We start from the raw sequence: 71,821 nt of genomic DNA, 5'->3' as shown, positions 1-71,821 counted from the left end.
ATTCAAAGAACTACCCAGGGCCAAAACTGCTTAACATTGTTTGCTTATTTGTTTTGGAAGTCTGCTGAAATTGTCTAGAGTTGTGCCATTTTTAGATAGTCATATTCAGATGGCAACTAGCTTTCTTTTCTGCTCTTTGTGTCTTTAGATGAGAGGGTGGGGTTTTTTTTTTTTTAGTGTATGGCACGTGTTAGCCAAGGATCACCAAGGTGGCTGGTGAAAAGAATTTTTTCGGGCAGTGTTATCTTCACCCGCGAAACACCTGAATGCCGGCAGACAATTGGGGAAGGCTCCTTTCTTGTTTCTCCGTGCTTTATTTGCTCACGGGAATCGAGCCGTCGACTTCAGCGGTGCGCAGGCCCAGCGTCTTACCACATGAGCCACCGCGGCCCCCTTAGATGAGAGGTGCTCAGCAGGGATAGGAGGAGGCCTTTGTATTTGGCAGTGGAAGGAGAGTTTGTATTTGTGAAAGTGTGGAGAGAAGTCTACATGCTGAAGTTTGCAGTGCAAGAGGGGAAAGTTTCTTCACTGCTAAAGAGAGGCCCCCTCTAGCTTGGGACCCAGAATATACTGCTGCTTGTGGGGGCAACAATACTGCACTTCCTGGTCTTGTGAGTGACAGGCTATGATCTGTCAATATTTGTGCTGCTATCCTGTCCCTATTTGAGCCTGAGCTAATTAAGCAGTTTCTCTCAGCAGGCAGGTGTGCACTAGTAGGCAGTTTCTCTTTGAAAGGAGGTATCTGATCTTCAGAGTCCCAGGTTCAACCTGTTCTCCTGGGTTAATTCTATATTTCCCCTCTGAGGACAAGCCCAATCCTTGTTTCTGCCAGGGCTTGAGTCAGCATATTGGCGGTGGAGCACTCGTGCTCTCTCTCAAGGCTTTTATGGCGCAATTGCCTGGCCCTTGTTCCTGACCAGAGTCTCTAGATTAGACTACCCTACCCTGGATATCTTTCAGATGGCTGAGAATTCTGGGAAACGAAGTATACATATGTGGAAGACACCAGTTTGGGGAAGGATATTAATGGACTTATATAAGCCTTTTTTGACCATACAAACAAATGTTGAGAAAGAGAGATGAAGGAATTGATAGTTACACTGTCCCCTTTCTCCTTTCTCTTTCTGGCATGTTACTAACATGAATTATTGTGTTTAAGGCACAAAGAAATAATTTTTAATCTTTCTAATTTTTTTCTCTCTTCAAGATGTAGTTTTCATAGAAATGAGACTTATTTCCTAGTGACTCCACCTTCAGAAATAATACATGAATCCATTGATAACCAGGCTAAGCCAATACTCACGGATCCAAGACAATGATACTGTTAGCATGTTGTGCACTTCTTTCTTGTCTTAAACAAAGGGTTAATGTATTTTTTGGACTATAAGAGGCATCTTTTTCCCTCAAAAAAAGAGGCTGAAAATCTGGGTGCGTCTTATACACTGAATACAGCATTTTTTGCCTCCTGAAACCTCCTCCCCCTTAACCAAAGTGGCCGTGCATAGCTTTTAGAAGGCTTTCAGAGTGCTCCTGGGGGCTGGGGAGGGCAGAAATGAGCAAAAAACAGGCCATCTTGGTTCAATTGTGCCCCCTCCCCCCAGCCCTCAGGAACACTCTATAAGCCTCCTAAAGGCTATCTATGCTCTTTTTTTCAGAAAAAAAGGGGGCCGTTTTCGCAAAAAATGGACCATGTTTTCTTCATTCTCCACCCCCACCCCCAGTACTCTATAAGCCTCCTAAAGGCTATTCATGCTCTCTTTTTTTGAAAAAAATGGGCCCGTTTTCATGAAAAACTGGCCGTTTTTGGGAGGTTTGCAGAGTGCAAAACCTTTTTTAAAAAAAATTTACCTCTTCAAAACCTTGGTACGTTTTATACTCCGAAAAATATGGTATACTATACTTTTAAAAAAAAGTGTTGTCAATGATCTCTCAATATCATTGGAGTGAAAAGACCAGGCTTTGTATATTTTGTGCGGGTTTGAAGGAATGAAATATGTGTCTCAAACATTATTCAACTTTTAAAAAACCAGTTTTCTCCTTAACCCATCCTTCAGGTGAGAAAAATAAGAGTTTGTAGACATTTTAAAGAATGTGTGCCAAGTTTGAAGCTCCTCCTTTTGCCCCTCTTGCAAACGTGAAAAGACAGCATCCTGGGGTCATGTAAAAAAAAGTGGGCTGATGCATATATGCTAAAACTTAAACACACACACCCTGCGAAAATTTTTGCATTTTACCCTTTTATAGTAAATATTATACAGTACAAAATAGTTCCACATATAGCAATTTCTCAATAGCTCTGCACTGACACCTGGTGTTTCTAAATTACAGTTGCCTGATGGTAGTAAGATTCCTCTACCTCCAATAATTCTGGGCAAACTTGGCTCAGATCCTTGCAAAAAAACTGTTTGTGTCTACGGCCATTTGGATGTGCAACCTGCAGCTTTAGAGGATGGCTGGGACAGCGAACCCTTTGTCTTGATAGAAAGAGAAGGTAAGACTTGTCTATACCTGACGTGCTTCTATATGTCAAATCTTGAGTGTAAATGTTAAGTTGCTCTCATGTTGTTGCTTTCAAGTTGGGTTTTTGAATTGAATTCTCTGTTTACTCTTTGCACATAACCTGCAACCGTGCCCAAATTAGTTGTGACAGAAGATACAGACATAAACCAGAGACCAAGTTGTCTTAATTGTGTTTATTCAAATAATTTATTTCTTTATTTAAATTATTTCTATAGCCACCAATCTTTAAAGCAATGATTCCCGTCTCTCTGAAAAATTGGACACAATGTGCACAGTAGCTGCTTAACTTTTATAAAGTATAGGTGATATACTTAAGATTATGCAAATGCTGCTGAAGTACAGCGTCCAAACTCTTATATTATTTCCTGTGCTGGCTGGAGTCATTGCACTGGGACAATCTGGGAGGCCATTCCAAGCCCTAATTTTAAAGGTTAATTACCAAGTACTAATCTTAGAGGTTGTATCTCTTTAGCACACTGTGAATTATTTCCAAGCAAGCTTAGATAAGTTTCCTTTGTGACTTGGCTTATGTAGGATTGTAATAAATGTTGAGTATAGTTAACCAAAAGGATTTTAGAGCAGTTCTATACAACTGGGTTAATTCTTCTACATGTGTTCAACTAGGGACAAAAAAAAAAAAAAAGGAAAATTCACACAGCAGAAAATGCAAAGTAATTATAGTTCAATAAGCTGCATCTTTTCATTGGAGTTGTAGGGTTTTTTTGTATGATGCTCAGGGATTTCCAGTCTTTATATTCATATCTAGAACTTGGAAAGCATGTAAGGGGCTCTGTGGCTCCATAGTAGTGAAAGAGAGCTTTCTCATTCATAAAACAGGGTATGAATAGTTGTCAAACAAAACTGCTAGGATGGATGTCACACTGGTGTCTAGCCCCCATATTAGGTTTCCTGCTGATAATGTGCTACAATTGGAAAAGTCTACCATATGTCACCACTTACCAGCCAATTCAACCCTCTCTGATGGAAACTTGCTGATTAAGAATAACGGAAGTTGACAGGAAGTGAAAACTACCAGCAATGTTTTATTTTCTTTCTCCTTTCTCTTGAGATGTGGATGAAAAAATTATTGCATCCAGTAGAATTAATTTAAAAAAATAAACATTGCAGTTGGTAATGGAAAAGTTAGGCGTAATCAAGGTTTTGAAAGAAACATGTTTTTCCTTTCTGCTATTCATTTTCCATTCCCAGCTGTCCTGTTTTGGTAATTTGATCCATGTACTTTTGCTAGGAGAATAAGCTCTATTGCTGTGGCTGAAATAATTTGCCAGCTTGTCGGCCCTTTGAGGAAGGCCAAGTCAGCAGACGGACTCCGCAAGGACTGCTGACGTTCTACTTTATTGTTGCAGAGAAGAAAACCAGAATCTTGAAAGCCAGACAGAGATTGGGTGTCCCTGCTCTTATACTAAAAAGAAAATATTTTTTAAAAATAAAATAAACTGAAGCGGGTCTAAACTCTACTCTGTTTCCCCGAAAATAAGCCCTCCCCGAAAATATTCCAACACAGCAACAGCCATGAAGTGACCATGTTCGCCGCCTCCTGCACCTCAAAAATAATAAGACCTCCCCGAAAATAAGGCCAAGTGCTTATTTCGGGAGTCAAAAGAAAATAAGATGCTGTCTTATTTTGGGGAAAACATGGTAGCATAGTGGTGATTTAGCATATTGGGTCAAAAAAGAAAAAAATAAGGATGGAATAGAGTATTCTGAGGAAGGTCATATTAAGCTGGCTGGCATCTTGATCATGTTGTAGGGGTAACACTTCCATTTTCTACCCCATGCCCTTAACTGTTTTTTCCCCCAGCATGGCACTTTTAGCAATGGGGAAATATTGTATGTACCTTGGGCTTTCTTCCTTCTTATCCAAGCTTATCAATTAACAAATAAAGCAATTTCATTCAGCTCTATTTGTTCTAGTAATAGATAAGCTTAAGATTTCTGATGACTAAGCAAATGTTTATCTTTGCAAGCAAGCATTATGCTAAATAGAAACCTTGCCAACTAATACACTTTTTCCCCCTTGAGCAATCAAACGTTACTTATTCACTTGTCATTAAATTCAGATAAGACTTAAAAAACTTAGGAAAGTGGATTGTGGAATCCTATGTCTAAAAATCCTCTCCTTGCAATTCAGTTTAGATGCAGGGTTGCTCAGTGATCTTTCTCTGCTGTGATATATTGCCTGTCTTTTCAACTGTTCAAAGGACTTAGCTCAGGGTTAAGAATCCTTTCCTTAATAATTGATTTTTTTGTTGCAAATAGTCATGGGGAGGCATTGAAGTGGACTTTAAGCGGAACAAAGTTTGTGCACCAACAGGTTTTTTTGATCTTCAAGATGCTTAAGGTGTAGATAGCAGAGGCATCTTGCTTTAAAAGGAGATGCAGGAGTGTGTAGGTTTTTAGCCATCTCTTTTTCAATTTACCCCCTTAAAAAATGGTACCAGTAAAAAATGAAAACCCTGGTTTCTTTCTGTATATGATCCAATCTTTGCATTAGCCCCTTCTGTTGCAGCCTTCCCTTCCCTAAAAGTTAAGAGCAATTCTCAGCCACTAAAAGACCATGTCTTTGGCTTAAAAATAGGGTATTGGGGCCAAGGTGTTCTGTTTGCAACCAATATCTCACAGAGAACATTAATATGCTCCTGTAACCATTTGATATCAGAGGATGAGAGGGTCTAATATCTAAAGCTAAGACAAAGCTATGAGGTGGGCAGACGGTGCCAGAATGACCTGATCTGTGCAGGCTGTAGCTTTCCATGGCAGTAGAGATAATTCCATTTAATTGCAGTTTGCTTTAATTTGTTGCCTCTTTAGGGAAGCTGTATGGCCGAGGATCGACAGATGACAAAGGTCCAGTGCTAGCTTGGCTGAATGCTCTGGAGGCTTACCAGAAAACCAAACAGGTAAAAATCTGGGGGTCCTGGGAACGATGGTAAAACCATAAACATTTGTACTAAATCACAGCAGCTATCAAGAAAGATAAAATGCCTGAAATGTTTTTGTAACCAGACTATAGGGAAATCTGCGTGACTGGACAACTTCTCAGTGGCAAGCTTTCTGTATTGTGGCAAATTAATTTATTTACTGAAATTCTATCTTCTTTGGAAGCCTGGAGCAGGACAAACGCCCAACTTGGATCTTGTTTGTGCCAATCCTAGTAAAGGAAAGGAGCTGTTTTCAGTGATTCCTAGCATTTTTCAAACCCCAAACAAATGAAAGGGGCCGTTCAAAAGGGGTTCTATCTTTTGGATTACAGAGCAAAAGATGAAAAAGGAGTCATCTGAAGAAGAAGGAAAATCTATTGCCAAGGTTTTTAGTTAAGATATGACAATCTAGTACAAGTAAGTTACCTTTAGTTAAGGTGTCTATGGAGATTCTCAGTCATCCAGGTCATGGTTGTCCCAGAGGTGCTTTTTTTCAAGAGGCAACTGGATTTTCTGGTTTTTCTGAGCTTGTTAAGAAGCTTCTTGGATGAGAAACGAAACGTCTTCAAAGAAAAACCAGAAAGTCCAGTTGCCTTTTGAAAAAGCAGCTTTGGGACTTTAGTTAAGATAGGACAAATTATAGGGAGCGCCCGTAAGAGTCTTTCTTGAATCTGCTCTGCCTGAATCTGTAACCCCTCTCGTCAACCTACAGTGCAATTGAAGGGCTGCAGTTAGTGAGTCCAGGAAGGTTGAAAACTCTTGTCTTGTCCCAAATTGTCTGCTGATTATTTTGCCTTCCAGTTGCAATCAGATGAACAACTATTCTGGCTTCTGCAGAAACATTTCCAACCACCAGACTTTTCCTTTTTTCTCCACAGTCCTAAAGAAAGAATGCAGGCAGGCACTTATATGCTGGAGCTTTGGAAAAGTAGCTCTGGATAAAATTGTTCCTTCCTCCATCATTGCTGAAATCATTGTTAATCTGGGTTAGAGACATACATTACTGCATCCAGTGAAAACAATTAGTATTGAGGAAAACTTACTTTTGACAGAGAAATATGCAAAGGCTGATTATGTTCCAGATCACAGTATGGGTGGGGGGAGGGAACAATAAAAATTTCCTATTTAATTTCTCCTGGATTTTATTTTGCATTGCAATTCTCCCACCACCACCACCACCACCACCACACACACATACCTGCTCTTTAGAAAACACTTCATTCAAAGTGCCTATAGCATGACTGGAAAGTTTTATTTGTCCCTGCAGCAGAAGTCTCCAACATGGAGTCTTCCCAAGAATTTTGAAAGTATTTGATTGGGCTCTAACTCTGAACACCGTAACAATCCCTACTTCTTTTTCAGCGTTGTGGCTTTGTCTTCTAGGAAATCCCAGTCAATGTCAAGTTTTGCTTAGAAGGTATGGAGGAATCTGGTTCTGAAGGCCTTGATGACTTGATTTTCGCACAAAAAGATACTTTCTTCAAAGACGTGGACTACGTGTGTATCTCTGACAACTACTGGCTGGGCAAGAAGAAGCCCTGCATCACCTATGGCCTCAGGGGCATCTGCTATTACTTCATTGAGGTAAAGGACTAAGAATAATAACAGCTGATTAAGATGACAACCATAATTAGGTTGTCCTTTGTCTGCTAAGCTGAAAGACATCCCATTAGTGTAGATGTAGGACTGTAGCCTCACTCAAACATTGAGTGTTCAAAGTTTCAACAGCTATTTTGGCACAGTGATTGTCTCTTTGAAAAGGAGGATACAGAAGGCAACTGAATAAAACCTCGTATCTTGTCATGGCTTCACAATGTTATTTATACTGTGTCATTGGTGTATATCTATATTGCTTCCCATATGTTTTCCAAACTTAAACTTTATGCAAAGTTCCTGGAAATTTCTCATATCAGAAATTGGAAGCATTTTTGTTGTGTTATGGGCCATTTCTCTTCAAAAGTAATCTGTTGCAGATGTCCACTATGATGGGCAGGGCCAGAGTCAAAAATGAATAGGCCTTCTCCCCTCTTCTCTTACTCCCTACCCGTTGAGCTGTTTTGAAAGATCAAATAGCTCTTGTTGGAGGAAAATGCCTATGGAGGGCCCTGAAATTAAATTGCAGGCCATATGTAAGTTGACATGCCTTCTTTGATTCTATGGATGTAAGTTGTCCACTCCTGTTTTAGGTAGTTAAATTCAATGTCCAGGTGCTTGTCATACCAAAGATCCCAGTTCAAACTACCACCTTGAGGCTTGTTATTTAATAATTATATGTCCAAATAATTAATTATTCTCTTGCTCTCTCTTTTCCACATACACACATACTAGAAATGCTTTTAGTTGTTTGATTCTTTACTTCAACCCTAGCAGCTTTCAGAAAGGTATCTCTGACTTTTTTTAAAAAAAAATTCTTGGCCTAAAGAAGATACTGAAAATGGAATTTTCTGAAGCAGCAATTCCATAATTCACTTTGCAAGTCTCTCTGTAAAACCTGCAGAAAAAATCCTTGCTACAACAGCTTGTCTTAACCTTAAAAATGCAGTTCTAAATGTCAGAAAGACTCTTAATGGGCTTTGCCTTTATCTTCTTCTATAAGGTGGAATGCAGCGACAAAGACCTTCATTCTGGTGTATATGGTGGTTCGGTCCACGAAGCAATGACAGATCTTATTGCTTTAATGGGTAAGGGCTATTTTAAGGGAGCATTGTATACAACAAGAACAAGAACCTTTGAAAATCAGTGATCTTCCAGTCCGTCTGCCTTCTGATACGTGGGAATACACCTCCCTTAGATTGTACCTTCCCTCATATTAACTATTGCAGGAGTTAGTAATGTGGTCATGCTTTAAGGGAAAATAAAGAAATAACCTTGACCCTCCTTAAAAGCTCTTGATAATTAACAATTGATGGACTAATGAGAACCTAAACAAGAGGGTAAAGATCTCCTCCAAGGATAAAGATAACTGCAGCATTGTTGGACCTAGGAAGCACAGATTTATTAACAGTCTGTTGAATGTTGTTTCCACTTATGAGGTGGTTGAAGGTAAAGTTTGAATTCTAGCAACTTTTCCCAACCAAGGTGTCTTCCAAATTTGTCTCGTATCCCAAAATTCCCCTAGTTTGTATGCCCATTGCCAGATATTTTAAGAATTGAAGTCCTTATATCAGGGGATACCCAGATTTTTTTTTGGGGGGGGGGTTGAATAGAATAATAATGATGCAGTTGTTATTGGCTTATTATTATATTATGCATATTGGCTTTACTGACCCTGGAACATCACCCCCCCTTTTTTTTATTTGCTAGTGTGGTTCTCTCTTCCCATTTCTGCTGTTTGTTTCTTTATTGTTTGATGAGCAAGAGACTAAGACTTGCTCTAGTGAGAGCAGATCAGAATTGCAGTGGTTTGCATCGAACTGTCGAATTCTGTTTCATAGCATGCAGTGCAATTCCTTTGGATTGACTCCGCAAGCACTTGGCTTCCCCATCAAAGGCACGTCAGCTCATCATCAACTAAAAGCCACGCAAACAACCTCCTGCTCCCACTTTACCACACTGCTCTCCTGAGAATATGCTATTAGTACATGACACGAGGGCAGGATTATTCTATGGCTTAGGGACATTTGGCTTTGGTTGTTACCCCATCCTTTCCATCTTCTGGAATGGCCCTAAATAGTTCTGGAGGAAATTCTGACACTTAGAATTGATTGATGTTTTGTCAGATATTTCTTGCCTTCAAATAATGAGGCAGGAAGGAATCGGGTTTTGAGGAGGAATATATCTGTGCATGTGGGTTCTTCTCTGTTTTAAAGCTTTTTAAACCAGATGGACCAAGGATATTTCTGCTATCTGTCTTAGTCCAGAAGAGAATCTTTGCTCTTCACTCACAGCCATAAACCCAGGCCTCCTAGAAATTAATAACTGGAAATATCTGGCTGGGCGACAGCAAGTTAAGCCTTGAAATAATTTATTGGGCAGAGAGAAATTTGTAAGAGAGCAGTTAACAGCAAAGGTCTGGTGGTTTCCACCTCTGGACACAATTGACTGTATTCTAAAATTGAGGAAGAATGAGAATCATAGTTCCCCTTTCCATTTAATTAAGATTATAACTTTATAGTAACTTTCAGAGGGTCTACCAAGATGAAGCTCATCCTGGGACCTAAACTGCATGTTCTTTGGCTTATAGAAGAAGGGTGCTCAGAGAAGAGTCTTCCCTGGGTCCAGACTGAGCCTGACCTTAAATCCTTTCCCTGCTTGAATTGGCTATAAGATGGATCGCTTGGCAGGCACATGCAATTAGCTGAAGAACAGCACTGCCCTGTAGCTCTGCGTGTATTTTAGTGTGTTTGTGTCTAAGGTCTAAAAAAAATAAATTCGAAATCCTATCTAAAAAAGAAACTGTTGGCTATGTTTATTTTGATCAGCAGCTTTTATGTAAATGCCAGTATGCCTGTAGTGCAGCTCTCCTTGTTTGCCATTTTCCCTGCAGCTGCATTTCAGTATGATAGGCAGGAATGCAATAGGGCAGTGGTGGTTAACCTTTTTGGTGCTGAGTGCCCAAAGTGCAAGCGTGCACGAATGCACGCATACATGCCCGAATACCCAAAATGCAATGCAAACACCCACCGCCCCCACAGATGCGCGTGCGACCCGCACGCATGCGCACATCCCCTGGGCAGCCCCCCCATACCCTATTTTGGCTTTCAGGTTGGTGCAGGAGGCTTTCCATGCCCAAAACGGGGCATGAGTTCCCCCTGTGCCCTGTTTTGGGCTGGAAAGCTTCCTGCACACACACACCCATGCATGTGCCCCATGTCCCTGCGCATATACACCTGTGTCCCCCGTAGGCACCCCGCCCATCGTGCATGTGCAGCAGAGACCTGAAGACCAGGTGGTCAGTGAGAGGCACACGCACATATGCGGTGGAGCTGGGCTGGGGCGACGGCTGGCGTGCCCGCAGAGAGGGCTTTGTGTGCCACCTGTGGCACACGTGCCTTAGGTTCACCATCACAGCAATATGCAAACCAGAAGCTTTGGATATGACTAGTATAAGCTTCTCAGACTGCCTTTAAGAGCACATGGCTCTTTCTTTACAGGCTCCTTAGTGGATAAGAAAGGAAAAATCCTCATCCCTGGCATTTACGAGACCGTGGCATCGGTCACAAATGAGGAGCAGCAACTTTATGACAAAATTGACTTTGACTTAAAAGAATACGCAAAAGATGTTGGAGCCACAAAACTGCTCCATGACACAAAGGTGAGGTGGATCTTCTTACCAGTTTTGTAAGCAAGAGAAGCAAATTTTGTGATGTGTCACTTTTAAGCAGCCTAACGTTTCATGATTAAGAGTACTTAAAAAAGATAACAAGATTTCTAAACCAGGCTTATGCAACCTGGTAGTCTTCAATTGTGTTGGGATGCATCTTTCATATATTATCAGCCTGTTCTTGCAAATTTAGGTTGTGCATCTGGTTAGAGGAAGCTATTTTCTTCTGTGGACAGTGGAACAACTATGCTTTCCACCCCCCAAACACCCAGATTTGTGGACATGGCTGCTATTGTATGAGCTCTATGTATCGAGCTCTACATCATTGTCATTTTCATAATTAATCGGCATGCTTGTCACTTGGTGGGCTAAGGTCCCTTTCAACTCTGAGGTACATGCATAACATTGTATTATTAACCTGAGATTTCTTTGCTTGCATACACAGACTATTATAATCCACCTTTTAAACATTTGACTCCTCTTTTGATTGGGGAGGGACGTGCATTTGGAAGGCCTTTCTAACTAATTTCTAGTAAGGATGCTTTCTCTTTCTGATCTGAAGCCAAAAAGGAGGTTTTGGAGCAAGGCATTCACATTGCACCCTCTGCATCCTTAAAAGAGGAGGGATGCATATTTTCCTGGATTTTTGGGACCAGAGGTAGCCCTCGTCTTAAAACTACAGAATTTACATTGCTAAGCAAGGCGGTTGTTAAGTGAGTCATGGCCTGCTTTACAGCTTTTTTTGCCATGGTTGCTAAGTGAATCATGCGGTTATTAGGCAAATCCAGCTTTTCCCATTAACTTTGCTTGTTGGAAGTCACCTGGAAAGGTTGCAGACGATGATCACATTAAACTGGGATTCTGTAACCCTCATAAATACATGCTGGTTGCCAAATTACCTGAAGGTTGATCGTGTGACGGGGGATGCTGTGACAGTCATAAGTGTGAGCGCTGGTTGTAAGTCACATTTTTCAGGACTGCAATCTGTAAATGAATAGTTGTAAGTTGAGAAGTACCACTAGTTGCCCAGTCTCAAGAAATAAGTGTTTGAATTAAAGAGGTACCAGGAAATTCTGATAGCATTCTATTGATACCTTAATTCCACCACGCTGTTTCCTAGAAGTGCACAGCTACCCAGGGAATCAGGAAAAGATGTAGTTTCTTGACAAATCGACTGTCAGATGTGGCATGTGCATTTTAATTAGTGAAATGTAATAAACACACCCTCTATGATAAATTCAGTTAGAAACTATATATACCTAGTGATTAAAATAGACAAAAGAATGAGAGGAAGGGAAAAAAATAAGATTCATGTACATAATTATGTATCAATATAAAACTAGTCCAACCCTTACACTTTTTACTAAATCTGGGCCATAAAAACACATTGTTCCATATTGGCACATTGATCTAAAGAACAGAAGCTAAACATGATATTTTACTAGATTAATATTAGGCCATTGGAGGAATACAAATATTCTAGTTCTATCATTATCCAAGGTAGCCACAGGTTCATGATTTATAGTTTTGCCTTGAATCGTTCTGCTATAAATAGACAATTCATGCCTGACTTTATCTCTTCTCTTTAATGTTTTTTATAGGAAATGATTTTGATGCACAGATGGCGGTACCCATCCTTATCCCTTCATGGCATAGAAGGGGCTTTCTCTGGATCTGGTTGTAAAACTGTGATACCACGAAAAGTGATTGGCAAATTTTCAATCCGATTAGTGCCGGATATGACTCCTGAAGTTGTAACTAAGCGGGTATGTGTCAAAGGAAAGTAGATAAGGAAGCTCAAATCACAATTCAGAACATTGTATGTTAACTACATCAGCAGAAGCTAGGATTAGGGCTGTGCTAGAAATCCCTTCATTAGGGAGGCAGACTGTGTTTTGCGCTTTTTCCAATTTCAGTTGCGGCTTTGCAAATACTTTTTTGATGGATGGTACGTAGCATCCATGATTTGTAAAGTTATCTCAAGCACTAATACAAAGCCTTCATGTGAGAGAAGCGGGCAGAATTGAAAAAAGTCCTATCTCAGCTTGTGATACGAAAATCCAAACTTGGACATTTCCTGACCCCATAAACAGTTTTGATTCTTAAATCCTCCCCCCCCCCCCCCCCCACAATTACTGCCTTAGCTACAAACTGCTGTGAATCCAGAGTTGGTTTCAGTGCCGTTTAGCATGTTCCCTGATATATGCAGTAGTGTAAGGCAAGTTAAATATTGGCAAGAGTGTAGTTCAAACTTTGCCCATATGCAAAGGGTTGAAGTACATGATTGTACATGAAACAGTTTATTTATTCAGATGTAAGGAATTGATGTGTCTTAAACATCAATTCTGCATAATTGACCAATCATTTTGTTCCGGCTGTTTTAAGTAACCAGTTTTTAATCATTACTAAAGGTTGAGGAGTACTTATCCAAAAAGTTTGCTGAGTTGCACAGCCCCAACAAATTCAGTGTAAAGCTGGGCCATGGTGGAAAACCTTGGGTGTCAGATTTCAATCATCCCCACTATATGGCTGGCAGAAGAGCCATGAAAACAGGTTAGTACATCTTTCATTGTTTCTCTCAATATCTTAATCAAAATATGATCTAAGGTATCTTTTGTGTGTGACCGGTATCAAGATAAAAATGTAGATACTTTAGAGCGCAGGTGTCAGACTCAATCGCATCACGTGGCGTATTGCAACGTTTTTTGCCTTTGCGGAGCCGGGGTGGGCGTGGCCTGCATGTGACTCATCTGGCCCGCAGGCCGCCAGTTGGACACCCTGGTTTAGAGTGAGTGCATACCAGAGGTGGTATTCTGCCGGTTCGCCTTGTTCGGGTGAATCAGTAATAGTGGCAGCGGGAGGCTCCCTCAGTTGCCCAGATGTCATCACGGATGCTCTGCGCTCCTGGTTCTGAACCGCTAGCGAAGGTAAGAGGATTTCATGCCTGGTGCATACAGTGGCAAAAAACAGTTTTCGTGAAAATCAACCTGGAAAATGGTCCTTAAAAAGGTAACAGGTGGGTATTGTGTTAATGCAATGTCAACCTGCTGGAAGATTATAAAGGGTTAGCAGGTACATGAAAGAAAATATTTTTCACAGCCTGAATATCAGAATGTACAAATTCTGATAGTCCTTGGAGCCCAACCAAACTTAATTTTGGGTTGGGAGAATGGAAGTCCAACTCAACTGGAAGCTACCATGGATGATAAGGTTGGTAAAGAAAACGAGGATTGCTGTTAATCTTCTCCTTTATTTTCCCTAGTCTTCGGTGTGGAGCCAGATCTGACTCGCGAAGGAGGGAGCATTCCCGTCACATTGACCTTTCAAGAAGCAACAGGCAAGAATGTGATGCTGCTTCCTGTTGGGTCTGCTGATGACGGAGCCCATTCTCAGAATGAGAAACTTAATAGGTGAAGAAGCATATGCATTGTTTATCATTACCCAAAGTTGGAGCTCTAGTGCTATGAGCCAGATTTAACTCATTGGCTAGAGATTTTCCACTTGTATTTTAGATTTTGCTGGGATTGCTCGGGTTTTCGGTTTGGGTTTTTTTGTGGGGGCTTAATTTAATATGAGGTGTTTCCTTTCCAGATACAACTATATTCAAGGAGTGAAGCTTCTGGGTGCTTACCTTTATGAAGTTGCCAAGTTGAAGAACTGAATCTGAATTTATTTTTTATTTTATATTTTATTTTGCAAATTGTGCTTTGAGATCTGAAAGATCATAAAAGTACATTACCGCAATCTGGAAAAGTTGCACTATTTTAATTCTCTTTTCTCCTAGTCTAACTGATGCCAATATACCTGGTGGAATATTTTGAAACTCAGTAAAGAGCACTTTACACAAACATAGTTGCTGCTGATTTTAACCTAACCCTAACTCTTTTCCAAAAAAAAATCATGTGCTCTATTCAAGGTGTTATTCCAACACAGCAACTCTCCAATTGACTTCCCTTCCCCTCCAAACAAAGAAGAGGGAGTTGGAATCTGGAAAACTTCTAATGATTGAGTGATCTAAGCTAAGAAAGCAGCAGCAAATGATCACATAATGCCTCACATTGACTTGCCCCCAAAACAGAATCTGAGCCTAGTTCTTAGATTTAGTGGAAGAAAATAACAGTTTATACTTGAACTTGCAAAAACAACAAGCCCTTCTAGAAGGATCCAAAAGGAATGAAAATACAGCCATGGGTGGTGAAAGAGGAAAAGAGCCCCTGTGGGACTTGTAGTTGCTTATTTGCAGATTTTTCCAATCTGTGCAGATATCTCATAATAATAACACATTGGTATTTTTCTACAGCATTCTTTGTACTCCATGTGGAAAAGCTGCTAAATAAATTCAACTTTGATCTATCAGTTCTGATGTCATTTATTGCTAGACATTGAAATTTTGAGGCTATTGGTAGCTTGCAGCTTTAAGAAAGCAGGAGGAAAGATTACAAATTCCAGAAGAAATCAAGGCTTAAAAACATCATGTAGTTGGTTTATTATGGCTTCTACAGACTAGAACAGTCTTCTCAACCTTGGTAAACTCAAGATGTGTGGACAAATCCCCAGAATCCTCCAGCCAACAAGACTAACTGGGAGTTACTGGGAACTGAAGTCTACATATCTTCTGGGCTACAGCATGCCTCAGAATTACTAGGCTGCCCTCTCTTCTTTTTCTTCTTTCTTTTAGCTCCCCCTACAATTAATTGCAGTCAATTGCTGTTGTCTCATAGGTCATAATTTGAAGTTGTCTTAATTAAATTCCATGATGGAAGATCATTTAAACCACCAGCAGCATTCACATGTGCTAAGCCATGGGTTATTGAACAAGCCATAGAATTCTGGTTAGCACAGAGCCATAAAACACAGTTTCAAAACTACAGTGACTTCGTTTATCCAACATATTGAACAGAAACCAAGGAAAACCTATTTTAACTTGATACAATTTATAAAGCCAGCTTTAATCATTCTACTTTAAGCATCTAAAATAACAATGTATGACATAACTTTTTCCCACAGGGATTTTAAGTCTTATTCTTCAGTGTAAAATCAAATTATTATGGTCGTAGACCAGCATAAAGAAAGTTAAGTACAGTAATTTAAAGAAAAACAAAAGATACATTAAGAGTAAAAAATAAGCGTTTCACAAATTTTGAATATTTGTGTTACAACCCCTGGTATGCCCAAATATGGGAGGGAACTCACTACTCCCCCTTTCTGTCTATCGGCTCACTGAAGGAGACCATCCAGGCAGAAAACCATATTTTTAATGTTGCCTTTTTATTTTGCCTTTATTTATCAGCACAAATACAACACACACACACACACATATATAAAACTATAATATAAAATAAGATGTAGGAGTATTAGATTTGTGTAGGGAAGCAGAAAAGGTTAATGTGTAGAAGATCTATGAAGTTTCAGAGAATTAATATATTGAATAGGGCTTTTGATGGTGAACATTTTGGGCTCAGGATGGAAAATGCCTAACATGACTGCTGGTGTATCACCACCCCTCCTGAAATAAACAAGACAATGCTTTATTTTTAAAAATCTAGTTCAATTGTGTGGTGCTATGTATTACATAAAGTGCGGGTGTCAAACTCACTATGTCACGTTGCTGTCACATGACGTTTCACGGTGTTTTCCCCATTTGGGGTGCTGGGAGTGGGCGTGGCCTGTGTGTAACGCATCTGGCCCTTGGGCTGCCTGTATGACACCCCTGACATAAAGAAATGTCAAATAATTACAAAAATGAAAAGAAACTCATTTTTGGAGGCTCCAGAGGTTATACAAGAACATAGCCCTTTCACACAACTTCTGGAGGTTGTGCAAGAGCACACCTCTTTCTCACGCAGCCTCCAAAATCACACTAAAATGGGCCATGCTTTTAAGAATAATTGTTCATGTTGATGAATGCTGATGTGTTGTCCAAAACGTCATGGCATGTTACCTTTGACACATGAACTAGGTGTTCGTTCAATCTACAGTATGTTATAACAGGGTTCGTATCGGAAAGTAGCAGGGAGGTTTTGAATTGTTCTGCGCATGCTGAGTATTTGTGTTCAGTAATAACAGTGAGTAAAGGTGAGATGAGACTACTATGACGGTTTCTGTAGTACAGACACTAGAGAAGCATTTGCTGTGTTGTTTCTGTGTGTCCAGGGTCTCCAGGCCATTGGATCTTGGAGTAAGGAATCTTCCCATATCGGCCTTGAAGGGCAGCTGAAGGGTCAGTGTCTATCTCAGTTGTTTCATAAGTTCCCATAATAGTTATGACCAAAGAAAATATGTTTGAATACTAGGTTGCTGTTTTCCCTGGTTTCCATCCATATACAACAATAGTTACATAAAACAAGCAAAATAAAGGAATTTCAGAGCGGTGGCCAGATGGACAATCGAGGAGTCATTATTTATTTGGAGGCTTGAATCACATTATTTAGAACAATGAACCTTTGTCCTTAATCCTGCTGTCCATCATATTAAAAGCACAAAGACACAACAGGGAGGGGGGTGCTTTTATAAAAAGAGCTGCAAGCTACAGAAAGGATCTTGAATGAGCAGTTCTTTCTGTGTTGGATGGGACAAGAAACCTTATTTGCTATCAGAATTTTTGTCATGGTAAGCCTTCTTCAATTTTAAGTATAAGTATAATCTTTATTGTCATTGTACTTAAATACAACGAAATTGGTTTGTCTATTGATTGTAATACTGAAAAATGTACATATGTACACCTTCAAATGATTTTCAGATGGACTAGCTGCTTTGATCAGAAGGCGTTTGGTAGCACCTTTTCAAACTAAGAGGCTTTATTAAAAGTTGCTATGAACCAAGCCTCACTTCTGATTTTTGACTAATGATTTTTGACTAATGTAGCCTAATACAACTGTACTACTGTATAAGTCTGTACTTAGTTCAGAAGAACAATCTTTTTGGAAATTTGTACCAATTTTATTTCTATGTGCTTAATGCAGATGACCATTGCTCAAAGTGCAGACAGGATTTACACATCGTGCTAAATTGTAATAGGGTATATATTATGATCGCTTGGTGTATATATCCATTATGATTTGCCAATTTGTTTTTTCGGCTCAGCGCATAGGGGATTCCTATCACTGTTAAGTTTATTCAATCACAATGGGTTAAATTGCCTTTGTACAGATCTAATTAGCGATAGTACTGCTTTACCATCTCTTCCTCTTTATTTGAAGAGAGAAGTAAATCATCTTTACAACTTTATAAGATAAGACAAATTAACAAGCTACTGGATTCGGTTGGTAGAGATTGTAATGTTAAAATATTGGAATAAACCAAATTTAACTTTCCATGTTTTCATCAAGAAAGGGGACCTGTTTCCTTCCTCATGGCAACTTTGGCAGTATGATAAGTAAATAATTTGTTAATAGATTTCTTAGCTTATTCCTGACTTCCCTTTTGTCAATTCAGAGATATGTAAGGTGAGAGGAGGGAAACAATCATTTTATTTATCTACATGGCTGGCTTTTTTCAGGTATGTTCAATCAGGCATTCTGAAAACAATTGTTTCCTCAGTATAATACAGGTGAAACTCAGTGAAACTCAGTTGCTCAGTGGTCCAAAGTCCTCCTTTCTGATGAGAGCAACTTTTGCATCTCATTTGGAAACCAAGGACCCAGAGTATGGAGGAAGAATGGAGAGGCCAATCAAGCACAGTAATCCCACGGTCATTGAACCAGTTTTTGGTGCTTTTGGCAAAAGTTGCTCTCATCAGAAAAGAGGACTTTGGACCGCTGAGCAACAGGACTTTGGACCACTGTGCTTTATTAAGACCAGGGTCAACGCAGCCGTCTACCAGGAGATTTTGGAGCCCTTCATGCTTCCTTCCGCATACAAGCTTTATGGGGATGCTGACTTCATTTTCCAGCTGCCCACACAGCCAAAAGCACCAAAACCTGGTTCAATGACACTGGGATTACTGTGCTTGATTGGTGAGCAAACTCGTCTGACCTGAACCACATAGAGAATCTATGGGCCACTGCCAAGAGAAAGATGAGAGACATGAGACCAAACAATGCAGAAGAGCTGAAGGCCGCTATTGAAGCATCCTGGTCTTCCATAACACCTCAGCAGTGCCACAGGCTGATAGCTTCCATGCCACGCTGCATTGAGGCAGTAACTGCTGTAAAAGGGGGCCAAACCAAGTACTGAGTAAATATGCATGCTTATACTTTTCAGGGGTCCGATATTGTTCTAGGAGAGACATGATAGCAGTGTTCCAATATCTCAGGGGTTACCACAAAGAAGAGGGAGTCAAACTATTTTCCAAGGCACCTGAGGGTAGAACAAGAAGTAATGGGTGGAAACTAATCAAGGAGAGAAGCAACTTAGAACTGAGGAGAAACTTCCTGACAGTTAGAACAATTAATCAGTGGAACAGCTTGTCTTCAGAAGTTGTGAATGCCCCAACACTGGAAGTCTTTAAGAAGATGTTGGATAGCCATTTGTCTGAAACGGTATAGGGTTTCCTGCCTAGGCAGGGGGTTGGACTAGAAGACCTCCAAGGCAGTGACGTGCGGTGAGGTTTATGGCTGGTGAGGCTGGTGACATCATCAGTGTGAGCCGCGGTCCCCTTCATGTTGACTCAGGAAGGAGGGGAATGGGACTACGTCAGCCTCCCTCCTGCGCACGTCCCATTCCCCGCCGTCCTAAGTCAACATGAAGGGGACCGCGGCTCGTGAGCCGCGGTCCCGCGGCTCGTGCTCCACGGTCCCCTTCATGTTGACTCAGGAGTCAGGAAGGAGGGGAATTCCCCTCCTTCCTGACTCCTGAGTCAACATGAAGGGGACCGCGGCTCACGCTCCACAATCCCCTTCATGTTGACTTAGGAAGGCGGGGAATGGGACGTGCGCAGGAGGGAGGCTGAGGCTAGAGGAGGCTCCTGCACATGTGGTCCCATTCCCATCCTTCCTGACTCCTGAGTCAACATGAAGGGGACCACGGAGCGCTTCCATTCCCAACCACATGTGCAGAAGGCTCCTCACGCCTTTTCCCTTTTCCCTTTTTTTAATTTTCATGATGAGAGCAGTGAGGCTCTGCCTCCCCTGCCTCCCCTGACCGCACGTCCCTGCTCCAAGGTCTCTTCCAACTCTGCTATTGTATTGTATTGTATTGTATTGTATTGTATTGTATTGTTCTATGTACAATCCTTGTTTTATAGATTGCATGTAATATTCTAATTTTCTGAGATGGTGGATTTGAGGTTTTGAAGCTGTACGCCATAATCATCACAATTATGACAAATCATGGCTTGAACTACCTTGCTTTGCATGTAATGAATCTTATCTTATATATTAGTTTCACCTTTTAAGTTGCATTGATGAAATAAATGAACTTTTGCACAATATTCTAATTTTTCGAGTTTCACCTGTATGTATATATGTAGCCACATTAGAGTTTGGCCTAAATGCTAACTTGCAATGCTTGGGAGATTTTGCTCAGGCACACTTGTCAAGATGTGACTGCAGTTAATGTTATGCATGGAATCTGAGATGCCACAGATTTAAGGAGCCTTGTGCACAAAAATCATTAATTATCCATTATTATAAGTTTCCTTTTATACTACTTTTTTATTTAATTCTTAAACAAAAATGAAGCTCCTATCCTGGTGGGATCAAGTGGAAGCTGAATGCTATTTGAATGCTATTAAATACACCCTAAACTTGTAAAAACCCAAGATGTAAAGCACGAAATGAATAAAATGGATACAATACAGCTTGGAACAGAGTCACAATGCCAAGAGCTACAGGACTGCTGATATCAACTGAGGGCAAAGATAATTATTGATTCCTAGGAGAGCAGGTCATTACCACACTCAGCAAAATACTCACTTTCCTGATTATAGCCTTTTACTGAAGTTTATAAGGATAAAGGGGAAAATAGGTCCTTTATCCAGACAGCAATGGAGAAGTAAATCTTTCCCTCTCCACATCTAATAGTCAAATCGGTTCTGATCCCTAGAAGGTAGATAAAGCTGAAGATGCAAGAGCAATCCTGCTTCTCTCCATGGATCTGTTTTGCAGGGTTGCTGTTTTACAATTGATGAAACCATTGGGTATGCCACCATGATGTGAAAAGCTACGTCACACTTTTTGTACAGTAATTGGTGGCAAAGAGTCTCTGGCATCCAGCTAAATCCTGGCTAATTACACTTACATGCCTGGGCAAGGGTGCAAACGTAGTCTGTCATGGGAGTTTCCCAGGCTAAAATTAAACAAATCATACTAGAACCCGGATCTAACTGCAAAGGCAATCGGAAAACGCTGCCTTTTTATTCTCAGGGATTTCTCCTCTTCGCTTAGTGAACGGTGCCGTCGGACTCTCCAGGGGCGCTGGGGCCAAAAACTCTCCCGACTGCCAGCCAGCGTCTGCCAAAGGCCCCAGGACAATGCAGAGGGGACGGGGCAAGGGAGCAGGGAAATCGGCCTCGGGGAAAGCGCTCGTAGGCCGCCTCGCTCCTCCCTGCCCGATCCTTGCACCGGCTACGCCTCCCTCCCGCCGCTGAAGGCTCATAAAAAGTCAGCCTCCACCCGGGCACTTGAAATTGCTCAGCCAGAGACAGGAGCCAATCGCGGGCGGGCGAGTCAGCGAGCCAGCGCGGAGCTTGCAGAAGCGGCTTGACAGCTGCCCGGCTAGCCGGCTGCCCTTAAGCGTTTGGCGGCGAGGGAGGGCGGAGTGGCCGCCGAGGAGATTGCCCTCTTGAGTAGACCCCCTTGGCCGGCGCCTTGTAAGTATTCGGCTCCTCCCTGCGAGTATCTCTCCGAGGGGCTTCCTCCGCCTTCTTCCTTGGACGTCCCGTTGAGAAATGCCAGCACCAAGGAGAAGAGTCGAAGGTCGCCCACCTCAGCCGCGTCGCTTGCTCTCCAGTTGGGCAGCCGAAGTCCTCCATTGGCCCACCTCGCCCTGGCAATGCCACCTCAAGGGGGGAGAGCCTGTCTAGATGAGCCAGAATGAGCCTCTCTTGGCCAGACGTCCCCCAGGCACAGCCAGACACCGTTTCCATCATCTTTAGCTGGTGCCCTTGCTGAGCAGATGGAAGTGGGCTCTGGTTCCTTCCAGGGAAGTCCGGGTTTGAGGGTGGCTGTGTGGAAGCATTTCCTTGGCTCATGAGGTTTCTTTTGGGGGTCAATCTCAGACAGGGTTAGGGTGAGGTGTCTGGAACAGCCATGAGTTCCTGTAAGGCTTCAGTGACCAGATTAACTTGGCTTTCCGCAAAGGGGTCAAAACCCCGCGTTGTAGCCTTGTGTAGGGGACACGAGGGCCCACATAACCATGGAACTGGTTGGCCCCCTAAGATGCCCCTACCTGCCCCTGCCTGTATTAAAAGCTCCAAATCTTCCCATCTTGGAACTTTCCTTTTTTTTTTTTTTTTTTTTGCAATTTTATAATGTTTTACGTTTTTTTTTTAAAAAGTCAATCCTAAACTATTTAGTTTTTAATGTTTTATTATATTAATTAAATTGTACACCCACACCCCCAGAGCCCCTCTACAAGGGAGATGTGTGGTCAAGAAGTTTGATAAATCAAATAAATAAATAAAATATATTTGTTAAGCCGTAATTTAAAAAATGGAACCTGTGAACTGGGCTGATCATTTAGGGAAAGCAATCAACTTGCTTAGTCCTCCACAAACATTGTATTGTCATTTACTATTAATATTATTAGCAACTAATAATTGCCAAATGAGTTATTTTTAAATAATTATATTGTATACATAAAACATCACTATAAAAACATATAAACAGCAATAGCAATAGCCTTGTAAACCACTTCAAATAAAACATATTATATAATCAGGGGGTGGCCCACAGGCCAGATGCATCTAGTGCAGGCCACGCCCACCCCAGTTCCGCAAAGGAAAAAAAGTCGTGATATGTCACCTGACAGCAACGTGACGCCTCGAGTTTGACACCCATGATACAGATAAAACAAATGCAACTGGATAATAATACATATGTTTTTAAAAAATAAGAATTTAAAAAATGCAGAAAAAGAAAAAAATAGAAGAAACTCCTCCCCTTCTTCCCCAGCAAGTATAATCAACATTAACAACTTATTGCTATCCCTTAAAAATCCAATCAAGAACCTCTTCATTCCATACCTCCTCCATTCTCTATAAACCTGTCTCTAAAAATCTCATAGCTCCATATTAAACAGCAAAGGTCCATTAAGAGGATCAAAAATAGCATAAACATTACAAATTGTATTTATTACAGCCGATGTAATCCTTCCCTTCTGTTTAAAGAGATCCTGTTTCCTCTTTTCAAATACTCTGGAAAAAAATATTACCAGAAATAATCATCATCATCCATCCCAATCATAAAAGCTCTGGACATCACCGGAAATAACAACCCATTATGATCAAATAAACCAATTTTCTAGTCTTTCTCCCAATGATCTTTAAATTCCTCAAAGAAAATTCTAACACTTGCTTTTTTATTCTTTGTCTCAGAATTCTTCTTATCTTTGTAAGATCCCTTTTGTAATTCCAATGTGGCAATTCCAGCCAATCCTTTTTGTAAATCCAAGATATATATATATCTCCACATTGCTCTTCTGATTTGTTATTTGAGTCATCCAAATTCATTTGTAAAGCCATTATTTCCATCTCATTCTTATAGACTATAATTTTTAAATCCTTCTGCAAGTCAATTTAGTTTTATTCAGTGGAGCTTGTGCTTCTTCAGTAACACCTTCTGATTCTACTATAAAGTTAAATAGCTCAAAGACCTTCATCAAACATTTATTTTAAGGTAGCCATCTGGAATCCTCTAGTGTTCAGCCTTCAAAGTCATCACTTTCAAAGTAGAAACGAGAAGATTTTCTCTGGAGAAAGGATCCTTTGAATTATCTTCAAAGTCTTAAATCGAATCCATTTGAGCCCATAATCCATTTAAAACTTTCAAAAGGCAACAATATCCATCCTTTTGCTGTAAAAAAATTATTACAAATCTTGAAACTTGTAGTTAGACATTTTTAAAGGATTGAAGGGGACTTGCTTAATGATTTCAATAAGATTTGCCAGTCTGAAGTTTCTCAGTCTTTTAAAAAAAATCAGCCAAAGGGAAAATAATCCAGAGTGATTATGAGATGAGCCTTGGCTGAACATAAAGTCCATATAGAAGACATTAACACAATGAAATCCCACAACTCACAGCCAATCTCAAAAAGAAGTTCCTGTTGTCTGTTGACAAAAAAATAGCTGGCAGAGTATATATGAGTAAACCTGCAATCTCTCCTTACTTAGAGATTTTGGCAGCCCCCCTGCATTCAAGCACTGTTTTTGGCTGCAGTGTGCCAGTTTGCCATCATGAACAGTGCTCCCTGTCACATTGGATAGGATGAACTCTCTGGATACTATTTTCCATTTGTAGACCCTACCTTTTTTTTACTGTTTCTCATAGCAGCAGGTAGGCTGAAAAGGTGAAGACACTGTTCAATGTTGTTTGATTGATAACGTGTCTGCCACCTGTAAGCACCACAAATCCTAAGCCTCAACTATTTTTGCAGTTGCTGATTTTCTTACCAAATAGGTTAAATTGTTGCTGATGTCATGACATGCTCTTCACCACCTCCTAAATGTGCCCCAATAGCATCCTCTGTCCCCATGATGTTGCCTTCACCTTGTCTGCAGCCTGCAAGTGGAACAGGGTTTAATCAGTTTTAGCTGGGGCAGGATTAAACAGTAATTTCCCCCATTTTCTCTCACTCTCCAACGGCAGTCCCAAAGTGTGTAATATTTATTAGGCTATGTCACCGTTACCCTGGATGGAAGTCAGGACTGGCAGTAATTGCAATAAAAAGTGACAGAGCTGGGATAGCAATCAGCAATGGGCATATGTCATGCCAGTGTTGTTTTTTGTCAACTCACAGATAAGGTGGATAACATTTACGGTAGGCAGCAGTTAATGAACCTTAACTAACTGTTGTAAGGGTTGTCTCTGGGTAAGGTGCATTCATGACTTATGGATCAAAAGATGACTTGTATAGTTTTGTAATATTATAAGAGACACACACACATACAATATGTATAAGAAAGTAAGTGTTTCATCTTCTTCTGCTGGATAAAGAAATTTCTATCACAAATCAGGCCTCTGATCTTTTTTTGCCTGTCTGGTTGTATGCTCCCTCCAGTAAGATGGAAATCTTGTACAATTATCCTCGGCTAACCTGGCGCTTGGACTGTAACCAAATATGCTGCCAGCAATATGTGGTAAATTTCTTTGTTAATTCCTCCTATATTTCCATTCTCATTCTTCTCTCTGCATCTAAAGGATGCTAGATAATTCTGAAATTGATGCTAACCAGATAGTGCTTAGTTTTATTCTGTAATAAGCAGGTTGTTGTTTTTTACAGACAAACCTGTGTACTTAAGTGATCAAAACTGCGTCTGAAAAGTATATAAGAACTTGTAGTTAGGCTGGGATCAGGTGTGACGTGAACGTCTTTTTCCAATTTTTGTTTATTTAGATCTATACCTCAATAAATGTTGAAATAATCCACCCCGGTTCTCACTAGCATTACAGGATCCAGTAGTGAATTCTAGCAGACAGACTGATCAGAAAAGCAAAGGGGGAGGGGGCAATTCAATCTCACCCACTCCAGGGATTTTTAATGAATAGTTGGAGAGCAGAACTTTTAACAACCCCTCCAGTTGATACCAGTCTACAGGAGCCAACATGGGAGTGTTGGGCCATGAGGCAATTACACTGTTCTCCAAGGCTTCTGCACTTACAGTGACAGCATGAGGTGGCCTCTTTTGAGTGGCAGCAGTGATATTAGAGCTGAAGTCAAGGCCTGGTCCTTTGCATCTGACTGAGCCTCAGTGCTTGCCACCTGTTTAGAGTGGCCTGGATTGGGGTGGGGAGGTGATAGAGCATTATTTCCCTTTTGTTCGGATGTGTGCGCGTGACACAACAACAAAGTCACATTAGGCATTTTCTGAATTTTTGAGCCCAAAAGGTTCTCCATCACTATCAAGCGGGAAATTCCAGATCTGGTACATTGTTTTTATTTTTGCAGGGTGTCATTACGTTTAAGTACCATTAAATGGTTTGATTTACTTTTTAAAATCTCATTTTATGCAAACATTTATTTTCCACTTTGTCGGCTTATTTATTACTTATAAATGATGGGCTATAAAACACTTAAGCGATCATTTCATCTTGTATAATTCTGAAGATTTTTTTTAAAGACCCTTAACCCTGTTTTTGTAACCTGCAGATATTCTATATCTCCCTTATCATGCTGCCCTTTGGAGTGGGCAATTCCTTATTTTCCAATTCCTTATCCCTGGAGGAGCAGCTTTTCAACTACATTGATGAACATCAGGATGAATTTGTTCAGGTAGAAATGCAGTGATTGTGAGTTTTGCTAACTAAGTGCAACCCAAGTCTGTCTGTCTTAACTTGGAGTTAAGTTAAGAGTTAATTAGATTAATGTTATTGGCATGCCAATGGCCACAGATTGCTAGTTTGAACTACAGTGCAAAGAGTATTCATACTGATTGGGAGATGAGATTCATGATGCAGTATCTTCACTATCCGGATCAATAAAGGAATGTCTGCTTCAATGGTTTCATACTTTATGCAAAGGTGTTTTATTGATTGTTAGTTCATTCTACTTTTTGCTTGTTTTATAAAAAGGGTGGTATACATATATATTTATTAGATTTATATCCTAAGTTTTTTCCACTGATGATAGACATGCAAATCCAGTTGCACCTTCACTATAACAGTGTTATGAGGGTGAGGGTGGTGAGAGACAATGAGTAGTCCAAAGTTACCAAGGTGAGGGTGGATGTACGGGAGTCTCCCCATCCTTATCCAAACCCAGTACAGGTAGAAAAGGGACACTCCCATAAATGCTCAGCACTTTAAGCAATTGTAAGAACGATACATAGGGATGCAGTGGCTCAGTGGCTAAGTCGCTGAGCTTGTTGATCAGAAAGTTCGGCAGTTCGACTCCCTAGTGCTGCATAATGGAGTGAGCTCCCATTACGTCCCAGCTTCTGCCAACCTAGCAGTTTGAAAGTACGTAAACATGCAAGTAGAAAAATAGGGACCACCTTTGGTGGGAAGTTAACAGCGTTCCATGGGCCTTCAGTGTTTAGTCATGCCGGCCACATCACCACGGACGTCTTAAGACAGTGCTGGCTCTTCGGTTTTGTAACAGAGATGAGCACTGTCCCCTAGAGTCGGGAACGACTAGCACATACTTTATGTGCGAGGGGAACCTTCACCTTTAAGAACAATACATAATAAAACTCAGAGAAAACTAGAAGCAAAAATAAAAACAACAAACAAAATCAGAGTAAATCCAGGAGCAGTATTAAAAAGGGTGGCAATGTAAAACCATTACAATACCCTGGAGAATCAAAAGATCACTGCCTGACCTTAAGAACATTGCTCAAAAGGGTCTACAAGAGTTTCTCTACAAAGGGCATTGCAAAGTTGAATGCCACATTGAGAAATCACCTCTTGTGGACACCTGCCTTGCCTCTTTGCACAATCTAGGCCTTAGGTAGATAAATATGGAAGAAGGTACTTTAAAATCTGCACTTTAAGCTATATCGCTGATGGGAAAGCAGAGTAATGGCAATCAATAACAGTGCCAAAGCTGACTCTTTTGAAGACTTGACATTTAAGGTCTTTCAAAAACAACCCATCAATATAGGTAAGGTATTATTAACAATTCCAAATGAGCATAAATAGCAACGGTTTAGAAGCAGATTAGAAAACATGCTGTAGGCACTGAGGCAATTTGTGCCTTTATTGACCAAGTTGGGTTGAGTGGCATATCACGATTGTCAATTCAATTATTTTGATCACCGATGGGCAATTTGCAGCCAGTGAGCCATTTATTGTCCCGACAACCCGCTAGAGTAAAAGAATCTGAAGAGAGGAGGAGATTGTTAAGAGGTAAAATGAGCATTTTAAGCTTTGCAACGGATACAGTTAAACCTCTTAAAAGCAAAACTACCCTCCCACATTGAAACATTAAAGAAAACTTCCCCAGCACTTCCTAGATGCAAAACAAATAGACCTGGGCTGTAAACTTTTAACTGCTCTTAGTCCAAGGATATCATGATGTCTGCTCTCAAAGAGGAAACAAACACTAAGTTCTGCCTACTATTCAGAAAAAGACTATCATGATTACTCAGGGAAACTAACCCCTTTTGTCTGGATGGGAGCTCAGTTTATTGATTCCCAGACAATCCATTTCTAAGTTATGGCTCAGAACTAAATGCCTCCCCAACAGTAGAAGAACCAGTCCAAAATATCAGAACCCAAGCAGGGAAAATTGGGAGAGGAACCAGGTTTTGCTCAGAATCCTTAGCACATCTTTTGTTACTAATATTAGGTTCTTCCCAAGCTCTTGGCAGACAACAAAGCATTTCAGAGTTGTGAATAAAGAATCAAGAACTAACTTGCTACATCGATTTTGGCCCTTCGAAATAAGATAATGGCAGTTGTATTATTCATTGGGCATTTCTGCAAAACCAAGAGAAAAGTTATCTCACAATGCAGAGTGAATGCAATTATCCCCTCCAAACAAAATTTCAGGACAAGAAGATTGTGTGGGTGGACATTCTTATTGTTGCTGTTATTCCTCTCTGATTCGTCTTCTTTTTTAAAAGGCAGATTGCATGGTGACAAGTCCCTTAGAAGTAATTAGAAAGAAATAGAATTTACAAAGATGGATTGCCTGTGTAAAGCCTTGCCAAGTGCTGTCATTTTTAATGAGCTTTCCTGGGGAAACTTAATGTATTTCTAAGAGCGGGTGCAGCAGAATGGCTACAACAGTATAATGAGAACTATGAATCAGGAAGGCACTCCTTTGCTATGAACTGTAGGCAAGATACTGTCTCTCAACTCTTTTCCTTCTCGATAGGGAGACTTAACCCACCTATAGACAGGACGAGATAAGACAACAAAACAAGACTTATGTATATTAGTTACATTTTAGATATTTAAAAGCACAAAACATGATGATGTGCTAAGAGTGCACAATATGTTCTAATTAAACTGTGTGTAAGAAAATATACAAAGCTTTTGACAAAATTGCATCAGGCTCACAACATATACATATTCCATATATAATGCACAAATTATAGTGTATATATGCAGAAATCCTCATTTTAGACAAAAATTGGATAATATGTTTGATTCCCTAGGACCGTGATGGCGAACCTATGGCACGCGTGCCACAAGTGGCGCACGCTGGCCAGCTGAGTTCACCTTTTTAAAAGCTATTTTTTGCCTTCCCCAGGCTCCAGAGGCTTTATAGGAGCCTGGGGAGGGCGAAAACAGCCTCCCCCGCCCCCCTGGAGGCTTCAGGGACCGTCCCTGAAGCCTTCGGAATGCTTAAAACCACCCTCTGAGCAAACCGGAAGTCACTTCCGGTTTGCTCGGAGGGTGGTTTTAAGCACTCCGAAGGCTTCAGGGAAGCCTCCGGACAGTCCCTGAAGCCTCTGGAGGGCCTCCGGGGGGTCGGGAGGCTCTTTTCGCCCTCCCCAGGCTCCTATAAAGCCCCTGGAGCCTGGGGAGGGCAAAAAAAATGTAAAAATGGGGGGGTCGTGCGTTTTGCGCGCATGCACACTGGGGGGGTCGCACGTTGCATTATGGGTGCAGCACGCCCGCACTCGACCCCCCCCTGCGCTCCCCCCACTTGTGGCACGCGAGCCAAAAAAGGTTCGCCATCACTGCCCTAGGAGAACTAGAATAATTGCAGAAGGTACATATATCTCTAGGCAAATGTGACATGGTTGTAGGAAGAAGCAGGTTCTGCAAGAATCTGTATCTAGATAAAATGGAACCATAATCCACATTTTAAACATAGTTCAGATATTTTCCTCCCTTGATCTGATTTGCAACAATGAACATATAGATAACAGTAACACACTGCTATGATAACATGAGTTTTATCTTTGGCTTTCCTTTCAGAAACTTAAGGAATGGGTGGCTGTAGAGAGTGATTCTCAACAGCCACGTCTAAGAGCAAAAGTCATAGAAATGGTCAAAATAGCTGCAGACAGTCTTGAAGACTTAGGAGCTACCGTGACACTCAGTGAAATGGGCATTCAACAGGTACTGATCCTTGTGTCCATCAAAAGACTACTGTGCACAAATAAAAGGAATGTCTGCTTGTGCAATGGAATCAATGTAGACTTACACTATATTGCCAAAAGTATTCGCTCACAACTGAGTCTGATTATGTGGATGGGTGAGCAAATACTTTTGGCAATATAGTGTATCAGATCTGGCTTATAAAAAATCTAGAGTCTAGACAAATAGCAAGATAGCAGCAAAAAAATCTGATAGAAGAAATGTGGAAGATTAGATAGATGATTGATAGATAGATAGATAGATAGATAGATAGATAGATAGATAGATAGATAGATAGATAGATGATAGATAGATAGATAGATAGATAGATAGATAGATGATAGATGATAGATAGATAGATGATGATGATAGATAGATAGATAGATAGATAGATAGATAGATAGATAGATAATGATAGATAGATAGATGATAGATAGATAGATGATAGATAGATAGATAGATAGATAGATGATACATAGCTAGCTAGCTAGCTAGATGAGAGAGATGAGATAGATGATACATAGATGAGAAGATGATAGATAGATAGTTAGCTAGATGATAGTTAGATAGATGATACATAGATGAGATAGATGATAGATAGATAGTTAGCTAGATGATAGATAGATGATACATAGACGAGATAGATGATAGATAGATAGATAGATGATAGTTAGATAGATGATACATAGATGAGATAGATGATAGATAGATAGTTAGCTAGATGATAGATAGAAAGATAGATAGATAGATAGATAGAAAGATAGATAGAAAGATAGATAGATAGATGATTGATAGATATAGTAGATGTTACATAGCTAGCTAGCTAGATGAGAGATAGATGAGAGATAGGTAGGTGGGTAGGTAAATATAAAAATCTGTATGTAAAAAATCTTGAGCTGGAACTAAACCAACATCTAAGAAAAATTCTTTCAAGTTTATATCACCAGGAAGAGAATTGTTGCTTATTACTTTCTTAAGAAACTCACTGAATTATCATTAACTGTGTTTCCATATATTCCTACAGCTGTCTGATGCTCAGAATATTCCATTACCTCCAGTCATTCTGGCAAAGTTGGGAGATGATACACAGAAACCAACTGTATGTTTTTATGGACATGTGGATGTGATGCCAGCTAAAAGTCAAGATGGATGGAAAACCCATCCTTTCGGTTTAACAGAAATTGATGGTATGTGTGTATTATCCAGTCAGTACAGTAAAAAAAATAAAGGGCCTATTAAAATGTTCACATTTTTTAATAGTTTTGTATGATAAAAATGGCAGAGAAACAAATAAAGCCATAGAAAGACATTGAATAAAGAATCAAGTCACTGGAGTGTCTATAGCTAAAGAAGACCTACTGTAACCATTTGTAGCCATTCTTTTCAGGAAAATTCATTTAAATTTGTTAAATGGAGGAAGAAGAATATTCTGTTTAAAAGAGGAATCTGATAAATTCTTATAAGAGGACTTCTACATTCCCAAATATATTAAATTGTTGGAAGACTGTACCATTCTCTGTGTAGATGAGAGTCGACCTAAGAGTGGAATCTGACCTGACCAATGATTAGTGAACCAGATATTATAACTATAACATAAATGAGATTTAATCATAGGAAATATTTAATGGGGATTAGGCAAGACTTCTCCTTCTGTAATTGGAGCCCCTTCTATGATCGGGGCCATGATGAGGTGAAGGGACTTGTGCAAGTAAATAAAATTGTGGGCTATGTTCAAAAGGGTCACCCAAGGTGAACAGGCCATGATGGATACCCCAGACTAACACCAATCACATCTGCCAACCTGCATTGGACCAGCGTGGCAGATTATGGTCTATTCCTTCAACATGTCAATACAACCTCAAAAATGGCCCTCATTCCCTGAAGGCTCTAGGGCCATGATGGCAAACCTATGGCCTGCGTGCCACAGGTGACATGTGGAGCCATTTGTCAGGGCACGTGAGGCATTGCTCTGTCAGTTAGCCAGTGGGCATGCGCGCGCTGGCCAATTTACTTTGGCGTTCTTTTGAGGCTGTTTTTCACCCTCCAGAGGCTTCCCTGAAGCCTCCAAAGCACAAAAAACCGGCCCTATGGGCAAACTGGAAGTTCATAAATGGACTTCCAGTTTGCTCGTAGGGCCATTTTTCACCCTCCGGAGCCTTCAGGGAAGCTCCTCGTGGCCCCTGAAGGCTCTGGATGTCGAAAATTGGCCCTACGGACAAACTGGAAATCACCATTCTTGAACTTCTGGGTTCCCTGTAGGTCCGTGTTTTGCCCTCTGGAGGCTTCAGGGAAGCTCCTGAGGCCTCCGGAGAGCGTCCGGGGGGGGGCAGGGAGGCTGTTTTCGCCCTCCCCAGGCTCCTAGAAAGCCTCTGGAGCCTGGGGAAGGCGAAAAAAACAGGCAAAAGCGGAGGAGGGGTGTCGCTGATCGCTGGGGAGCACACGCGCATAGCATTATGGGTGTGGCACACCGGCGCACGACCCCCCCGTGCTTCCCCTGCTTTTGGCATGGCAGCCAAAAAAGGTTTGCCATCACTGCTCTAGGGCTACTACTCACGGCAGTGGGAAGACGTGCATGAAGGCAGCGGGTGTTAAGAATCCCTTGTCTGGACCGTATTGATTGGAAATATGTGGAGAAGACCTTCATCCTGCAGTGGATAGACAATGGCTAGAATTATGATGATGATGAGGCAAGACTTAGCATCTAGCTACTATATCCAACCAGGAGAAAAATCCAAGAGCATATGTTCCATGACCGGATGCCTGGGAAGAAAGGCAGAAAGAAGATACTTCAGATTAGCAATCATTAGTCAAGGATAGTTAGAATGGTTAAACAAGGAGGGTACACTGAGTAAATCCTTAGCTCCCTACCTGTACTTCACTGCCTCTTTCTAGTTAAGAGGTCATGAGATACTGAAAAACCTTTGGATTCACAGCTCTAGCACCACTTCCTATTGGCATATGCACCAATCCACAACTCCCATGCCCTTTCAAAGGCTTTTGGGACTACTTCAGAATGAGGGCTTAGAAAGTATATCTATCCGTATCTTTTTTGTGGGCAGTATTTCAGTCCCATGGAATGAGTCCTGAGTCTATATACTTTGTAATTTTTTCTTTGTAGAAGAATTTAATGCTTCCTTGATTGTTCTCAAGGAACTCTGTAGGCTTTGGCTCACCTATCCTTACGTCCATTAACAGTTTATGTGGTCACATAATCTCATGGCATGCTTGTGCTGCAGTTATTTATTTACCATGGTGGAAGATTGAAGGAAATATTCCTGTTTGCTTGCCCAACTGATCATTCCACCCTTATATAGGGAGAGCTGTCTGCTTGTAGACTTAAAAATCTTCATCTTTTTCTGTTCAATATGCATCATTATAGCATATCACTTTGGTCTTGCTATTGGTTATAAGCCTGAATCTAAGTTTGCAGAGCCTTTTAGGCAATTGACCACCCTCTTGTCTTAGATGTAATCTCCTTTCCTTAATATACTCTCATTTTCACACAAAATCTCAATGGCTACAGCAGTGTCCATTTTGTTTCACTGTACAGGTAGTCCTTGGATTACAATGGCAATTGCAATTGGGAACTCGGTTGCTAAGTAATGCAATCATGATGTCATGTCTCTTAGCAATGGAAATTCCAGTAGGGTCGGTTGTTGTAATTAAATGAGGACTGTGCAGGTTGTTAAGTGAAGAGAACGCTATGTGATTATGATTTCCAATTTCCTGCTGGCTTCCCCATTGACTTCACTTGTGGGAAGCTAGCAGGGTACATTGGGAACTGCCCAGATTGCAGTCATGTGGCTACAGGGATGCTATGGACAGAATTTTGTGGACCCATTGTAAGTCCTTCTTCACCACCATCATACTTTGAACAGTTGCTGAACAAGTGGTCATAACCTGAGGACTACCTGTACAGGACCTTACCAATTGCAATCTTTTATTTACAAGCTTTGCAATCTGTTTCAGGAAGTCAATTTCCATAGTCCTACTGGCTTTTTTTAGTTTTAGCTAGTTCTAGATATTTAATAACAATAGCAATCACACTTAGAGTTATATACCGCCCCATAGTGCTTTATAGCCTTCTCTAAGTGGAATCACCATATTGCCCCCAACAATCTGGGTCCACATTTTACTGACCTCGGAAAGATGGAAGGCTGAGTCAACCTTGAGCTGGTGAGACTCGAACTGCCAAGCTGCTGGCAGCCAGCAGTCAGCAGAATTAGCCTGGAGTACTGCATTCTAACCACTGCGCCACCATGGTTCACTTAAGAAGATATTTCAACTCTATGGCTGAAGAAATAACTTCCATCCTCTCTTTCTACCTAGATGCCATGGTAGGAGATACTCCCCTTTGTTTCCCTGATGAGGTTCCTTGCAATCTCTGAGCTATCCTTATCTTGGTAATAGATTACTAAATTATTTACAGAGGTGAATATGTCTGCCTGTCATACCTGAATCTGAAGTAAAGATAAGGATATAAGCTTTATTTTGCATGAAGGCATGCTTGACAAACATCTGGTTGAGCTTCTCATCCAGGCTCCAGCTGCTTACTTCTGGCCCTAGATGCTCTTCTGAAGTTTGCATGCTAGATCTTTCTGTCCTAGTCCTTCAAATCTGGGTGTCTGTTGCATGTATATCTTCAAAGATCTCACTCATGGAGGAATGCAGTCTATAATCAGGGGTGTCAAACTCGCTTTGTCACATGACATTTCCCCCCCTTCGCTAAAATGGGTGGGCGTGGCCAGCGCATGACACATCCAGCCCTTGGGCCACGGGTTTGACACCCCTGGTCTATATTATATGACAAATCTTGTAATTTTGACTGAAAGGAGCTCTATTTGCAGGGAATACGTTTTAGGAATAGGCTGGGGGGAAAGACAGAAGAAAACGTGTCTCTTAAACAAAGAGCAGGCAGAGTTATCAATAGAGGATACTGAGTAAATAACTGACGCTCTCTCTATACATACTATCCTTGAGTTGCTGAAGAGTCCATGACATTGAATTTACACTTTTGACAAGGAATGGATATGATATGCAATATTCAGTTAATGCTGGGAAAGAAAATAGCTTTCTACACTTTAGGGGAGGTAGTCATTGCATATTTGAGATTATCTTAGTGCTTTATAGCTGGGATGGGGTGTGGAGATAGTCTTCATATCAACAAGGAGAACAGTTTTTGCAGTACATGGGATATCAGCAACTGTGACAATTTGCTGGTTTTATCAGGATGATGTGAGGGTTGCGCAATATGCTGTTCCTTTTGTATGTGGATCCGATGCCACATAGGCTTGTATCCCAATATGGCTCACTGATTTGAGAGGAAAACTGTTAAGAGAATTACTAAACAGGTATGAAATATTCTTTTTATTTTTCCTACCTTCCCTTATGCCCATAATGAAAATAAAAAATGGGATCTTTTATAATGAGAAATATTATTTTATAGTGACTGAATTTAGAACTATCTAGGCTTTTACTGGATATAAATGAACGATTCTGATTAAAGCAGTTTTTCTCATAGTTGAACACTTTTTTTTTAAACAAAGTTTTATTGGTTTTTTTAACATTTTACAAGGGAAAAAGGTAAAGGAAAGGTTACAAATTTTGGCAGTTGCAAGGTGCGGTAGGTGCCCCCCCCCTCCATACTCATAGTATACATTTACACAAAATTCATTACTAAGTAGTAACATATAGTCAGCATATAAATTCAGTTAGTAATTTCGATCAGTTTATATCAGGTGGATTTTCTTGCTCATTTTTGTGATCTGAGCTTTCTCGGTATTGCCCCATCTCCCCCCGCCGACAGAGTTCTGGCCCCTCCCGTGTCCTGTATGTCTGTTGAAGGATCATCTGGTTTTTCTAGGAGTGCTTTGTTTTTTTCCATAAAGGCTTGCGCCTCAATGGGTGTATTAATTCTAACTCTTGTCTCCTCCCAGAATATTAGCATACCTTTAGGCATCAACCATCTGAACCACACCCCCTTCTGGTATAATTTATTCGCTAATTGCGAATAGCTTTTTCTTTTTCCCCTCACTTTCTTGGGAATCTGTTTCAGAATGGTTATCTCTCTATCTTGGTATGTCAAGGCTTGCCCCCTTTGTGCACTCAGAATTTCATCTCTTGTACTTTTTCTGAGAAATTTAATATGTACCTCCCTGGGTACATTGTGTGTTCTAGCGTAAGCTGAGTTTACTCTATAAACCAGGTCTATTTCCCACCCCATCTGTTGTTTCTCTTTCTGGATGTATTCAGCCAAAATACTTGTCATGATGTCCCTTATATTTTCATCATCTGCCTCCATCACGTTTTGGAATCTAAGGTAAAAATACATTCTCTCAAACTCATAGTTGAACACTTTCTAAGCTTCTAGAAAAAACTATGGCAATCTCAACTGAGACTGAATACAAATATTCTCTTGCAATGAAGCCTTAATATTTTATTGGCTGAAATTATCTTAATGGATTATATCAAGCATGAGCAGTTTATTTTGGCCTAAGGATATGCATGTCTGAGTGGTATGCTGGGAACTATTCTCTTAAAAATGCTTGGGAGCGGCACCAAAATAACCTGAATTGTACTTTAATGCATTAAATGTAGAAATATAATTGTGCCTTTAAATTGTTTCCCTGTTCCGTCATATTACATATTACAATTACCCTTCTATAAATTGAAATCCAGTGTATGCATGTAGTCTGAGTTTTTAAAATGGCCAGTTTGAATCCATTCCTATTATTTTAAATAATTTTCTTCTTCTGCCACATGAAAAATGTACAGTTTAAATATATTTTTCTCTTGCATTTAGCAAAGGCTTTCTTCACATTAAAAGCCAAAAACCAGGGACAACCTTTGCTGTGGTTTTGGGACAGAGGTGGATTGCAACCGGTTCAGCCCGATTCGGCCGAACCGGTAGTGAAATTCAGGCCTGGGTCGCAGAATCGGCAGCGACCCAGGCCTGACATGCCCCTGAACCTGTTCCCTTGCTGCCTCTTGGGTGCTGCCATTTTGAATTTTAGTGACTGCACATGAGCAGTTCACTGTAAATTTTCATTGAACAGCACATGCATACGCAGCACACATCTGGCACATGTGCATGCGGGTTGCAAACCAGCAGTAACTCACCCCTGCTTTGGGATCAAAGGCACTGAATGCACATACAGTCCTGAATCTGTAGGTCCTGCAGAGTGGTGGGATTCAAGTAATTTAACAACCGGTTCTCTGCCCTAATGATTTCTTCCAACAATCAGTTTTCCAAACTGCTCAGAAAGTTAACAACCAGTTCTCCTGAAGTGGTGCGAACTGGCTGAATCCCACCACTGGTCCTGCACCCTTGTTGCATGTAGTATCGTTGTATATGATGGAGAGAAGAAGAGAGCGAAAAGCGCATACTGCCATGTCTGGTGCCACCCATTAACATCATCTGTATTTCAAGAATGCCTGCAGCCTCAAAGAGATCTTAGAAGAGTTCTTTAGAATTGATGGTAGGTCATTCTAAAGCTGCATTTTGGCATTTCTATTTGGAAGCGGACACTAAATGAAAGACACTTTAGGGTAGATGTGAGCTTTGTAACTGGCTGGATCTTCCTTTTAGTAATTTTGTGAGAAGGCAAGTCCTCTCTCGGCACCATTTTGTAAGATGTCCCTTCTCAATGCTCCAAATCTACTGCTCAGCTCAAAGTGGGTATCTGAAAAAAGGATGCAGCTAATGCATACATTGTAATTGGGCAGAGGCATTTTTGAGCAGAGTCACCACTGGAGTATTCAAAAACTGCTGGTGCATATCAGATATTTCTGATATGATACTTCCCCCCCAAAATACAAAGCCATTTGGAATAGGTAGTTCTCTTAAGACTGGTCACTCTACTGGATGGAAGTACAGTTTACTCAGGCACTTTAACTCTCTCAAATTACTTCCACTTCAGTGGTGAAATTCAATTTTTTTTTCTGTGGGCATGGCTTGGTGGGCGTGGTGTGGCTTGCTGAGCGTGGCTTGGTGGGCGTAGAAGGCAAAGGATACTGCAAAATCTCCATTCCCACCCCACTCTGGGGCCAGCCAGAGGTGGCATTTGCCAGTTCTCTGAATTACTCAAAAATTCCGCTACCCGTTCTCCAAACTACTCAAAATTTCTGCTACCAGTTCTCCAGAACCTGCTGGATTTCACCCCTGTTCCAATTAGCAGAAAGCTTCCTCGGTTGACTTTGTACCCACTGACAGAGAGGGAGGGAGGGAGGGAAGGAGAGAATGGGAGACGGAGGGAACAGACACATTTCGTTCTGTTTTTAGCATCACCAGGATTTTCAAATTTTAATATCAGTTTCCTTTATCTTAAGGGAATCTGTATGGGCGTGGAGCAACTGATAACAAAGGACCTGTCTTAGCCTGGATAAATGCTGTGAACGCATTCAAAGCACTAAACATAGTAAGTAAAAGCGTGGCCTTGTAGAAAAAGAACAGTTTTAAATGTTTTCAGCAATATGAAAAAGAGCAATTGGAGAAGGCAGTTTAAATTAGGGAAATATCAAGAAGGAGCGATCCAACAGTCACATAAGAGGCTAAATGCTTATCTGTTCTGGAATTCTTCATCACATTGGAGCCAACCGTAGGCCTCATGGAATATCATGTGCAAAACAAATGCAACTGTTCTCTTGTGTGCTTCTTCCCAAGTAACTGGCATTTTCCTTGGATTCTGAAAGAGCTTTATAGTTAGCCCTTGGTAGCCCATGTTCTATATTGTTGTGTCTAGCTGCTATTATCATTATTTAGATTTGTTATAACCACTTCATTCCAAAAGATTTGGCGTGGCTCACAACATCCAACATAAAACTTAAAAACATAGGTATAACAGCCCAGACAAAAATAGCTATAATAATTAAAAATATATGATATGAGGTTGACTAGCATGTTAACCTAAGGCCTGGGGACAGAGCCAGTTCTTAAGGAACATTTGGAGAGTGCAAATCCTATGTATCTCTGCATGATATTGTCCCAGAGAGCAAGGGCTGCAACAGAAGAAGATATGCTTCCTTTGTCCCATAAGATGACAGCACTTAAGAGGACCCACAGCACATCCAGTCTGCCTGAATTCACTGGATGGGCAAAGGCAATTGGAGATAGGCAGTCCTTCAAATAACCAGGCCCTATGCCACGAAGGGCCTTTTTAGATGACGATCAACTTAAATTGTACTCAGAAGTCAAGTGTAACCAATGCAGCTCGCCTAGCATGGAGTGTATAAAAAGTGCCAGTTATTTCTAAACCGGTGGCCCTCTACACATCTGGTGCCAGTGAATTTCATAGTTCAACTATGCATTGGTTAGAAGTGGAATTTTCTAATTCACATCTTCTTAGATTCTGGAGGATATACCCAGCTGGATGGTCCGAAGATACCTTTCAAAGAAGAAGAGTACGTAGGGCAAAAATCATAATGTAGTCTGGCCCTCCAGTGTTGTTATGAAATAGGAAAGGAAGCACCAAGGAATAATTCAGAATGAGATGGTCAGTTTCTTACACAGTTAATCAAAAATAGGAGAGAGTGAGTTGGGAGTTATTTTTTTCAGTATGTTCGCAAACTCAAGAGGACCAGATTCCATTTAAAGCAGATAAAGTGGTCTCATTCATAAATAGTTGATAGGTCAACAAGCCCTAGAAACATATTCAATTGATATAGCATGTGATCCTGCTTATGAGAGTAATATTCCAGGCTTCTAATTTCCCTTTCTTTCCTCTGTGATTGTGATTTCTCAGAGAGACTAGTCCACAGAGCACTTCCTTTTAGTCAATTATACACCATTCAAGCTTTGGTCTCTCCAGTTAAACTGGGTACGAAATCTGCAGCCCTTAACAACCCAATTTCTAGGGTTGCGTGAATTAGCCAAGAGCTGATTTGTATGTACACTTTGAATAATGAAATCAATTTGACCCCAAATTTTGGTTTGATCTTAAAATGTGTGTGTGTGTGTGTGTGTTTCTTTCTGTGTGTTTCTATGTGTGCATTCAAGAAAGGTTGATTTCAATTTAGTTCAAAGGCACCTGATTTGTTGAGACAAATCATGTTTATTTCTACACCAGAGAACAAAAAATGCTTTATCTCAATGCCACAAAGATCTTTATTGAGGCGAATCACTAAGCTCTTTGTTGAAGCTAATCCAAGCCACATTGCAATGAACTGAACATCAGATTATACATTATAATTCTGTCTGACATTAAATGAAGAGGGTTTTTAAAAAATGTTTATTTAAAAGGAAATGTATTTATTTTTTAACCAGGATTTACCAGTAAACATCAAATTTCTTATTGAAGGCATGGAAGAAGCAGGATCCATTGGACTGGAAAAATTGGTTGAAAAAGAAAATGAAAGATTTTTTTCCAGTGTTGACTATATTTTGATTTCAGATAATACCTGGCTTTCCAGAACAAAACCAGCTCTTACATATGGAGCCAGGGGAAATGCCTACTTTTCAGTGGAGGTAAAAGGGTAAAACCAAAATTATTTGTGACTAAAATATTCTGATTGTATTCTGGGAGAGTTTCTTTCAAGCTGATAAAATGCAAATTTTACTATCTCTAGATTAATTTTCCCAATTTGATGCCCAAAGATAAATTGGATTGCAACAACTATAATTTCACATTTTGAGAAGAATGTTATGATATGTATGGAGAGCAACAGTTTATGGAAGGTTACTATAGAACAACAATTCATATAATTTGAGCTATGTTTAGAAAATAGAATTAAGCTCAAGAAATTTTAGGAGCAACCTGAGAAAGTCTCAGTCAAATTCACAAACTCTCAGTCAAATTCAGAGTGGTAACTGAGGGTACAATAGCAATAGCAGATTTTTATATCGCTGGAGAGGAACTATAATTAGCAATAGCACTTAGAATTATATACCGCTTCACAGTGCTTTACAGCCCTCTCTAAGTGGTTTACAGAGTCAGCATATTGCCTCCAACAATCTGGGTCCTCATTTTACCCACCTCAGAAGGATGGAAGGCTGTGTTAAGTTTGAGCCAGTCAGGATCGAACTCTTGGCAGTGAGCAGAATCAGACTGCAATACTGCATTCTAACCACCACAGCTCACGGCAAAGAGGGGTGACATTCTTTAACTCCACAGAGAAAGGATATGAAAGTAGCTAACTAATAAGTAACAGATGAACTACAGTCCTAAAATCCACCAATCTGATTAGATGAAAAAAGGATAGTTCCTCTGAGTGGAGGAACCCTAAAACCTGGAAGCTGTGAGTGTGTGCTAAGTTATTTATAAACAATACCAGTTTCAAGTTTAACAGTATTTCATAGAAATGTTTACTCCTAGTTTTCTTTATTCTTCAGCAACCCAGTTTAGGGATAAGGCTACTGCTTTTTAACTGTAGTCATCCAGTGGTGGGATTCAAATAATTTGACAACCGGTTCTCTGCCCTAATGATTTATCCCAATAACCAGTTCACCAAACTGCTCAGAAAGTTAATAACCAGTTCTCCTGAAGTGGTGCGAACTGCCTCAATCCCACCACTGCAGTCATTGTTAGGTAATTGGGAACCAGAAATTTATGCTGACTGTTAGATACTTGTTTCAACTATAGTAGTTTCCACCAACGTCCTCTGTTCCGGTGGGAACAGAGGTTTAATCTCATTGGTCGAAGGGTCTGACAGCTCCCTATAAAAGGGCTGCTGTCAGACTCTACCTTCGCTGGATGGTTCCTACTTGTTGTACTTTAATAAAGAGCTGTTGTTGCCTTTAGCCTTGTGTGCCTTTCCATTACCCGATCTAACACTGACTTACTGCAAAGCTTGAGATCTACTATTAGATCTTTTTCCCTACTGCTTCCATACCGGACATCTTCACTTGTATTTCCTTCCACTGTTTCTCATGTGCTTGTTTATCATGCTTGTTTCCTACATTCCATGTAAAGATACCAGGAGCTTATTGAGCTGCCACATTTTATTTTCAGGCTCTTTTAAGACAGATGAAGTGTAAAAAGAACAGCGACTAGCTAAAGATCGCTTTATAATACCTGACAGAAATTTCAAATTGAGCTTCCTTCAATCAGAATCAATGTCTTATCTACCATTCTATACAGGCTACAAAGTAATGATGGACAAATGGAATTCTTGAATTGACAGCTTCCTGTGTTCTTGGCTCATTACAATAGTACAGGGATGGCGAACCTTTTTTGCTTCACGTGCCAAAAGCAGGGGGAGTGCAGGGGGGGGTCGTGCGTGGGCGTGCCACACCCATAATGCTATGCACACAACCACAGTGCATATGCGCGCATGACCAGAGCTCCCCCCCCATTTTTGGCGTGCTTTTTTCGCCGTCCCCAGGCTCCAGAGGCTTTATAGTAGCCTGGGGAGGGTGAAAACAGCCTCCCCCCCCCCCCCCAGAGGACCTCCGGAGGCTTCAGGAGCTTCCCTGAAGCCTCCGGAGCGCAAAAACCCAGCTCTACGGGCAAACTGGAAGTTCAGGAACGTACTTCTGGTTTGCTCGTAGGGCCGGTTTTAGCCTTCCAGAGCCGTCAGGGGCCTCCAGGAGGCTTCTCTGAAGGCTCCGGAGGGCAAAAAATGACCCTATGAGCAACCCGGGACTTTCGGTTTACTCGTAGGGTCGTTTTTTGCCTTCTGCAGCCTTCAGGGAAGCCTCCAGAGGGTGAAAAATGGCCTCAAAAGAAGGCTGAAGTCAGCTGGACAGCCTCGCGTGCCCTGACAAATGGCTCCACGTGCCACCTGTGGCATGCGTGCCATAGGTTCATCATCACGGCAAAAGTAGCTTTTAGCAGCGATTGTAGCTAGCATCCAATGTATAAAACGGGGGTATTTCCTCACTTTCTGTCCTCACATAAACTAGATATAACAAGCCTCCATCCAGGATGGTTTTCCATTCATTCTCTGGAAAATTGAAATCTATTCTAATCTGATGTATGTTTCTTTTGCTGAGAATCCTTAAGCAAGATTTCCATTTCCAAACATTTCTGAATGGATGGTCTCCTTGACTCATAGTCCAGGTAGATGATCTCTTTATCTTAATCTCTAGGAATATACTTCAGAATAGTGTGGTTATTGATTAGTGCTAAACATAGATATATGCATCAGTGGTGGGATTCACTTACCTTTGCTACAGGTTCACAAATGTGAGTGTGCTCGAGTGTTCGCTTCGCTTGCCCGCACCACCTTCTGCACATGCGCTGAAGGTCGCACATTATGTCGGGGCGGGTGGGTGGAGACTCCAGCAGCCACCACTACCGGTTTGCCCAAACCAGTAAGAACCGGCTGAATACCACTTCTGATATGCTTGTTTTTTATTTGTATATACTTTATTTCAGGGGTGGGTTCCTGCCAGTTCTAACCTCTTCTATAGAAGAGGTTCCACAAATCTACCATGCTATTTAGAACCAGTTCCAGCTCCCTCCCCACGCCTGTCTGCACCACACTTGCCCCGCCCACCGCTCACTGATTGGCTGGCTCACCAATCGCCCCACCCGCCTCTAAGAATCCTATCTAAACCTTAAAGTCTGAAAGCTGTCAAGTTTGAACATCCCTGGTTTTTTTTTTCTAAAGGGTTAGGGATGCAAGGGTCTTGTAACTTGCACACTTCAATGCCAGAGTTCCTGAGCCAACATGACTGGAGGAGGAATTCTGGAAGTTGAAGTCCACAAGTCTTAAAACTGTCAAGTTTGAACAACCTTGGGTTTTTTTTTCTAAAGGGTTAGGGGTGCAAGGGTCTTGTAACTTGACAGCTTTAAGACTTGCGTGCTTCAAATGCCAGAGTTTCTGAGTCAACATTTTGGTTGCTAAGCAAGAGCGTTGTTAAGTGAGTTTCACCACATTTTACAAGTTAGCCATACCCACCCAGTCACATGACTGCCAAGCCACTCCCACCTGGTCACATGGCTGGCAAGCCACTCCCACAAAGCAGGCCACACCCACAGAAGAGGTTCTAAAAAAATTTAAACCCACCACTGCTTTATTTACAGACATAAACAACAATTCTGATACAGCAAAGACAATAGAAGATTTAAATGTTGGAGGATTTTTTTCTAATTGAAAGACAAAAACCAAATCATTTTTTTTACAATTAATCTTGGTGCAAGCACCCATAAAACACCAGTACTGTAAATTCAAAATTCATTGAAATGTTGATTTTGTCTGTATGATGATTTAACTTATTGTCTTTATTTAATTTAGGTAGAAGGCGGTGAAAAAGATCTTCATTCAGGAAGTGCAGGTGGCATCATCCATGAGCCCATGTCTGATTTGGTAGCTCTACTTGGTAAAAAAAAAAAGAAAACTATATATTGTTTATATGGAATTGTTAGGTTTTTTTACTGATGGGAGGGGGGTCTTCCATTTCATAGCACCTTACCATGAAAACCAAAAAAGGAGTTGGAAATGCTTAAATGTGTTCTTCTGATGATTTCACAGCATTACCGAGTAGCCTCTTGCAATCCTTCAGAACAGGGATCTCCAAACTTGGCAAATTTAAGACTTGTGGACTTGAAGGGAGTTGAAGTCCACAAGTCTTAAATTTGCCAAGTTTGGAGACCCCCTGCTACAGAAGATTGGGAGGCTGAATTGTGACCAAGTCCCTCAACCATATCACAAGGCAATATAAACACACAGATTTCTGATGTTATATGAAAATATGAGAAACTTGTAAAAGTCTTCCCACTAATGCCAAATGTTGTGATATTTAAGGAGATCTTAACTGCAAGGCTAAAACATAGAAGTGGAATGCTAAGCAAAACATGACATGAGGCTAACTGATGTTATATGGGCTGGTATAATTTGTATAAAAATTAATCGATACATAGATTTAAATTATACAAAATGTAAATTGATTTTGTTTAAATCAATTTGTAAGGCAGAGGTAAACCTACCAGAATACATTACTTTCTATTTTAAAATGGCCCTCCTTTATTTTTTGTCTGCAATCTATATTAGCATAATAATATCTACATTTTTAGTTTCCTCTCTCCTTTAACAGATTAGAGCCAGGCAATATTTTAGTTAGTTTTCATTAAACAGTAAATGCTAATACAATAAAATAATTATTACAATTTGTTTTGGTTGTTGTTGTTTGGAAAATAGCAGGAGGAAGGGATGTTGGATACATTCTCCACCTTGAGTTATTTGTAAAAATAATAAAGACAGGATAGAAATAAATAAATTATTAATAAATAAATTTTGATTCTATAGACAGTCTTGTGAATTCATCTGGACTTATTCTGATCCCTGGAATATATGATGATGTGGCCCCGTTTACAGAAGAGGAGAAAAAGCAGTATGAGTTGATAGAATTTGATGTGGAAGAACATAAATCAAATCTTGGAGTAAAGGAATTCCTTTATGATACCAAGGTATGGTACTTTTAGTGATAAGACACCATTGTTACAAAATTCCCCATTTATAGGGCAAGATTATGCATATCATATTTCCTATTGTAGATTCTGTCCTCTGTTTTCACAAAGGCAGGGAAACAGAATAGATGCAGCTCTTTTTATTAGTTTTATTAGGAATTGTATAAATAAAAACCAAGATTCTTTTTCATTACAATTATTTATAGTTATCTGCTTTCCAAAGATCTGGGTGGAAATTAGGGAAACATCAATTTTATTTCTCTTGTCACACATGGAAATCCTTGTAGCAGGTACTTAAATTAACCTAAGAAGTAATTGTTTAGAAAAGCAACTTTAATAATTATTGCAATCCCATGGAAACATTTTCTTGTCAGCAACTTTCAGATTGTAAAATTAACATTTAAATGACTTAGGCACATAATCTTGGTGTGAGGAAGCAGAATCTCAACTATAACCCCACTGTGGTCATAAAAAGATCCTTCAAACCTAACATTTACACTGGATGGCCTTGCTCCAATGCTGAGTGGAAGTACTCTTCATCCATTCATGAGTTCTGATAAAACTATCTTACCATGACATTGTACCCCATTGCAAATACTTATCTTGCCTCTCTGTCAGTCTAGAGTCCTTTTAAAGATGTTGACTCTGTTTAGAACAAGATAGCCATTCTGTTGTCTCCCAGAGCTGGACACAACTGTCATGTGGTCTTCTTGTGAGGAGCAAATGTCACTTTATATGAGCTCAAGTCCTTTCCTTGCCTGGAGAGGAACTATAATTAGCAATAGCATTTAGACTTATATACTGCTTCACAGTGCTTTACAACACTTTCTAAGTGGTTTACAGAGTCAGCATATTTTCCCCAACACTCTGAGTCTTCATTTTACCCATCTCAGAACGATGGAGGGCTGAGTCAACCTTGAGTCGCTGAGAATCGAACTGCAGAACTGCTGGCAGCTGGCAGTCAGCAGAAGTAAGCTGCAGTACTGCATTCTAACCACTACACCACCATGACTCATAAACAGCCTGTCTATTTGCTGCCTCTTTATTCTGCTGTTGTTGGTTCTGTTTTTTATAAGGAAGCCATCTTCAGTTTATTTCTCCCTTGAGAACTGACCATTCCTAGTTCTCCAAAGATCAAGGGAGGGACAAGGGAAACATATTCAAACATGCAGGATTCTATTCCTATAACCTTATAATAAACATAGAATTAACATCAGCAATTTTGCTTTCCTAGTCTAATCTATGTTAGATAGTTAAGGTATGCTTAATATTATCACCTATTTATGATTGGGTGTTAAACTTGATTTTAGTTAGATGTGAGCAGTCCCTGAAAAACCAATGGAATTGGAGCAATATTAAAAAAATATTCTGAAAGAGATATCATTGCTCACTACTGTAGCTTTACTGAATACACTCTGGTTAAAGTTTTCTATTTCGCTTTGTTCATTCTCTTTTACAGGAGAAAATACTCTCACATATGTGGCGCCTGCCATCTCTCTCTATTCATGGGATAGAGGGAGCTTTTTACGAACCAGGTATCAAAACTGTTATACCATCAAAAGTCATAGGAAAGTTTTCTATCCGGCAAGTCCCCCATATGGACCTGTCTAAAGTGGAACACCAGGTAATATTTTCCTGAAACCTTGTGTGACTCTCAGCATACTGTATCTTAGATGATTTGTTATTGATCTTTAGCATAATTCTGAGTGGCTTAGTCTGACATAGTTTTGGTACCAAGCTTCTTTTTCATAATGAGGTATGAAAAATGAGCAGCTAAGCCAAACATTGAATTAAGTGCAAGAGATCTTGAGATCAGGATTCTGTCGTCCTATTCGGTTATTCCATTCTCGTGTTATAGTAGTATAAGCTGTGAACAGTTTGGTGTTAATGGGCCAAGAAGACTGATGGAAAACTGACTTCCTAGATAAAATTCAGCTGCATGCCTGATTGTTTTTGGTTCCTTGACTACTTAACATTGCAGTCTTTTTCTAATGGCTTGCCAGTTTTTAATAGCAGGGCTCTGGATAACAAGATAACAAGAATGATGTGACGCGATTTGGTGTAGCTGCAAAATTCAGATCCCAATATTGTTTGATCACCAAGGGACACATCTCTTGCCCAAATCACCTCTCTCTTCCTCAGATTGTTCAGTTGTAGCCATGGGAGGGAACTAAACTGCTTGCAGCCCAGATTCTGAGTGCGAAAAATCCTGACACTGGCATAGGCTGAAGACGCTCTAGAAGAGGCTCCAACTTGAAGAAAATTAAAGAAAAGCAGACATCTCAGCAGGAAATTGAAGATGAGGCATGGAGGGTTACTGTGGCAGGACCATCTGTGGATGGGGATGATAATCAAGCCCCATCTCTTTTTATGTCCTTTGATTGGAGAGTTGTGACTATCATCTTGATTTGGTTGATACTTCTCCTCCCACCAATTTGCTAGCCTAGCTCATTCATTCAGTTAGAGGTTTTCTGTTTTGAGCCGTACACAATAGAAGTAACAGTTTAAAAGACCATTTTAAAAACAACAACAACCCTGAAAATAATTTATTTCTTTTTTTAGGTGAAAAAACATTTAGAAGATGTATTCTCTAATAGAAGAAGTCCAAATAAATTGACCGTGTCTATGCTAATGGGTGCAGTGCCTTGGATTGCTAATATTAACGATCCTCAGTATACAGCTGCTAGAAAGGCAATCATAAAAGGTTTGTAGTATTTTAGGCATTGCAATTTGTGTTTTGCATGTAGGACAATCAGCAAAGACCAAACATTTATGTAATACTTGTGGGTTTAAAGTTCTAGAGAAGTGGAAATAGAAAATTGTCAGATACAGAAAGAAGCTATGGTTCAGTTACACAATACCTTTGTTATATGTTTCAAATACCACATCTGTATGTTGCATCATAAGCACTTTTGAAGGGATTTCAAAAATAGATGATAGAAGTCAAGCAGGACAAGGGATAAAAAGTAACCATTCAAGCTTTTTCCCATGTCTTTTCAAACTTAAGCACAGCAGGGAACATTGGAATTGCTCCATTAGTTTATATGGAATAGCAATAGCACTTAAACTTATATACTGCTTCGCGGTGCTTTACGGCCCTCTCTAAGTGGTTTACAGAGTCAGCATATTGCCCCTCAAAATCTGGGTCCTCATTTTACCCACCTCAGAAGGATGGAAGATTGAGTCAACCTTGAGCCGGTGAGAACCGAATTGTCGAACTGCTGTAGCCAGCGGTCAGCAGAAGTAGCCTGCAGTACTGTATTCTGACCACTGCGCCATCAATGACTCATACTTAAGCATCTTTGGATGTTTAGCAACATATGCTTTACCAGTAATTATATCTTGTTTTATTTTTACATTTTGCCACCACAAAAAAATACTTCAGGAATATATTTTCTCCTTTTCTATGTTTTAGTGTTTAATCAGGATCCAGATATGATTCGGGATGGATCAACAATTCCAATTGCCAGGGTGCTCCAGAATATAACAAGGAAGAGTGTGATGATGCTTCCAATTGGTGCAATGGATGATGGGGAACATTCCCAGAAAGAGAAAATAAGCAGGTTCAAACATTTTAATTAATTTCATATGTTAGCATAAAGGAATTTGCTCCATTTCCTCATTTATATTTCAGTCAATGGTGAGAGGATGATTATGGAAGGAGATCATCATTTCTCTGTCCTCCATTTTTGCATGTCTCATTTCATAATTTATAGAGGTCTTAGCTTATTTACAAAATTTGATTCATGTTTTGTGTTAAGCTAGTACTTGTTTTAACTATGATGTGTTTTGATGAATGATTTAATCTGTTTGAGACATAATATTAAGCAAAAAACTATTATTTACTAAACAAAATGTGTAGGTTCAAACATCAAACTCAGCCTACAGCCTAGCTGTTTAGAACTTCAAAGCAACAAAACACCTTTAACTTTTTGATTGCTTGACAATTGTTTTTCTTTCCTTTCTTTCATGATCAGATTTAACTATATCAATGGAACGAAGATGTTTGCCTCCTTTTTACTGGAGATTTCAAAACTTCAGGCTTCCAAGTGGAAACAGTCATGATGGCCGATAAAACTGCAGTCTTATTGTTTTCATTTATGTCTTATGCATGGCTGCAGTTCCCAATGCATATGGTGATGCTGTATGAATTCTTCCAGAAATATATTTTCAGACTTACAAATTTTTATGACATGTAGCTAAGTATTTCTTTCTCATTTGCTTTTTGTCCCTTAAATGTATGTATTTCAGTAAGAGAAAGTTGGATTCACACATTATATTATTTGTTGAATGAGCCAGTGGATGAGTTCATATAAACCCAAGGATGGGCACCTTGCAAGCTATATATAGTGCCTTGTGTGATCCATAAGCATCCACCAAAATTTGGGGCAAGATGGTTGAAAAATTAGCAGCAATTAAAAAAAATTAAAATGACAAATAATGTTTGGAATGGGATCACAAAGATTCTAGCAGACGAAACAGCTAGTTCGGTGACCATATGCCCAAGTGTTCTGATGCTCAGTTCTCTATTTGTATTTTTAAAAACATTTATGAATTCAGCACCATGGCAAGGCTAAATCAAGGTGCATATAAATATTATCAATGTTATTCAATATTCAGACTACTGTTCTGCTAGCACATTTATCTCCCATGTGGAGAGTACAAGTATTCCCAAGTACAATAGCTTATTAGAGTCTGTCTGAAATGATCTATTAGATTATATCCATTGCATTTATTTTTAGTTTGAGCTCAATTATTTTCTAATCAATATTGCTACAATAATAGATTTTAATTCTGTCACAATATTGTGTTGAGTGAACTGTACCAAAAGTTATGTCAGCAATACCAGTGAAATGGCTTCCTTGCTTATGGTAAATACTAAGTCATTTTATGAGAGCAGTGCTCACATGGTTAGGATACTGGGTTGATGATCAGCAAGCCCATGTTTGAGACCCAAGTGCTGCTGTTTGGTGGGGTGAGCTCCCATCATTCGTTCCAGCTCCTGCCAATCGAATTGTTCGAAGCAAGCAATTGTGAGTTGATAGATAGGTGCCACTTTGGTGGGCATATTAGCAGGGACATGAAAGGAGCCCCTAACTGGGCATTCCGCAGGCAAAGCTAATCACCAGTTAATCACAAGCTGTCATTGGCTAATCATTTCAACCCGGAAGTGCTTTTACGGCTTGCGAAATGAATACAATGACAAGCCATTTTAAGAACTTCGGAGTAGCTTTGAAAAGTCATTATAACATTGATTTTGTTTTAAAAAAGGTAAACCCAAAAGCCTTACACCTGAGCAATATCTTTAATAAGCCAAGCTGAATGTTACAAAATTGTATGCAAACATCTGAGGTAATTGAGGTAAAGTCTATTACAGTGATGGCAAACCTTTTTTGGCTCGCGTGCCACAAGTGGGGGGAGCGCAGGGGGGTCGAGTGTGGGCGTGCCACACCCATAATGCAACATGTGACCCCCCCAGTGCGCATGCGTGCACAACGCGCAACCCCCCCATTTTTACATGTTTTTTTTGCCCTCCCCAGGCTCCAGGGGCTTTATAGGAGCCTGGGGAGGGCAAAAAGAGCCTCCCCCGATCCCCGGAGGCCCTCCGGAGGCTTCAGGGACTGTCGGAGGCTTCCCTGAAGCCTTTGGAGCGCTTAAAACCACCCTCCGAGCAAACCGGAAGTGACTTCCGGGTTGCTCCAAGGGTCGTTTTAAGCGCTCCGAAGGCATCAGGGAAGCCTCGGACGGTCCCTGAAGCCTTCGAGCGCTTAAAACCACCCTCTGAGCAAACCGGAAGTGACTTCCGGGTTGCTCGGAGGGTCGTTTTAAGCGCTCCGAAGGCATCAGGGAAGCCTCAGACGGTCCCTGAAGCCTTCGGAGCGCTTAAAACGACCCTCCGAGCAAACTGGAAGTGATTTCCGGTTGCTCGGAGGGTCGTTTTAAGCGCTCCAAAGGCATCAGGGAAGCCTTGGACGGTCCCTGAAGCCTTCGGAACGCTTAAAACGACCCTCTGGGGGGGGAGGCTCTTTTCGCCCTCCCCAGGCTCCTATAAAGCCTCTGGAGCCTGGGGAAGGCGAAAAATAGCTTTTAAAAAGGTGAACTCAGCTGGCCAGCGCGCGCATGCCTCGGGTGCCCTGACAAATGGCTCCGTGTGCTACAAGTGGCACGCGTGCCATAGGTTCGCCATCACCGGTCTATTATGTAAGAGAGCTGACCTGATATTTTTCTGGATTTCATTTTACATTTTTCTGGATTTCATTTTAAAACTTTTTTAGCATATAAAATCATTTTGTGCTTCAGCAATATACATGCATGCAGTTTTCTTTGTCATATTTTTATTTTGTTGCTTGCTAAGGTAGGCTATTTTTTTTAAAAAAAACCTGAACATACACTTTTTAGTTATCTTTACAAACCTTACACACGTCTAAAAAATTAATAGATGCTATAATTGTAAAAAAAGGACCAATCAACAGTGACAATATAATTCGTATTTTTATTTTAGAAGATCTATGCAAATTCCAATACAGTCTGCTAGAGATTAGAAACTGATCTCAACGTTTGGACCAAAGAGATCCTGCCACCACTGAGATAGTTATGTTTCAAAATAATTTCTCATTTGCCTGGGACGGTTATTATAATTTGGGGTTTTAATTTACAATAATTATGGGTATGTAAGTGACTGAAAAATAGGCAGTGGCTTGCAGTTCCCAAGTTCTTGGTTTAAAAAGTTGGGATTAGTATATTCAGTTTTGCTTTTGTCTAAATAAAGAGATAATATATTTTGATATTTACTGTCAAAAAGGAATTGTCTATTGCTAATTTATGTTTTATTTTAAAGCACACATTTTTGTAAAGTATTTACAAAATTAAAGATTCAAGTAATTTTAATTATTTTTTTCAGCAGTTATTCCTTATATGTGTTTTATGGTATAATACTGTCTCTTTCCTTCAGAACTTAATCAGTTCCTTTATGTGGTACCTTCTTTTTGAATAGTCCCCAAACAATATGAACTGAAACACATGTAGATACATCAGATTAGGAAAAAACATATTCAATAGCATTTGCAAGAGTTTGTTGGCACTTTTATATTTGGTCTTTCGGATTTTAGTACTTAGAATATTATCTGTTGACTGGTACAAAATGAAATATACTGGATTTGGGGTTTTCATTTTGAACATGGAATGCAGGAAACTAATCAAAAGCAGAGGTAGCCCTTGACTTATGCCCCTTTTGTTCAATGATAGCTCGGAAATATGAATGCCTTGGAAATGGTACTTTATGGCCCATAAAGTATCTGTAGTTATTGTTCCATGATCATATGATTGTGATTTGGGTGTTTGGCAACTGGTTAGCTCTTACGATCAATTGCCAAGCACCCTCTGATCACATGATCGCCATTTGCAATCTTCTCTGCCATCTACTTTAGAAATACAATGGGGAAGCTGGCAGAAAAAGTTGCAAGCTGCTTTTGCCTGTTGAGAGGACTGCATTTCATTTCTGGGGGCTGGCTGGAAAAGCTCCTGTCAAGGGAAGATCAGCTCCTTTGGTAGGGTGCAGAAATCAATCAGAATAGATGTGGAAGGCACCCTGGAGGCCTGCTAGTCCAACCCCCTGCTCAGGAGACCCTATATCATTTCAGATAAGTGGCTGTCCAGTCTCTTCTTAAAAACCTCCAGTGATGAAGCACCTACAACTTCTGAAGGCAAGCTGTTCCACTGGTTAATTGTCCTCACTGTTAAGAAGTTTCTCCCTAATTCCAGGTTGTTTCTCTCCTTGATTAATTTCCATCCATTGTTTCTCATCTTGCCTTCTGGTGCTTTGGAAAATAAGTTGAGCATAGAACATAAGTTGAGCACTGAAAATAAATGGAGCAGGGATCCCAAAAATCCAGTCTTATGGAGAGGAGCTAAATTAGGTAGGCAGCTCTTTCACTCTGTCTATTTAAAAACCTGGGAACGCTGGGATTGCTTCTGATTGCAACTTAATGACCACATCATTCAAAGATCGAGATTCTGATTCCAGTTGTGGTGGTAAGTCAAGTACTACATGCATACATTAGATCAACAGAGTCACACATGCAGGTCTTCTGTGAGGACCCTTGTCTGCTCTGAAATAAACTTCCTCAAATTCTGCACTTTGACAGACAAGCTGTGTTAAGCAGCGGTTCGGTGCTTCCTGAAATTTCATTTATCACCACATAGCCAAAACAGTAATTGCTGGCAGCGTTTTAACAGGATCAGCTACTTTGACACTAATTAAACAGAAGACTGCTAAAACTAGAAACAATTAAAAACGCTATGTGAGAATTTGCTTGTGGCTGTTTCTGATGAGCACTAAAGAAGCCAAAAGTTTCTCTTCTTCTACAATATTCATAATCGCAAGGCTCTCGAACAGCCCAATTAGATTTAATTTCCATATGAAAAATATAGCTTTATATAGCACACAATCTCACATCATATATTCCTGGGGCAAAATTACAGCTTGTTTTTTTTTAATTGCCCACTTGTCATAATTTGCACATTCCACATGTCTTGCTCTTAGAACACTTGTGACCGCTATTTAAATGGAAGCCAGGATTGATGTTTTTGTGAAGTCAGTGATTGGTTTTACATGGAGGAGGGGAGGGAAGTAGGAGTTATTTGCAGGGTGAAACACTGTCTGCAGCAGCAAGTTTAAAGTATCTGATCTGTTTATTTAAAATGGGAGCCATAAGAATGCTAACTTGCAGGCACAGATGAGAATCAGGTCTGAACCAGAGTTGAAACTTCAGGTCAACAAGTTAACTGTTCAACTTGTAGCCATCAAGCACAGAGCAAACTATCTGAAAGGCGGGAGGAAGAAGCACCATGTCTAAGCTACTCCAACTGGATAGCTTTGGAGTCTGAGGCTACTACACATCGTTTTTCGAAACTGCAATGGTTGGGGAGTAATGCAAGATTAATGGACCTATAGGACGTATCTAGAATTCAGAATTTCACCCCCCCCCCAAGTATTTGATGAGATTATTTTTTCTTTATCTGGATTGTGCATATTTTAGGGTGCTTATGGTTGTTTTTATGAGCTTCCACTTCAGTATGGTGAGAAATTGTATAACAGTTTTCTGCAGCTTTCAACAGGGCAGATCTAGGATTCTGCAAAAAGGGGTCTTGGGATTTATATACAGATGATGTTGTAGATTAAAGAAAACAAAACAAAAATACTTTTACTTCTACTTGGAAACCGCTTCTGGACTTTGTGCTCCAAGTGGGAAAAAAAATGAAACTTTGATTTTGGATTTTACCGATTAGATAGATTTGTTTTTCTAGAAGTTTCTAGTTTATACTATTATGTAAAAGTAAAAAGTTGAGGTTTGATGTTAATGCCTTATTCTACTGCACCAAATGGAGTCGGAAGTCAATGCCTTTTTTCTTCTTTTTTCACTTTGCTTTCCTGTACTTATATCTTCCCTAACATCCCTACTATTTACTTTTGTATTTTTTTGGTATGCTATATTATAAACTAATAAAATTGTTTTTTTTAAAAAAGATGATGCTGTAGGTTATTCACCACTGGTATATAAAAACCTACATCCTATTTCAGTTTAAACTAACTGCCTATCTAGCCCAGTGTTATTCACCCTGATAGCAATTCTTCTTCATCTTTCTCTTTTAGTGTTATAAAGGAGATTCTCATGCAGGTAGTCCTCGACTTATAACAGTTCATTTAGTGACCATTAAAGTTACAACAGCACTGAAAAAAGGGACCTATGACCATTTTTCAGTTACAATCTTTTTAGCATCTCCCTGATCACGTGTTCAAAATTCAGATGTTTAGCAACTGGTTCAAAGTTCTGACCACTGCTGGGTCTCAAAGTCACTTAATCCCCCTTTTGCAACCTTTTGACAAGCAATGTCAAAAGGGAAGCCAGATTCACTTAACAATCGGGGTACTAACTTATCAACTGCAGTGATTCACTTAACAATTGTGGTAAGAAAGGTCGTAAAATGAGGCAAAATTCATTTAACAACAGAAATTTTGGGCTCAATTGTGGCCAGAAGTTGAGGACTTCTTGTCAAATGATTATCTGGTCCCTTTGCCACAGGGCCCAACTCAATGGAAAAATAAGAGCTAAACAATACTGTATCACCCAGTATCTATTTGGAAACGAGGTTGGTGAATGTACATCAAATGGTTTATAATTAACATTGTTTGGACAGTTAAACAAACAAGAAAAGCTGAAATAAACATGAAGTTAAATGACTTGGACAAATCTTGGACAGAGAACATTTTTCTGAACCGAGGGGATTCTTCTCCTGTTTGGTTGTGCAGCTATGCTGATGCCCTTTTATCTTCTTATATGCAATTGTCAAAGATGAACAAGATACACTTAGAACAGATGGAACATGCTCCTACTTGTATTCTTAGCAGTTTGGGAGATTTCCTTAAGTAGAACTAGAGACTTTTTAAATTGTGCAATAGCTAAAACTGTTAGATCGGGAAAGGGAAAGGCTCACACAGGCTAATGGTAACAGCAGCTCTTTATTGTAACAGAACAAGTATGTACAATCCAGCGAAGGTTGAGTCTGACAACAGCCCTTTTATAGGGAGCTGTCAGACCATTCAACCAATGAGATTAAACCTCTGTTCCCGCCGGAACAGAGGACCTTGGTGGAAACCATTATAACTGTAGCTAGTATCTAACAAAAAACATAAGGAATGCAACACCATAAGGAATGTGCAGCAGGAAAAGCTGTCCCGAACCAGATGGCTGATGTTTTGTGTTCATCCTTACCATATTGATTTTATTCCTTGTTTGAAATTTCCTTTCCCTTTAAAAATAAAGGCATTTATTCTGTAACAAAAACATTAGAATTGTTACCAAATATTTATTTGTTCTTTGAAGCTCAGAGGGTGGCACTGAGGCTGTGTTAAAACAAGTTTGAACCTCTGAGCTGCTTTACAACAAGACATTTTTTGTCATGGAGGAAAATCTTCAATCTTCTCTTTATTCTCTCTTAGAATAAAGCAGTGCTTCTCAATTATTTTCTGTCATGCCCCGCCTAGGAAGAAGAAAACATTTCGCGCCCCCCCCCCGCGCGACTGTAAATAGTATCATTTGTCTATAAAATTGTTATAAGTACACCTCTGCATAACATAGCACACCGGTCTTTCCTCGTCTCCCACCGTAGTCACATGCTTTCTTTCCTCTTTCCCTCTTACTTGTCTATCCTTCCTTCCACCCTCCCTTCCTCCTTCCCTTCCTTCCTGCCTCCCTTCCAGTTCCCTCCTTCCTCTTTCCCCCTGCCTGCCTGCCTTCTTTCCCTCCTGCTTATCTATGCTTTCTTCCTTCCTTGCACCTCCCTCCCTTCTGCCTGCCTGCCTTCTTTCCTCTTTCCCTATCCTCCTATCCTTCCTTTCTCCCTCCCTCCTTCCCTGCCTCCCTTCCAGTTCCATTCTTCCCTCCTTCCTTCTGCCTCCTTCCTGCCTGCTTGCCTTCTTTCCTCTTTCCCTCCGGCGTGTCTGCTTTTCTTTCCTTCCTTCCACCTCCCTTCTGCCCTCCTGCTTTCTTTCCCTCTTGCTTGTCTATCCTTACTCCCTCCTCCCCTTCTTCCCTCCCTCCCTGCCAGCAGCTCCTCCAGCATCCCAGCTGGAAGCAGCAGCACAACAGTCGCCGTTACCAGGGGCGAAGGGGTGGGGGTGGCAAGATCGGGCTACCGCTGCCCCTTTGTCCCTTCCCCAACAGCGGCTGTTGCGCTTCCGCTTCCAGACGGAATGCTGGCGGTGGAGCTGCTGGCGGGGAGGCGAGCTACGCGGTGGCGAAGACGGGCGGTCCCATGCTTCCCTCCCTCCCACCCCCGCCCGAGCAGGCTTCTTGCACAGCTCCAGCCCGCGGCTCCAATGAAAATCCACAGTCCGAAGTGCTGCCACTTCCAGGCGGGATATATTATGCCTCGCCCACGCCTTCGCCGCCGTTGCACCCAGATGGAAAGGGAGCCTTTGCGCCCCCCTTTACGGAGCCTCGCGCCCCCCCAGGGGGGCGCGCCCCACTATTTGAGAACCGCTGGAATAAAGTCACTTGGGTATACTTCTCTGGAAATGTAATAATAATCATAGAGGGATATGCACATTAAGTTAAATAAGCTACAAGTAGGATACTGTATGTACTTGGAGATAATCCAAGAATTTAAATGTGAAAATGCCCTCCAAATTAGGTTCAGTTTATCCTGGATGGACCCATTCTTCAGTATATAGCTTTTTTCTTCAGCTTTTTAGAAGTGCCTATATAGTATGCACTCAATGGTAAAATGAACTTTCAAAATCTATCTTGTCCACCTGCTATTTCATATTTTATCTTGTGAATCTCATCAAGCAAGAATATGGATGTTTATTATTTTAAATATATATTGTTTTGAGGTTGATTTTTTTAATTCAGGAAAAATTAATACAAAATGTGACATGATAATACCTTCAAAAATGACCATTGTCTTACCTGAACGGTCGTTCTTGGGGCGCTGCGGGAGAGTCCAAAAAAGGGTTAACACAGCCTGTTTGCCCAAGGACTGAGTAGATTTTTCCCCTCTGGTCATGCCTCCTTTGCCTCTTCTGGATCAGTTTTAAAAATGAGGTCTTGTCCGACGAAGACGCCCTCAGCTCACACCTGTGTACAAAAATAGTCTCGGTGCTATTCAACAACCCTGGGCAGGTCTTGGACTCTCCCGCAGCGCCCCGAGAACGACCGTTCAGGTAAGACAACGGTCATTCTCCATTGCGCTGCTTGGAGAGTCCAAGGAAGGGACATGCCCAAGCTATTGTGTCCCAGGGCGGGAAGAAGTAGCATTGTCCGGAGCCTCAATAACCTTCTGTAACACTCTTCGGCCAAAAGAGTCCCTTTTTGGGAGAGGGGGAGGTTTAGAAATGCGAAGAATAAATAAATAAATAAATAAATAAATAAATAAATAAATAAATAAATAAATAAAAAAAAAAAAAAAAAAGAGGCTTCGGCAGAGGCAAAGGAACCGATCTTGTAGTTTCTAATAAAAGCCGTGGGTGACGCCCACGTGGCCGCTCTGCAAATGTCCAGAATAGATGCTTGAGTTGCCCAGGCCGCAGTTGTGGCTGCACTTCTGGTGGAGTGGGCCGTTACACGTGCTGGAACAGGCTTGCCCTGAAGGTCATATGTCATTTTAATGCAAGCCCGCAGCCATTGTCCGATGGTTGAAGACGATACTTTGCGACCCAGCGTGCCCGGTTGAAAAGACACAAAGAAGGCCTCAGAGTGTCTGATGTCCTTAGTTCGTTTCAGGTAAAGGCGGACTGCCCTTCGCACGTCCAATTTGTGCCATCTGCGCTCCTTGGAGTGTTGAGGACTGGGACAGAAATTCGGGAGAATCACCTCCTGAGATCTATGAAAATGGGAATTTACCTTCGGCAAGAAGGCCGGGTCTAGACGCAGGATGACCCTGTCTGGATGTATGATGCACAGCTCTTCCCTGACCGAGAAGGCAGCAATCTCAGACACCCTTCTGGCTGAAGTAATAGCTATGAGGAAGGCGGTCTTAAGAGATGTTGAAGAGAAACCTTCCTCAAAGGTTCAAAGGGAGCAGCTGTCAATGCCTGTAAGACAAAAGGCAGGTTCCAGGTCGGGTACCTATGTACCACCTGAGGTCGTATGTTGGAGGCCCCCTTCAAGAAACTCTTGACCTGAGGATGGTGACTCAGGGATTGAGATTGATGTCTAGACAAGATGGTGGACAATGCAGCAACCTGACGCCGGAGGGTAGCTGGAGCCAGTCCTTTGTCCAAACCCTCTTGAAGAAAGTCCAACAACTGTGGGATGGACGCCCCAACACTCTCAATGTCCCGTTGCCTGCACCAAGCAGAAAAGGCAGACCAAGTCGCATCATAAATACGCGTAGTGGCCGGACGTCTGGAAGCCTGGATGGTCTTAATGACACTGTCTGAGAGGCTTTGCTCTTTCAGGAGCTGCCCCTCAAGCGCCAGACGGCTAATTGTAACCACTGGGGCTCCGGATGGTTGATGGCCCCCTGACGCAAGGATACCTGGTCTGGAGGAATCTTTCACGGTTGTTCCACAGACAGATCGACTAGGTCCGCGAACCAGGATCTCCTGGGCCAATGTGGAGCCACCAGAATGAGCTCCGCCCCCTCCTTCAGCAGCTTGTTGATCACCTGCGGAATCAGAGGGAGGGGCGGAAACGCATAAAGTAGGCCCGAAGGCCAGTCGGTCCTCAGGGCATCCGTCCCCTCTGCTTGCGTTGACTTGTAGCGGGAGAAGAACCGCTGGAGTTGTGTGTTTGCCGCCGTGGCAAACAGGTCGACCTGTGGGAGGCCGAACCGCCTTACCACCTGTGCAAACAGGTCCGGATGTAGTTGCCACTCCGAGTTGTTGATGGTCTGACGACTCAACCAATCCGCACTCACGTTGCTGGTGCCGGAGATGTGATCCGCCCTCAGCGACGCTAAGTGGATCTCTGCCCATTGACCTATGGCTTCCGCCTCTGACATGAGCCTTTTGGAGTGGGTACCGCCTTGTCGGTTCACATGGGCCTTTGTGGCCACATTGTCGGTAAGCAGCAGAACGTGGTGACCCTTCAGCTGTCCTGCAAATCTCCTCAGCACAAGACGAGCCGCCCTGAGCTCCAGCCAATTGATGCTCTGGACTGCCTCTGCGCTGGACCACCTGCCTTGCGCCAACTGTCCCTGGCAATGCGCCCCCCAACCGTACAGACTGGCATCGGTCGTTACCACAATCCTGTCAGTTTCCCTGAATAGACAGCCCTTCTCCACCGCTCGTGACTGCCACCAACTCAGAGAACGTGTCACCTTCGGTGGAATGTGGACTTTCCTGGTGGAGTTGCTGATCTTTGCTCTTTGCATTGGGAGCAAGTACCATTGCAGCTCCCTTGCATGAAGATGTGCCCAGGGAACTATGTTGAGGCAGGAAATCATAATCCCTAACAGTTGGGATAGTTGCACTATCTGCCAGGTCTTGTTCCTGCGACACAACCGGATTCTGCTCCTGAGGTTGCGGAGTCTTTCCGGAGACAGGGACACCTGGCAAGAGACAGAGTCGATTATGGCGCCCAGGTGTTGGATGCGTGTGGCAGGAGTCATGTTGCTTTTTTCCACGTTTACAGAAAACCCGTGGCTCTGCAAGGTGCGAACTGTAATGTTTACGTCTCTCACCGCTTGTGGACGAGTTCTCGAGTGAATGATGATGTCGTCCAAATAGCACTCCAGACGGACGGGGAGCTTGCGCAGGTGGGCCGCCACAGCCGCAAGAAGCTTCGTGAACGTTCTGGGTGCAGAAGAAAGTCCGAACGGAAGAGCCCTGTACTGGAAGTGCTTTCCATTGTAATACAGTCGTAGGAACTTCCTGTGTGCGGGATGGATGGGCACATGCAGATACGCCTCCTTGAGATCGATGGAGGTGAGCAGATCTCCTTGTCGCATGCAGCTTAGGATCGACTGAAGGGACTGCATTTTGAAGCGCTTGTAGGCCAGATGTCTGTTCAGGCGCTTCAGATCTAATATGGCCCTCCACCCCCCTGAGCTCTTGGGGACCAGGAAGAGAATGGAATAGAACCCCCTCCCTTCCTGTTCCGGGGAAACTGGCTCTATTGCGTTGATCTGCAGAAGATGATCTATTTCTGCCTGCATGAGTGACCTCTTTACAGGGTTCCTGGATAGTGGACAGTGAACAAAGGTCCGCAGAGGGAGAGACAGAAACTCCAAGGTGAGCCCCCTCCTTATGGTGTTCAAAATCCACCTGTCCGAGGTTGTTTCCTCCCAACGGTCTGCATAGAATTGCAGGCGGCCCCTGATGGGAGGAGAACCCAGACGGTCACTTCCCACGTCTAAACTGACGGTTGTGGGAGCCCCCACGAAAGGGCTTCTGAAAGGACCCTTGATTGAACTGCCTACCCCTGGAAGCATAGCTGTTTCGCTCCTGGGACCTGTCAGAAGACTGGTTGAATTGTCTCTGGGAAGAGTAAGTCGAGGTGGAGGCCTGGGCACTATCCTGTGCCCGAAAGGCCTGCTTTCTGAACGTACCCTGGCCCTTTTTGTCAGTTTTCTTGAAAGTGGACGGAAGGACTTTCCTCTTATCCTTCGTCTCGATCAAGAATTTCTCTAGGGAGTCCCCAAAGAGATTGCCCCCCTTGAATGGAGCTGAAGCTAGCTTCCATTTCGCCTTCATGTCCGCCTGCCAGTGCCGGAGCCAAAGCAGCGGCAAGAAGTAACGTTAGACGCCAGCGCTCTGGAAGCAAACTTCGCTGCATGCAGGGAGGCATCAGCGGCATATTCCACAGCCGTAATGATCTTGTTAAGATCATGTCGCCAACGAGACGCTTCAGATGGAGGCTGAGATCTGAGTTGGCGCAGCCACAGCAAGGACGCTCTTGTAAAGAACGAGGCAGAGGTGGAGGTTTTGATCGCCCAGGCGGCTGCCTGGTGCGTTTTGAGACAGGCCTTTTCTGATCTCTTATCTTCTGCTTTTAACCCCTCTAAGAGTTCAGCAGGAAGATTAGAGTTAGAGGTCAGAGAGACCACTGGGGCATCCACCTCTGGTAATTTCAAAACATCCTCCAACTTAGGCTCTAAGGGGTACAGGGTTTTGTCTGTGCCACTAGGGTTGGCCAGGGTGCCTGGCTGCGCCCATTGGCACTGGATAACCTCCATGAACATGTCAGGGACTGGTATCAGTTCAGGGTCCGGGGTTGTTTCGCTAAACAGCCCTGCCATGAGGTCCTGGGATGCAGAGGGAACTGCCTTGTCCTTAGGCTTGGCCCCAAGCTCAGTAGAAGCTCTGGCCTTGTGTAAAATAGCCTTGAACAAGGATGGTTTGAAGAGGCCAGTGAAGGAAGGCTTGTCTGGAGGCATATCCTCATCCTCCGAGAGAGCAAATTCATCGGCAGCCTCTTCCTCCCACGCAGACACCTCCGTGGTGACAGAAGTGCCCGGGGAATCGAGGGCTCTGGCCTGTTTTTCCCCCGGGGGGCGAACAGCCTTAGAGGCCTTGCCACCCTTGCCTTCCTGTAGCCTCATGGCCTCCACCACTCCCTGGGAAATGGCCTGCGTAATGAGCTCCCTCATTTCTGCTGACATAGCTGGGCCTTTGTCCTCCACAGGCCTGGATCGAGCATAGGCCTGACCCTTGCCACCCCTAGAAGGATCCCTATGCTCCTCTGCATGGAAACAACACTGAAAAGAGGGGAGATCCTCCCTGACTGAAGAGCTAGGAGAATCTGGGTAACCTAGAGAGGCTGCAGGAGATCCTGACATAGAGTCCCTGTCGCAGAAGGAAGGAGACCTATCCCCTATATCATCCCCCTGCTCTACCTCCCTCTGAATGGGTGGGGAAGGAACTGGCCCAGCCTCGCATGGCAAAGAGGAAAGAGGAACCTGGGGCCTAGCAGACTTTTCTTTTAGAGCGTCCTGCCCCTTGTCCCCTTGAAGTTTGGGGGCCTTGCTCCCAGCTGAAGAATGGGAAGCTTTCCCCCCAGAGCCCTTATTTCCCTTTCTCCCTTGGCCTGAGAGATCTGGCCTACTGCGCTTAGCAGATGGCCCTGCCAGCTCCTCCCTTCGCTCCAAACCTTCATCAGCCATCTGGAGTGGTTAGCTTGAATCGAAGAGGTCGCTGCTGAGGGAAGGGCAATGGACGCTGGCCCGACGGCTCCAAAGCGTCTGCAGATGTAGTTGGGAGGCTGGATTCGACACCAGGACACTCCTTGCTGCTCCCCCTAACGTTGAGGGGGACTTCAGGCCTGCTGGAGACCCAGTCAGGCCCTCGCAATCCTCCGCGGCTATCTGCTGTGAGGCGGAGAGGCTCTGTAGGTTGCTGTTGCTATCCGGCAAGAAACACCAAGAAAATGGCCGCCGCGCTCTTCTGCGCGCCAAAAAACTCAGCTCAGAGTCAGGAGTCTCCCATTGGTCGTTGCCGAAAAGCGCGCCAATTCAGCGCTTTCCAAAATGGCCGTCGCTCTCCCGATCGGCAAGAGACACCACCTGGGGAAGCAAGGGCTTCTTAAAACCCCTTCCCCAAGGTGGCCAGAGAAGAACGGGGGATTGCCGTCTTCCCTGCGCTTGCCAGCAGACGCCGGACGAGCGGCCTCGCTCGTTCCACCAGCTGCGACTAGAAGCAGCTGTAGAACCGATCGCAGCCTCAGCCTGTAAGTGTTTAAACGCTCCACACGTAGATAAAATAAAATACAAAAACAAGAAATTCGGGGAAAAATCCTAATACTAATACTAACCAATTAACTGTTCAAAAAATTCTATTGGGGAACTCAGCCTATCTACCCAAAAACTGAGAGCTCCCCAAAACTAGTCCTATCGGGCGGACTGAGTTTTTAAAACTGATCCAGAAGAGGCAAAGGAGGTGTGACCAGAGGGGAAAAATCTACTCAGTCCTTGGGCAAACAGGCTGTGTTAACCCTTCCTTGGACTCTCCAAGCAGCGCAATGGAGAATATAAGCTACACATATTCCTGTTGACATGTTTTCACGCATGCAAAAAAGCCCCTTTCAAAAACCAAAATTAACATTTATCAAACATATATGCCACCCATCTTGCCATTTAGCCCAGCTGGCTTTAGGCAACTTACAATGCAATAAAAATAGAAATATAAAAACAATTATAAATGGAAGAACAATTAAAATTACAAGAATTAAAAATCAAAAAGCCAAAAGCCTGAGAGGAATAGGGATGGTGTCTTCCCTGTGATCACATCAACCACTTCCAGCCTCAAGTGTCTCTGTCTGAGCACACACCCCAGCCGGCAGAGACAGGTTGTGTAACAGGTTATGTAATGTCTAACTTACTTTTAAATAACCATGACAAGTTTTCAAAACTTCATGATGTTATTTAAACCATATACCAGTATTTAAAGTTTTTGAACTCATGTACAATGCAATTTCCCCACACAATTCAATGGAATATTTTTACTTATACTGCACATGGTGATAAGAAAAGGCTGGAACTTATAGCAATATATACAATCTTTAGTTCTCCTTCAAATTTCCTTATAAAAATACGATAGATGTAGGATTATATCATTTGGTACCTACTATTTTGTTCAAGACCATCCTATTATGTTGCTTCAGTTTGATTTGATATAGAGAGCTTAATGGACTTAACATCAATAGTCTAGGTTTGTACCAGTGGTGGGTTCCTGCCGGATCGCACCGGATCGCGCGCGCTCCCTTTCAGCGCTCCACCTGGCTCGCGCGCTCCCTTTCAGCGCTCCACCTGGCTCGCGCGCTCCCTTCCGGCGCTAAAACCGGAAGTACGGTCTTGCTCCGCCCCTGGCGAAGCGACGACGCCTGCCTGCGCTCCACCAGCTCGGCTGGGAACGGAGATATCTCCGTTCCCAGCCGAGCTGGTGGAGCGCAGGCAGGCGTCGTCGCTTCGCCAGGGGCGGGACAAGACCGTACTTCCGGTTTTAGCGCCGGAAGGGAGCGCGCGAGCCAGGTGGAGCGCTGAAAGGGAGCGCGCGAGCCAGGTGGAGCGCTGAAAGGGAGCGCGCGCGATCCGGTGCGATCCGGCAGGAACCCACCACTGGTTTGTACTACAATGCACCAGTATTAATTGGTTAAATAAATGAAATATTTTCAAATATCAAGGGTATGGGGACCTATTTTTGAACATCCCTCATTAAAAGCTGCCAGGTCTTTCTCACCCATCCATCTTGACTTGCTGGAATGGTTTCCCCCCCTGAATTCAATAATATTCAGAAACTCAAAACATGAATTCAATTGAGTATATAAAAGAGACTTCATGGGCTACATAGCTATAATACAGAAACATATCCAGTATCTTCACAGATGTCCCCCTATTAAATAAAACAACGAAAAGGGCATTTATATGGCAATCTTTATAGTGGAATCTACCACTACTGCATTGGTATTCTAATACTATACTGTAGAATGGCTAAAGATAATTGTAACATTTGAATGCTGAAGAAATAATCCTTCATAAGCCTAAATGATAAATGAATTAATCTAATTTAAAAATGTGGCCCAAAGGGGCTAAATATACAAACATGAAAAAAAGCAATCCCAGGTGCTTAAATAAACACTAATGAAAGTTATCTATGTCCGCTGTGCACCCTCTACTGGCTACATGAGGTTTTACAGAATCTTTTCTTAAATTCTAAAACTGTATGTTTTTTTAATTAGAACCAGTATTGCTATAGTTACTTTTTATATGCTTTCTTTTGCATTAAAATTTTGTTGTTTGATTCCAGAAGTAGAGAATTAGAATTTTGTATCTTTTTTTATTGACCAAGAACACTACTTACAGCAGAAAATACTGTTTCCCTCCTAGATAATGAGATAGCAATGGAACAAAAGCATATAATAATTGGTCAACTCCTAACGAGGCTAACTAAAATCAACCCCAAGCTCATGTTGCTAAGACTACTATAAACAAATGGACAGATAGCATATTAAAGTTATATTAGGTTGTAGATATATAGGTAGTCCTGGACTTATTATCACAATTGAGCTCAAATTTTCCATTGCTAAACAAGACAGTTAAATGATTTTTGCCCCTCTTTACGACCTTTCTTGCCACAGTTAAGTGTATCACTGCAGTTGTTAAGTTAACACAGTTATTAAGTGAATCTTGCTTCCCCAGTGACTTTGTCAGGTCACTAAAGGCAATCATATGGCCCTAGGATATTGCAACTCTCATATGGTATACATTCCAGTTGCTTAGCATTTGAATTTTGAACACATGACCATGGGGATGCTACAATGGTTATAAGTGTGAAAAAGTTATAAGGTGCTTTTTAAAGTGCTGTTGTAATTTCAAACGGTCACTAAACAAACAGTCGTTGAGTCAAGGCCTACCTGTATACTAGATTTATGCTTTCAATACAACACAGAGTAAACTAATATAATTTCACCTCATAAATGAATTAAATAGCAAATTACCTTCACATTATATGTGAATAAATACCCTATGAGAACATGTATTCCCACCTAAGGTGTGTAGCACAATCAGTTGCTATATCTATTGTATCAGAATCTGTATATGAAACCTTTTTCCTCACTGATGAGATACCAAATTCATAATTTATCCATAGTAATGTTTTGAAAAATGTCCACAGTGCTAGACTGCGAGAATGCCTCATGCTATTTGCATGGTATTGACTTCTAAATTAAGCTGCTATTTGCTATTAACTTTGCTATTAGCTAATTTAAAGGCATAGACTGAATTGAGATTCAGTCCATGTCAAAAGGAACTCTTTGGAGTTCCGTGGTTTTACAAAACAGAACATAATAAAAATCATCTGGTCCTTAGCAGTTCTTAAAAGTAGGTAAATACAACCACAGATGAACGACTCATGACACATTACACCATGACATTTATTTTACAAAAAGAAAGCCCAAATGGAAGAAGCCGTGTGCGAAAAATCAAGTACACCTTGTGATTCAATAGTTCAATAGCTTTGCTGGCTGGGGAATTCTGGGAGTTGAAGTCCGCCAGGATTAAAGTTGCCAAGGTTGGAGACCTCTGCTTTTAAACGTTCCGTTTAAAAAAAAAAAAACCCACACACAAAGTCGCACACCTCCTCACGCGGCTGTTACCACGGTTAACTGTCACGACGTTTCCGGTTTTCCCGCCCACCCCTGTCGTGGGACGCGACGTAGGACGTTCCGACAGTGACGTCGGACGGCGATTCTACGGCACGCCACTTGTGACCAAGATCATCACAAGCGGAGGAAGACGGCTCCCCCCTCTGGTAAGCAGAGACCAACGGTTGGCGGTTACCGCGCGTCGCAGGAAAGCCTCCGCCTGCCACTATTATAGGAGTCAATCTGTGGGTCAGATGGTTTTCTCAGACTTTCACCGGACCTTTTTCGTTTCCGTAGGGCTTTTTGGGCCTTTCTGCTACCGTCGTTTGCCCCCCACCCCTTCCTCCTCTCAGTTAATGGGCTGGAAGATAAAAAAAAAAAACAAGTTTTTGGCCAATCAGTACCCGTTACCGCCACCCAAGGTTGATGAACCAATTTCTGAGTGGTTGGGCGAGGAGGGCGGGAATATAAATGCACATAGCGATTGGCTAAGGTGCCAAGATTTCTTGCCCGTATTTTAAGGGGGGGGGAAGTTCATCTCTCGAGTGCGCATGCGAGGGAATCATCACGGCTTCTGTCAGTCGTACTGCGCAGGTCTTAGGCGCGACGGCTGTTGCTCAGAACTGCGGAAAGGAAGCACCGAGAAGCTTTTGGAAAGTTTTTATATTGTAATTCACTGAGACCTGACGGTGCTTTGCGCGAAAAAGTTTGTTGTGCCCAGGCGGCTTTGTCCGTTGGTCTATTAGAGATCGACTGCAAAAATCTGGACCGCAAAAACCGAGTCGACCATAAAATAGCAGCACAAAGCTCAGAAAACATGAATTATGTACTGCTGTCTAGCGAATTATATCTGGAAATATTTACTAGGCACAAATATAGGCCGCCTGAGTTACCTACATCAGAGGGGTCCAAATTTGACAGTTTTAAGGCTTGAGGACTTCAACTCCCAGAATTCCTTAGTCAGCCATAAGGAATTCTGGGAGTTGAAGTCCACAAGTCTTAAAAGCGGCCAAGTTTAGTGACACCCCCCCCCCCCACCCCACCCCCAATCTAGAGAATAGTTAAAAATGAAGAGCTTAGAGCAGTGTTTCTCCATCTTGGCAACTTTAAAATGTTTTAAGATTTTGGGAGTTGAATGCTTCATAACTGAAACTTGGAGAATGACCTGACACACCGTCTTGCTAGATGGCTGTCATTCTGTCAAGATTTCTGCCAAAGTTTGTTTTATGAGTGGATCAAAAAAAAAAGAGAGAGAGAGAGAGAGAGAGAGAGAGAGAGAGAGAGAGAGAGAAGTGGAGCCAGATGAAGCATGTGTGTACTTCTCAACTGAATTAAAAAGTGTGCAGTGTTATGGAACGTTTGGCTTGTAATAAAGACCCCTTTTCAATATTTTTAAAACATGCTCAAGTGTGCTCCTTTGACACTAAAAATTGGTAGCAACATTTGGATGAGCTTTGGGGCTTGCCTTGCAGAAGTTTGGATGGCTTCCTGTTGGAGTTCATTAATACAGTGCTAAACAATATGCAGACATTGTGAAACCTTACGAAATCTTAATAAAGATCAAGGAAAGTTACAGTATTGGTGTGCAATTGTGTTTGTGTTAATGGCATTGCTTTCTAGATTGCTCTCTTTAAAACAACCCAAAGCAATGCTGGTACAGAATATCCCCAGGCTTTTGAAGCAACAAAATGTTCTGTATTTCCTGGGATGAATATTCTCCTTAGCAATTTCTTTCAACTTGGATGCTTCAACTTCCGCAATCCCTTTGCCAGAAGACCTTTCTGTTTGACTATCAATCGCAGTGTATTTTAATGGTTTCAGATTGGGGTAGGCCAGGGGTGTCCAAACTTGGCAACTTTAAGACTTGTGGACTTCAACTCCCAGAATTCCCCAGCCGGGGAATTCTGGGAGTTGAAGTCCACAAGTCTTAAAGTTGCCAAGTTTGGACACCCTTGGGGTAGGCTGAAACAGAAGATTCTTTCATGTTAGGCTGAAACAGTAGATTCTTTCATGTTACCATACTTTTCTGAAACAGCAGAATCTGCAGATGTTCTTCAGTGAGTTTTTCATAATTCCTATTAAGAATATTATAGCAATAGTAATAAATGATGGTCTATGACATTGATGGTAATAATTTTCAACATCCAAATAATGAGATGTCATTGATAGTGACTAGGTATTATAATATTGAGGAAAAACCTTGAAGCCTGATAGCTACTTGAATATATCCATGTGCTTTTCTTGGGAACAGAATATAAATGCTTTGTCATTTATATCATGCAGCCTGATTTTTGACTTCTCAATGTGAGTCTGGACTTTGTAAAAAAAAGTCCTTGGGAAGAGCTAAGAGATAGATGTCAATTTACATATTGAATAAAAATGGATGTAGTTTTGCTCAGAAGAATATTTATTATAAAATGTATCATTCAGCTTACCTAGCTCCCTCATACATGTTGCTTGTATAGTGGTAAAGATTTGCCTTAAGGTTTGTAAAGTACTCAATTTTTCTGGAAAAATTAATTCTTCGGCGTGCACACAGGGATGCTCACCTAGAACTTACTGGAAACTTCTTATAGCAGCTGCACCTTTCCCTTGGATTCTATTGCTGCAACAACATATTCTGGGCTTAAGAATTTGCTGACAGATATCGTGTGTGTCTGTGTGTATGTTCCAAAGCACCTTTTTTTCCCTTTGAATCCAAAACACTACATAATCCCAATCTCTGTACTTTAAAAAATAGAAAATAGCCACACATATTAATTGTATTAATTGGTGGATGGTAGTGATAGAACCATCCAACATGCATGTTTTTTTTAATGCACTCCAATTGAGGGAACCTACTCAGATGTCTGCGTGAAAATGTATTTTACTTTGGAGATATTAGGACTTGTGCTTTAAATGTAGGTGATTTAGTGTCATTCCATAGCTATGTAAAACATATAATATTATTTATATTTTCTGGGGCATGAAGATCTTGCTGCAGTGACTCATGCTTGGACTACTGCAATGTGCTCTATATGCAGCTACTTTTGAAGCTGCAGTTGGCTCAGAATGCAGTGGCCCTTATGCTGGCTGAGATTTGCTGGTAGAAGCACATTATGCCAGTACCACAGGCCTTGCCCTGTTTGCCAGCAAGCTTCCTAGTGTAAAGTACTGGAACTTCCTCCAAAGTGCTACATGGCTTGGCACCTCCTTATGTACAGGATGTTATCTGCTCATTGGAATTCCCCTAGCCAGTTTGGGAGAAACTATCAGTACTGCCAAACTTCATGGAGGTGAGGGAGACTAAGACTAAACAATGCTGCTTTTAAGTCGCTGTGCCTATTATTTGGAATGACAGTTATACAAAGATAACCTTAGTGAAGGAGTGCAAGGACTGTTAAGAGCAACTAAATGGCAACTTACCCGAGGAAAGGAGAAAGTGTGAGAAATTCAAAACAACTCTGCTTAGATACTGCTTAGTATACTAGGAGGTAGAAGGATATTCTGGCAGGGTTTTGAGAGTCTCCTATTATACCTTACCTCAGTAAAGTGACATTCTCAAAATCCTTGCTCTACTCTTTCCTCACCTGGCCTTTCTCAAGACTTGACAGCGGCTTAAAAAAGAATTGTGCAGAGAGGGCATTTGGGCTTTGATTCCATCTTGGTTTGTCTATAGTTTGGTTTGGTTAGGTTTATTTTACTCTGTATCGATTACTTTGTACTCCCATGTAACACCTCTCCTGCGTGAGCTGCACTGGCTTCCTGTGGTCTATCGGGTGCGTTTCAAGGTTCTGATAACGATCTTTAAAGCGCTCCATGGCACAGGACCTAGTTATCTGCGGGATCGCATCCTGCCCCATACATCCCTACGACCAATTCGCTCGCACAGAGAGGGACTTCTCCAGGTGCCGTCCACCAAACAGTGTCGGGGGGTGACGCCTAGGAGCAGAGCCTTCTCTGTGGCGGGCCCAGCCCTGTGGAATGACCTCCCCCCTGATATCAGGATCACCTCTGATCTCCGTTCCTTCCGTGTAAAGCTCAAGACCCACCTCTTCCAATTAGCTGGCCTGGCTCAACCATAGTTTTATCCTATTGCTCTTGACGGGTTTTTTAAATTTTGTAATTTTAACTGAGGGTGTTTTAAATAGTTATTTTAATTCTATTTTATATATATTTTATGAGTGTTACCTCCTCCATGTACATGTACGTGTATGTGTTTGTTTGTATTTGTATATGTATTGTATATATATGTATATTGTATGTGTTTTATTGTACGCTGCCCCGAGTCCTTTTGGAGAGGGTGCGGCTAACAAATTAAATTTCATTTCATTTCATTTCATTTCATTTGTAGATCTCTCCTTTCTATACTTTATGGTATATATATTTAATGTATCTCGCTTATAAACTGCTTAAAATTATTAGGAATTTGGCATTCTGTAAATATAATAATAATGACTGTGGTTTCAAGTAGCCATGTAGTTCAAGTAACAAACAATATCAAGCTTTTAGTGCAAGATTGAGGCATTTTCTTATTTTAAACCAGTTGCAAATGTAATTACTGTCTCGTACTTTAACTTTGGGTATATTTTATGCATGGTTAAATCTTAATGATATATATTGCACAAGGATAAACATAATGAAAGTTGATTAGGCTACTTTATGAAAAAATTAGGTTTCCAATCTGGGCATAACCCAATGCGGGGATTTTAATACCCAGAATTCCTCACCAGCATGGCTTTTGGCAGCAGGTCAGAATCAAAAGTGGTACTCTTGTAGGTCATTTCCATTAAAAAAAGACTGATACAGAGTTTTAAAAACATATATATTTTGCTTGAATAAAGTGGGTGATGTTTAACCCACTTTAAGGATGTCTTTGAACAGATACAATACTTTTTAGAACATTAAAAAAAACCAAATAATGACATGGGGGCATGCAAACTACCTGAAAATTAATTTGAAATGTATTTAATAACTGGCGTGCATGCATACATTATATGTCCATGTAGATCTGTTGACAATAATACAAAAGTGGCTTGCCTTTATCTTCTGGAAATTG

At 41.5% G+C, this 71,821-nt stretch overlaps 3 protein-coding genes across 5 annotated transcripts in view; all 3 read left to right on the top strand.

The window, feature by feature from the left end:
• CNDP2 (carnosine dipeptidase 2) overlaps positions 1 to 14,685 on the top strand; it is a 19,283-nt gene extending 4,598 nt beyond the window's left edge. For both annotated transcript variants that reach the window (XM_081950129.1, XM_081950128.1), the window contains exons 4-12: positions 2,329 to 2,491; positions 5,353 to 5,441; positions 6,846 to 7,046; positions 8,059 to 8,143; positions 10,556 to 10,716; positions 12,327 to 12,491; positions 13,137 to 13,278; positions 13,988 to 14,135; positions 14,317 to 14,685. In XM_081950129.1, coding sequence (XP_081806255.1) covers positions 2,329 to 2,491; positions 5,353 to 5,441; positions 6,846 to 7,046; positions 8,059 to 8,143; positions 10,556 to 10,716; positions 12,327 to 12,491; positions 13,137 to 13,278; positions 13,988 to 14,135; positions 14,317 to 14,386 — 1,224 coding nt within the window. In that variant the 3' untranslated portion in view covers positions 14,387 to 14,685. The remainder of the gene's footprint in view (positions 1 to 2,328; positions 2,492 to 5,352; positions 5,442 to 6,845; positions 7,047 to 8,058; positions 8,144 to 10,555; positions 10,717 to 12,326; positions 12,492 to 13,136; positions 13,279 to 13,987; positions 14,136 to 14,316) is intronic.
• A 6,581-nt stretch (positions 14,686 to 21,266) lies between these two features.
• On the top strand, positions 21,267 to 50,866 carry CNDP1 (carnosine dipeptidase 1). 2 transcript variants are annotated; one of them, XM_081953118.1, is made up of 13 exons: positions 21,267 to 21,475; positions 24,883 to 24,961; positions 25,972 to 26,094; positions 29,694 to 29,837; positions 30,880 to 31,042; positions 38,184 to 38,272; positions 40,117 to 40,317; positions 44,031 to 44,115; positions 45,042 to 45,202; positions 46,662 to 46,826; positions 47,765 to 47,906; positions 48,618 to 48,765; positions 49,180 to 50,866. In XM_081953118.1, the coding sequence occupies exons 2-13, from the start codon at positions 24,887 to 24,889 to the stop codon at positions 49,265 to 49,267; spliced, it is 1,584 nt and encodes a 527-aa protein (XP_081809244.1). In that variant the 5' UTR covers positions 21,267 to 21,475; positions 24,883 to 24,886; the 3' UTR covers positions 49,268 to 50,866. The 2 variants fall into 2 exon arrangements, with proteins under 2 accessions (XP_081809244.1, XP_081809245.1); XM_081953119.1 differs by lacking the exon at positions 24,883 to 24,961 and having other exon boundaries at positions 21,268 to 21,475.
• A 15,511-nt stretch (positions 50,867 to 66,377) lies between these two features.
• The window catches only part of ZNF407 (zinc finger protein 407), a 380,727-nt gene continuing 375,283 nt past the window's right edge, over positions 66,378 to 71,821 (top strand). Inside the window, exon 1 of the mRNA XM_081951166.1 lies at positions 66,378 to 66,950. The gene's annotated coding sequence lies outside the window, so the exon portion shown is untranslated. The remainder of the gene's footprint in view (positions 66,951 to 71,821) is intronic.

This window comes from Natrix helvetica, assembly GCF_964273705.1.
Source record: "Natrix helvetica genome assembly, chromosome: 4".
Classification (NCBI taxonomy): domain Eukaryota; kingdom Metazoa; phylum Chordata; class Lepidosauria; order Squamata; family Natricidae; genus Natrix; species Natrix helvetica.
This window is presented reverse-complemented; position numbering and strand designations above follow the sequence as displayed.

Bases quoted from the DNA above. Each gene is read 5' to 3' on its own strand.
- CNDP1 (XM_081953118.1), top strand. From the start codon at position 24,887: ATGGAAATCTTGTACAATTATCCTCGGCTAACCTGGCGCTTGGACTGT. The intron at 31,043-38,183 runs GTATGTGTGTAT...CTTTATCTTAAG, and splicing joins CGGTTTAACAGAAATTGATG to GGAATCTGTATGGGCGTGGA. The intron at 47,907-48,617 runs GTTTGTAGTATT...TCTATGTTTTAG, and splicing joins TAGAAAGGCAATCATAAAAG to TGTTTAATCAGGATCCAGAT.